General features: G+C 33.9%; 7 protein-coding genes and 1 pseudogene across 15 annotated transcripts in view; 6 read left to right on the forward strand and 2 right to left on the reverse strand.

Annotated features, from left to right (window-relative positions):
• The window catches only part of LOC112032158 (gibberellin-regulated protein 14), a 1,532-nt gene extending 833 nt beyond the window's left edge, over positions 1–699 (reverse strand). The window contains exons 1-3 of the mRNA XM_024064919.2: positions 564–699; positions 421–450; positions 1–113 (exon numbers count right to left, since the gene is read on the reverse strand). The exon at positions 1–113 is cut by the window's left edge and continues 128 nt beyond it. Coding sequence (XP_023920687.2) covers positions 1–113; positions 421–450; positions 564–620 — 200 coding nt within the window. The 5' untranslated portion in view covers positions 621–699. The remainder of the gene's footprint in view (positions 114–420; positions 451–563) is intronic.
• Positions 700–22,191: 21,492 nt separating this feature from the next.
• On the forward strand, positions 22,192–26,995 carry LOC111997464 (uncharacterized; annotated as a pseudogene).
• A 3,066-nt stretch (positions 26,996–30,061) lies between these two features.
• On the forward strand, positions 30,062–34,833 carry LOC112039641 (uncharacterized). 5 transcript variants are annotated; one of them, XM_024072528.2, is made up of 5 exons: positions 30,062–30,191; positions 31,220–32,093; positions 32,618–32,776; positions 33,465–33,734; positions 34,334–34,833. In XM_024072528.2, exons 2-5 carry the CDS (start codon positions 31,245–31,247, stop codon positions 34,343–34,345), a joined length of 1,290 nt encoding a protein of 429 aa, XP_023928296.1. In that variant the 5' UTR covers positions 30,062–30,191; positions 31,220–31,244; the 3' UTR covers positions 34,346–34,833. The 5 variants fall into 5 exon arrangements, with proteins under 5 accessions (XP_023928296.1, XP_065637957.1, XP_065637955.1 ...); XM_065781883.1 differs by lacking the exons at positions 30,062–30,191; positions 34,334–34,833 and adding exons at positions 30,224–30,396; positions 33,946–34,194; XM_065781882.1 differs by lacking the exon at positions 30,062–30,191 and adding an exon at positions 30,226–30,396.
• Positions 34,834–37,871: 3,038 nt separating this feature from the next.
• Positions 37,872–41,165, forward strand: LOC112039650 (calcium-dependent mitochondrial ATP-magnesium/phosphate carrier protein 2). The gene is made up of 4 exons (XM_024072534.2): positions 37,872–38,827; positions 39,526–40,311; positions 40,444–40,534; positions 40,692–41,165. Exons 1-4 carry the CDS (start codon positions 38,380–38,382, stop codon positions 40,882–40,884), a joined length of 1,518 nt encoding a protein of 505 aa, XP_023928302.2. The 5' UTR covers positions 37,872–38,379; the 3' UTR covers positions 40,885–41,165.
• A 2,751-nt stretch (positions 41,166–43,916) lies between these two features.
• Positions 43,917–48,476, forward strand: LOC112039707 (pentatricopeptide repeat-containing protein At5g61800). 5 transcript variants are annotated; one of them, XM_024072620.2, is made up of 5 exons: positions 43,917–46,353; positions 47,036–47,194; positions 47,340–47,361; positions 47,745–48,013; positions 48,224–48,476. In XM_024072620.2, the coding sequence occupies exon 1, from the start codon at positions 44,030–44,032 to the stop codon at positions 45,689–45,691; it is 1,662 nt and encodes a 553-aa protein (XP_023928388.2). In that variant the 5' UTR covers positions 43,917–44,029; the 3' UTR covers positions 45,692–46,353; positions 47,036–47,194; positions 47,340–47,361; positions 47,745–48,013; positions 48,224–48,476. The 5 variants fall into 5 exon arrangements, with proteins under 5 accessions (XP_023928388.2, XP_023928383.2, XP_065637960.1 ...); XM_024072615.2 differs by having other exon boundaries at positions 47,036–47,361; XM_065781888.1 differs by having other exon boundaries at positions 47,340–48,013.
• A 1,332-nt stretch (positions 48,477–49,808) lies between these two features.
• LOC112039495 (uncharacterized) lies at positions 49,809–50,747 on the forward strand. Its single transcript, XM_024072372.2, has 2 exons — positions 49,809–49,991; positions 50,090–50,747. The coding sequence occupies exons 1-2, from the start codon at positions 49,974–49,976 to the stop codon at positions 50,549–50,551; spliced, it is 480 nt and encodes a 159-aa protein (XP_023928140.1). The 5' UTR covers positions 49,809–49,973; the 3' UTR covers positions 50,552–50,747.
• A 2,172-nt stretch (positions 50,748–52,919) lies between these two features.
• Positions 52,920–56,386, forward strand: LOC112039564 (calnexin homolog). The gene is made up of 6 exons (XM_024072455.2): positions 52,920–53,179; positions 53,295–53,364; positions 54,402–55,531; positions 55,631–55,702; positions 55,787–55,900; positions 56,012–56,386. Exons 1-6 carry the CDS (start codon positions 53,069–53,071, stop codon positions 56,147–56,149), a joined length of 1,635 nt encoding a protein of 544 aa, XP_023928223.1. The 5' UTR covers positions 52,920–53,068; the 3' UTR covers positions 56,150–56,386.
• Positions 56,387–66,951: 10,565 nt separating this feature from the next.
• The window catches only part of LOC112039524 (ribonuclease TUDOR 1), a 7,999-nt gene continuing 3,684 nt past the window's right edge, over positions 66,952–71,266 (reverse strand). The window contains exons 9-17 of the mRNA XM_024072398.2: positions 70,668–70,838; positions 70,382–70,579; positions 69,940–70,302; positions 69,614–69,844; positions 69,345–69,533; positions 69,193–69,270; positions 68,912–69,106; positions 67,887–68,264; positions 66,952–67,417 (exon numbers count right to left, since the gene is read on the reverse strand). Coding sequence (XP_023928166.1) covers positions 67,229–67,417; positions 67,887–68,264; positions 68,912–69,106; positions 69,193–69,270; positions 69,345–69,533; positions 69,614–69,844; positions 69,940–70,302; positions 70,382–70,579; positions 70,668–70,838 — 1,992 coding nt within the window. The 3' untranslated portion in view covers positions 66,952–67,228. The remainder of the gene's footprint in view (positions 67,418–67,886; positions 68,265–68,911; positions 69,107–69,192; positions 69,271–69,344; positions 69,534–69,613; positions 69,845–69,939; positions 70,303–70,381; positions 70,580–70,667; positions 70,839–71,266) is intronic.

Consider the following 71,266-nt stretch of genomic DNA (forward strand, 5'->3'; position numbering starts at 1 on the left):
GGTGCCTTTGGTGGAGGAGATTGAGATGGTGGCGTCTTCACAGGTGGAGGTGGTGCATACAGTGGGTCCTTGGCAGGTGGTTGTGCTGGTTCTGGCTCTTTGACATAGGTGACCTATACCAAATCACAAAGTCCATTTTTTTTTTTTGGTTAGTATTTAAAAAAAAAAAAAAAGAATAAGAAAAGAATCAGCAAGTAGCCAAGTATAGAACTCCTCTTGCTTAGAAAAATATTTAGTTAAGGTTACAACTTGATCCTCAATAAAAATAAAATAAATAAGAGGCTTAAGGTTACAACTTACAAGAAACTAGTAGGAATTAAATCTAGGGTACCTAAATGTAACAATATATAGAAATCCATTAAAGGAAACAACTGAAGAGAGAGAAAAAAAAATGTAAACATTTGTCTTATATAATAGTACCTCCTTGAGTTCCTCATCTTTAGATGAAACCTACAAAAAAAGATAAGGATTTCTACAAATTAAGAAAACCAATCAAAGGAAGCAAATAGATTGATTCAAATGAAGTGTGTGAGAGAGAGAGAGAGAGAGAGAGAGAGCCATACTGTTGCAGTAAACACAAGAAAACTGGTGAACAAAAAGAGCATAGCTTTCAAAGCCATCTTCAGAAAGAGAAGGGAAGAAAATGTGAAAGCTACTAGTCACTTGCTATTGATTCAAGGCAGAACTATCTGTGCTATAAATAGTGCTCACAAATGGAGAGAGAAATCTCTACAGCTGGCCCTTTATTCAAACAAACAGTGCATGCCAGCTCGAGCTTCACCTAATCACTGAGACACGAGTTATGGCTACATGTCCTGAAACTCAGTTTTTCTTTTTTCGTTTTTTTCTTTTTTTTTTTTTGGGTAGAAATTTATGTCCTCAAGTGTGACTTAATTAAGAGCTCCGACCCACATGCCCCAATGACTGTGTCTTCTAAACTAGTATATGTATTACTCATCAGAGAGTGGGTTACACCAATAATTTATTAGCCTGCACACGAGGTGTGTCTTTTCAAAATCGGAACCAAAGATACGCCTCATTGATAACAAGGCTAATGTTCTCACCTACCTCTTCAGTTGTTTACCAATTTTTACGTGCTTTAAATAATTGAGGTCAAGGTTAATTAGACTCCTTATCTTTAGTTTGTAACTAAGAGTTTCCACTTGACCAATATGGAAGACATGTGGATGAACCTTGATTGTTACCTTTCCAAAACAGGAATCTTTTGGTACATATCTAAAAAATAATTTAGTTCAAAGTTGAAGGGTAATGTTTCTATAGAGTTGTACCCAAGACCTAGCTAGCTGACTTTTTTTTAATATAAATATATATAATAAGATTTGGATGATACTAAATATAATTTGAATTTATAGTACCATTTTCATTATAATTGTTCTTTCTATTAGGTCAAAATATTGATGAATTTCATTTTAATCCAGGTAAGATTTGATTTCAAGTCCCTTAATCCAGGTAAATTAATTGAAACCCATTAATTAATTGATTGACCTTAATTTATTAAGATTTGCAAGTATAATATGGTTGTGGTGGAGGACTAGATAACATCATTGTACATCAAAATTTAAACTTTTGTGTCAATGAAAGAAGATCATAAAACATTGAGATGACCTATCTCTAACCCTACCAAGGTACATGGGGTCTCATGAACTTTTTGATCTTTTAAATTGTGGTCACTACTACAAAAGTACCATTCAAACTCATTAGAACAAAAGGTTAATATAATATTGAAGAATTAATATAAGCACTCTTTATGTGGATTTAGGGCATGTGCTTATATTATATTAGCCATACAGATGTTTCCTGTCAAGAAAAAACGAATCCAAATACTTATAGAGTATCCTAGGTTGAAAACCTAAGATTACAACTGGCCAAGAGTCCTCACTAAGATGTTTCCATGAGTGCAAGTGGTATTTCAATATTTCTTATCTCTTGCTCTTTTCATGTGGTGACACATGCTATGCCATTGGGCATCAGTCAAAATGATATCAGTCCAGTTAGATCCAATCAGAGATGGGCCTAGAAAGATCCATTTGTACTACTTTGTGTTTTTTTTTTAAAGCTTGCACTAATGTGTTTATAACACGGCAAAATTTAGATGCCTGAATGCCCAGAATAAGTCAAATTTGACCCCGAGCATTTAGGAGAAGTCGATGCAATGTGTTCAGGCTCTTTCAGAAATAGATTAGAAATTAGTTTCACTAGTGCATTGTCGGTTTTATATACACAAGTAGCAAATAATCTAATATAATCTCAATTTAGACTTGGGCCCTAGACTGACATGTTGCATGTGATTTTTCACTTCTTTTCAGGTCATCTAAAGTGTTTTTACTTACCTCCTGTTCATAACTGAATACATTTGCGAACTTCATGAATTCAATTTGTACTTTGGCAATTAGTTCTATCTCAAATGACGATTCCGCCTACTACAATTGAATGAAAGTTTTTTTTCTTTTAGTGCAATAATTGAATAAAAGTTAAAAGTTGTGGGTTCAAGACAGCAAAAAAGTGTAGGTAACTTACCCATCAAAGAAAATTTGTATTTTGATTTTTGAAGTAATTAGGTGCAAGTTATTCTCAGTGATTTAACTATCAATGAACTGTATGTCAAATGTTAAATTAATGCAACTGAATTGGTTCATATGCAATATATATAACAAAATCTATTCTTGACTAGGTAGAAGATACTTGCTGGGGCGGTTAAACAACAATATTCCTCATTAAATCTTCGAGTCTAAAATTGCTGTCAAATTTGCATTTATATCATTGCTTGAAATCTTAAGAGCCACTAGTCTGACTCTCATTCACATAATTGGAATTGGTATAGCAGTGGTTTAAATTTCACTTTACTCTAGGAATACTCTTCTCTTCTTTTTTTTTTCTTTTTTTTTCAAATAGGGAAATCAAATACTATGTTTATAATATTTTCATAATACTTTTACAACAAATTTTAAATGACAAGTTGTTATTATTTGTTAGAATTAATAATAAATTACTACCTATAATTTTTTGTAAAAATATTATATAAATGTTGAACGCGACAATCCACTTAAAAATATTAGCTATAACCTTGACAACTCCCCCGGGTCCTCCCCTGGAAGCTTTAGAAGAGGTACAACCCTCCAAGTGGGTTCCTGGGTGGTGACTTTAGGCATATATTGACATATGTGACAGTGGAACAGGTAAATAACCCAACTAAACCCTGAATTTAGTTTTGAAGTCCCTCCAAAATAATAGGGAAACTTTCAAAAAGAAATTTTGATAAACATGGAATGGAACACTTGTTTTTTGACCCAAAAAAAAAAAAAAAAGAGTTTAGATTTAAGAATATTCTTAAATAGAGACTACAGATAACAATAATAGCCTGCACCCAAAAATAAAAAATTGTAGCATACATAGAAACTTTACTTTAATAGTGAAATCTTAAAAAAATACCTAAAATCAAGAGAAATAAGATCACTTAAAATTCCAAAAATTAGAAAAATTAAAAAGCATAATGGGAAACAAAACATCATAATTCATTAAATCACAGATCCCGGAGGGAAACTTTAAAGTGAAGAAATAATGTCTGGGCAGGTAGGGCATGCGTGAGGTCTGGCCAATTTGGCCCACCTATGCAATAAACATACAATGTTACAAACAAAAGAGTACTATTGACATTATTATTGTCTATGTCCATTGGCCATGATCTGTCTGGGTGGACACATATTTGAATCTAGAATAATCTTCATGTAAACTGTTGCAGTTGAACAGGGTTCATTCTTCCTCGGCTACACAATTGCTAGAACCCTTGCTCTGGTTACTTGTCATCGAGGTTGCATTGCTTACAGGTCTTAATGAAAAGCATCACAGGACAGGAAGGAACATTTGGAGGCAGCTAGCCAACTACATATACGTACAGTTTAGTAAGCTCACTTAATTAAGAGTGCTTGCCATAACTTTGTGCAAGACCTGTTAAAGTGAACTGTGAGTTCTGAATAATCAACTTAGAGTTGACTATTTGATCAGCAAATTTTGCAAAAAATTATGGCAAAAATTGTGTCTCTAGAAATACTGTGCCACAACTTTGTGCATATCTGCTTTAGCTAAATTCTTAAATACTTAGGTTGCATTTGGATAGTTTATTTTTTGCCAACTTATTTTACTATTTAGTTTATTTTACCTTTATCTACAATTTTGCTACTATTTATGGGATTCACTGCACTATTTCAGCTAACTTTTACATTTATCTACAGTATTTTCTGTAAAAAGTTTTTAATTTTAGCAAAATAAACGGATCTTAAACAAACCCTTAGTAGTCGAAGAGTCTTGTATGCCTATGACAATATGACTAAGTGGTATTAACTAATCCACAACATTATTTGGCTTTTTCTATGAGAAGAGCTTGAGTTCAAACTCCTCTCTCACTTGTTATAAGAAAAAAAAAATCTCAAATTCAATCATTAACATCAACCGCATACCTCTAAACACAATCCCTCATTATTGCAACTCATCCTCATGTTCTCAAGCTAGAAGACCAACTAAAGCTACACACAACTCCAGCTTCTCGATGGTAATATCCTTTGTCAAGGAGTCTCCCCAAAGTGTTTATCTCCCTGACAAGTAGTATCAGAGTCTATGGTTATGTGGGGTAAGGGTGGCAAGGTTATGGAAGTTCCTTTCATAGTTAGAGTAGGAATTGGGGTGTGTATACTTGGAACCCTTTCGTAAATGGAGCAGGAACGAGTCCCTTTTGCAGTTGAAGTGCGGACGGTATATTACACAAAGCAAGCCCATAAAGCCTACACAAACGATCTTAGAAAAGGACCAACAAAGGAATATTATTGTCAATGGTGCTAGATAACGGTGAGGTGCGAGGTTCCTATGGAAGATAAAAGACGTGTGATGTTAACACATAGAGGCCCATGGATGATGCACTATAGTGAAAAAAAAAAAATCATTAAGCAAGGGGGAGCGAGTAAGATTTATTCATGACCCATAGTGCGGTCTTGAAGTGCAAAGAGAAGCAGAGACTCACATGTAAGGAGGAGATTGTTGGGTATAAACTTGTGAGTGAAATCCACATTGAATAAAGATGAGAAGAATTAGTAATTAATATAACATAATTGAACACATATCCATTAAGGCTTATGCTTTTTGAGTTAAAGTGTCTTTATATGTTATATTAATTATTCAAGGAGTTTCTCTAAGATGTTTATTTACCCAATAATAAATAAATATATATCTATATGTTAATTACATTTTCCACTTCACAAATTTTTTTTAATAAAATGATTATTTTTCTTTAGAATCAAATAAAATGACTATTGATAAAAAAAAAATTAAAAAAAAAAAATTTCGTAAAACATTATTTACTTTGTATAAACCTCTTTTATAAGAATCTAGTTTAAGTTTTTAAAAGAAAAATAAAGATAACATAGAAAATTGAACTTTTATGGTTAGAAAGTTTCATTATCTTGGGAAAGAAAAAATGACAAATGATCATCTATTATAGGAAGAAGAGTTTTATTTTTTGATGAATGGCTTCCATAAAAATAGATACAGGTCAGAGGTGACTGCCATCTTCTACTAACCGCCAAAACTTTGAACCAAGATACAGCTTTGAACTGTAATATATATTTAAAGGTCATGTTAACGAGTGTTTTTAGGACACTGGTTAATAATTTAGTTAAAGAAAATTTTTATAGAAAAATAAAAAAAATAAGTAATTAATGTCCTGCTAACTTTTTTTATTTTTCATAAAAATAATATCAAAACTTTTTAAAAATGAATTGTTAACAAGACACTCATTAACATTTGTCTATATTTAATTGCAATTTCAGGATTTGGGAAGCAGGAGAGATAATTTAATAGAATGGGATTTTTAGCTTTTTTTATATGCTTGGATTGTCCGCTTAAAGCTAGACAAGTTGGCATTAATGTTGCTGGATTAGTATCTCGATGTGAGAGCTTCCCTAGGCTTAGATGGACATATTTTACGCTTCATAGGTGGCACTTATTCGATTCACACATTGTCTCAATAATAATAATAATAATAATAATAATAATGCATCTTTTATCAATCTTAAAGTACCATTCCCAGAACCACTTCTGGTTTTTCATATATAATTATCTTACAAAGATACGTCATATATGGCACATTTTGCTTTTAGTTGATCCACGCAAAGATAAACATATCTATCAGTTTGAAAATCGAACAAAACATGAATTGATAATGATAGGTCAAAAACGTGTTGGCCTCTGTGATGAAATTAATTGATTAATTAGTCAAGTTTATTAATTAATCAAATTAACATGTAAATATGTGGTAGTATAAACAAATCACCAATAAATAAAATATGTAGCAAAAAATAAATTGACACGGTGATTTGTTTACAAATGTAGAAAACCTATACGGTAAAAATTTTATCGAGTGATTTTAAAGTCACAACTCCCTAAAATTTACTATTATCACAACAAGCGGTTACAAGTAAAAGAATCCCAGTACCTTATATCAACTTACAGCTGAATCCTTACCGCAATACCCAATTAGACTTGTTTTGTAGTGATAATCTTTTCTTGTAATGCACAGCTCTCAGTACGTGACTAACTAATTGCGCAGATCCTAGTACGCAACTCCAATCACCAACTAGAGAAGGTTGTTGGCTGCAAAGTTTTTCAGTTCATTACACGATGAAGTTCGAGAAGTTCATTGATTACAAAACTCTACGGTGCACAAACACAGCAGCTTCTTTACAAGAAAGATGAACTAGGGCAAATTTTGTCTCAATTCACAATTTGCTTGAATAAACTTTGCTCAACATTTGTGCAACTTGTTCCTACCTTTGACAGCCCTTAAAATAATCTATTTATATGTCTAGGGTTATGAGAAAAAAAAGCCCAAACATACAATCACGGATTGAATGAAATATAATCTTGAAAAACTGAACTTCATAAATCTCAACAGATACCCTATTTGTCGAGCTGCTTTTGAGCCATGGGCTTCAACAGCTCTACAAGTTTCGATAGATTGCTAGCTATCAAGTTTTAATGACAAGCACTTTTCAAACTTGAATCTTGGACAGACTTGCATGGTTTTAACACTTGAGTTTGAACACAAGGTTTCTTGAAATATTAAACATATCATAGATCTACCCAATTACAAGTAAAGTGCGTTTTGTCAAAAGATTAGCCAATTACATAAAATATTAACATATGTTCCTAACAAGTGAATCACATATGTCCTAACAGATAATAAAAAATAGTGTGTATAATTTCACTAGACATGTAATACGGAAAATTTTGCTTCTTTCTTAAATTTAGGACAAGAAATTTGGTACTATCTATTCTGATATCATAATATTATTACTAGTTGTTATAAAGGTTTTTTGTATTAAAAAATATATGAATCTAATCACCTAACCATCGCCATTGCCATTGCCATTGCCTGTCAAAGATATATCCTACCATTTTCATTCATTAAGTTTTTCATAAGTTATGTACTATAAAATTGAATTTATTCAATTATGTGTTGGCTTTATTCCGTGTCAAATTTGCTTGTAATTCAGCATTTAGAAACCTTATATTTAGGTGGGAATAATGCAAGGGTTGAGTGTAAGAGAGTGTGAAGATTTGATCAAGAGTGTGCAACAAGAAGTGACTCGCGATTGGAACTCATGACTGACTCGCGAGTGGTGACTTGTCAAAATGTAGCACACGTGTAAAGCATGCGGGAAGTTGAAGGGTCAGAACAGATGGATCACTACAGGACAAAAAAGTACAGTCTGGTCAGTCTGGTAACTAGCGACTAGAACTCGCAACTCATCCCAGTCACGAAGTAAGTTGCCAGTGCACCCTGTTTTGCTAAAAACTGACTTTTTATATTCCATCTCATACCCTACTATGAATACCCTCATACCCACGAAATTTAGAGAGTTTCTAGAGAGAATTTTGAGAGAAAAACCCTAGAGAACAACAAGATTGATTTATCCACAATATTATACATTTGATTCTCCAAATTCCTCTACTCTCACATTCTTCATTGTCATACCCATGAGAGGATCCTAAGCCAAATCCTAACCTCACCAAATTTAGAGTAGTGAAAAGGTTCTTGGTGTTTCGGAAGTAGTTCAAAAGAGAACCAATTCATATTGATTGATGCAATAGGCTAACTGCGGGATTCGGTAAGCTAGAGAAGATACGGTTATGCGTAATCTTGTTGGAGCAAGAAGCTTGGAGGGTTTAGGTGTATCGGGTAAATTAGGCTTGGAGGGTCTTTTGCTATTCATGTATCCCAACTAATTTTCTAGTGAATCATTTTATTGCTTGGAGGGCAGCAGAAATGTCTTTTGCTGAGTTCTTCAGTTTCCTCTTCGGTAACATGTGCCGGTGTTATCTTGTGTTTGCTTTTCTTTATCCCTTACTCTTTGTTTTTAATTACTGTTGAGTTGTGATTAAAATATTTTTCTCTATCCCTTACTCTTTGTTTTTAATTACTGCTGAGTTGTGATTAAAATATGGCTTAAAGTAGTTTACATATTTGGGTATTGCTTATATTTCATATTTCGCATATACATTGTTTGAATATAAGCTTGTATTTTATAATTTGTATTTAGGAGTCTAAACATTCACAAATGTTTTACACACTAAGTTAGTTTTTACGTACAATGAGTTACAATTTGAGAAACCACTTAGTTCCATGCATATATGATTCCCTTATATCTATGCACCACAACTGAGGGACGATTGTAGGCCAGTTGTAATCTAGTTTAGGTCATTAATTAATTAATTAATTATACAATTTTATTTTCTTTAGTTTGCAGGATGCAGGTTTCAACTTGGTGTATATTAATGAGTAGAGCTTAGACTTTAATAAAAAAGAATAAGATTTTGCATAAAATAATCCAATAAAATTTATAGACAGCCCGGTAGGATTGCAATTTTGCAAGGGTATCTCTTACAAAGAATAGCTTCACCAGATGGACATATTTATCAATTACAAAATAGCATGCATTTTCAATTTTTACTTGAGGGTCTTAGTTCATATTTTTATTTAACTCAAAAATATTGTCTCAAAATAATTAAAAATCTAGTTAATAAGCGTTCTTTTACTTTATAATATTTGTTAATAGATCATTTTAAGAAAGTTCTAATATACCACATTTTAAAAAAATAAAAAGCTGTAAAAAAATTACTCACTTTTTTCTTTTCTTATAAAAAATTATTTCATAAACTAATGTCTTCAAAACTTTGGTTAACTTTTCTCATTTAACACGTATGTTACCCGTAATATGTTTTTAGCGGCATCAGTATGTTAGTTTTAGTGTAACAGAACCAACGCTTGCTTGTTTTCATGGTTATCTATACAAAAATATGGGCAAAATGTTTATCTTTTTAGCATAAAAAGACATCGGCCATATTGCCCATTTCAATTAGGACACGCCCAGTACTGTTTGGGACCCTGGAATTCTTTATAGGGCTATCTTTTTAAAATTCTACTGATGAACATTGTGAAAACTTCACCTGATTTTCTTATAATAATAAAAAAAACCTTATCAAAAGATTCACCTGATTACAAGAGAAACATTTGTCAGGATAGGGCTTCAAATCTCTTAACATATTCTGCTGTTTTGGTCTGAAATCAACTTGACGGCGGAGCTAATTAAAACTTGCCATCAAGGATATGTCTTCAAATAAAACCAAGAGTATAGTCAGGATTTTAGTTCATTGAAGGCAAAAAAGAAAAAAAAGAAAAAAAAAGAGTTTGAAAAAAGAAATTGATAGTGAAGGTGTTATAAATTGTAACTTGGTTTACTTAAGTTTGATCTTTTAAACTTATATCGATAATTAAAATTGATGTTCTATCAATATCCAGTCTTACTAAAAGAGAGTGCAATTTACTCATTGTATTAGTGGGGAATGGATCTAGGACTTGTTAATCGGTAGATAGATTTTAATATGTGAAATACAATTAATCTATATATATATATATAACTGAAACTTCTGAAACTTTCACAATTTTTCACGTCAGCACAATATTTAAAAAATTAAAATTAAAAATTTTATTTCACTCAAAAACAAAACCGGATAAAAACCAAGCATTCTAGGTTTTCTCAAACACAAACCAACTACTACCTTCCCTCTCTCAAACCTTTTTTTTTTTTGGCTCCTCTATCTTCCTTTTCTCTGCTCATCTCAGCCAAACCCTACAATTCAACTCAAACAAATCTGATTCTCACTACTTGGATAAGTAGTGCTCAACGAGAAAGAGCCAAATTTTAACCTTTGAAGATTCTAGATTTTCTCAAACGCAAACCCGCTACTACCTTCCCTCTCTCAAATGTTTTTTCTTTTTTCTTTTTTGCTCCTCTCTCTTCCTTTTCTCTACTCATCTCAGCCAAACCCTATAATTAAACTCATACAAATCTGATTCTCACTGCCTGGCTAAGTAGTGCTCAATGAGAAAGAGCCAAATTTTAACCTTTGGACAGAAAAATCTTGAAGAGGTAGGTGTAAGGAAACTTATTTGGTTTTTAGTTTATTAATTAATAATTAATTGATTTTTAAGTATTGTCCCTCCTCAAACCCTAAACGTAAGACTCTTCCCTTCTCTTCCTTGCTCCATGATAGTCCCTGCATTCCAACCAACACTCCCAAATCAATGCTTCTTGATTGCCCATTAGGCTTGACAGGAGGCCTAGGACAAGTATCGTGGTGCTAAAGGTGGTGTTTTTACAAATCTAAATCTACAACTAACAAACCCTAATCTTGGTATGTCCCTTTTTTCATCTAAGTTTTTCCAATACTTCTGTTTTTGCATAATGGTTTTTCTCTTGTATTTTTGTTGTTGCTGTTGTTGTTATTATTATTTTATATTTGTACCCGATACAATTTTACAATCTCATATCAAATGACTACCCAAGTCCTAGACTAACATCGAAATCCCACGACAGATAAAACACTTAGATAATGTCGATGTTTGTCTTCTCTATGTGAGGTTACAATTTGGCCATGATATAGGAACAAGGGTAATCATAAACCTATTGAAGTTAGGGCAAATAGGTAGTATATGTTGAATCTTCTTTTACAAAATAGGATAATAATAGAGCATAAGATACATTGAAGAATTGAGAAAAAATAGTATAAATTGATTGAACACATCTCCATACGAAGAGAACACTTGACGGCTTTCATTAATTTTTTTTTATTTTTTAATTTCTTTAATTAGATTGCAATAATAGAATCTAGAGATACTCGCGTTGCGATTAGGTTTCAGAAAACATAAGTTTTGGCAGTCCCACAATGTTATACATCATTTTTTTGTCAATATTGTTGTTGTATTTTGTTGTTCCATATTTTATAAAAGTTTAAATATGATAGAAATATAAATAATGCACCTTTATTTCATCTTTATACACACGCACAATTTGTTTTGTTTTTTGTTTTTTTTTGTTTTTTTTTCAAGATATGTGTATCTTTATTTCATATAATAAATATTGATTTTTATTCATTTTTAACTAATATATGTATAAACTATATTTTCATAAGATTTTATTCTATGCATTGCACGGATTAGCGACTAGTTATATACATAATATAACCACACATATGCCTAATGTATATTATACATTTATATTGTTTGTATGATTATAAGTATAGTTTTATTCTCATTTATAATATCACATTTATTTTCTTAAAAGTTGGATTTCTTGAATATTAGATTTGGAAAATTTAATACATTTTTTTTCTTTAGAAAGAAAATAACTCATAAAATTTTAGGATGGGGAAAGCTAAGAATATAAATTTTCAAAATTTAAGGGGGGGTGGGGGGGCATGCTTCCCCTACCCATAATGCATGTCGCTGCTTCCCTACTCCTAAGTCTATTCATAATGTCATTAGATTAAAAAAAATTATCACCAATAAGTGTCATGAATATTGATTTGAGCTAGATAAAGTCTTTTATTATTAAATAAAGGACACGGGATCAAACGTTGTTTACATTAAAAATATGTTTCTTTCTTTTTAATTTTTGGTGAAATAGTTAGAAATCACCTATACTTAATTAGTACACGAACCCCTCCTCTACCCTTCAGGCCTTACTAATACCTAGGGCTAGGGAAGGGCAGACCAATTGGGTCATTGGCCATATTGGTATCTTTCAAAGAATAACAGTCACCAGAACATAAATACATAATAGATTCAGATAACATTGCAACATATTGGCATAAATAAATATTTGTATTTCAATTAATTGCTTCAAGAAGTACAAGAATGGATACAGGAAAACACATTTAGGAGGAAAACTACTACAAATATATAATATATGAAGAGAACAAGTAGAAATATCAATGTCTGAAACAGCAAATTAATAGGAATATTTAGTAGACAGCACGGTACAAGTCTTGGCCTATAGCACTACATACACATTTATTGCTGACACTAAAAAAAACAATGAAATGAAATGGATTCTTTTCTCAAATGGAGATAATGCTTCCTTATTTTTCACCCATTTGACCTAGTCATTACAGACTTAGTTAGAACCAGCAATTATAAGAAATAATAGACCGTTTCAACTTTCAAGGGCACTTGTAGATTTGGCCGTGATAGGTCACCTCGGAGTAGCACTTGCCACACTTTTCCAAGTTAGTACCGCGTGGACCTGGTGGAACACACGAGCATTGCTTACAACATCTCGTGCATGCTCTCTGGCACTCTCTCTTCCCTTTACCTGTGTTGCATCTCTCATAACATGTAGGTGTGCAACCTGTGCACCAAATCAACCACAAAACAAACACAAAACATACAATTACTACATAAATATATCATGAGAAAAAAAAATGTGGATGTGCAATTTTTGTATAATTAGGAAAGACGTGTGTTTAACATTTACCCTTTGTTGACGTCAATGGGGGCAGTGGTGCATAAGTGGGTGGCCAAACTGGGGGCACGGGAGCGTGTGGCTTTGGCGATGGGGCGGGTGCATGGTGTTCCTCCCCATATGATGAAACCTACAGAAAGTGGACAAAGATTACCATAAATTAAGATAACCAAACATATATAGGAAGTAAATAGGTAGAATGAGTATTTTTATAAAGAAAAAAAAATGTAACAAGTTGTGATTAATGAAATACAAAAAGTGATACAAAGAATCAGTATTCTAAAGTGTGTAAGAGAGAGCCATACTCTTGTAGTAACAACAAGAAGAGTAGCGAACAAAATGAGCATTGCTTTGAAAGCCATCTTAGAAAAAGATCTGAAAAAAGCGAAGAGAATTGGAAGGCTAGGTAGTCACTGGATCTCGATGTTGACTTAAGGCATGAAGAACCATCAGTAGACTGTGGTATAAATAGAGCTCAAGAATGCATGGATAGAGTGATATATCTACACAGCTGGACTTTGACTCAATGAAAGCTGTGCATGCTAGCTTCCCCAGATCAATAAGCACAAGTTATGACTTGATTTCCAGAAAAAAATTTCCCCTCTTTTTTGGCAGAAAACATGGCTTACGTGCTAGCTGACCTTCCCTTCGAGGTTGTTTGTCTGCCTTGAATAACTGAGATTTAAGGTTAGACTCCACGTTATCATTTTCGTCACATGATTATGAGCAATTCTAGCTTTCAATTTAATTAATATACGATAATACGAGGCCATGTCAGTGAACCTCAGCGGCCGGTCACATTTCTTAAACAGGATACTTGTGATGATCAGAATATTCCACAATAAAAATTTTGATTAAATATTCTTTCACACTTGTTCACATCTATTATTTCGCATACATATCCACAATTAATACATAAATAAAACTGCACACATTTTAACACAAAAAATGAAAAAAAAAGAAAAAGAAGTGAAATAATGCAATACTCTTTTGGTAATGTTTCTGCATGGTTGTACCAATGAGTAACCGGCCTTGATGAGGGCTACCCTAATTGTGCAATAGACCTTTGATTCTGGGGTCAATGAAAGAAAATCATAAACGATGAGATGCGCCATGGTAACATGATCTTCTAAATCTTTATATTTTATTATTTTTTGAGAATCTTGTAGACTAAAAAGGTTTCTACGTAGGAAAGTGTTATCCAAACTAGATCAAATTAAAGATCAATAGTAGTATATCGCAGATAAACTCTTTACGTGGATTTAGGCATATCTAAGACTTATATAAAATTCTGTCAAGTTGTTTCCCGCGAGTCAAGAAGAAATTTATCAAAATCTGAATTAACATATTTAGAAAACCTAGGATCACAACTGGCTAAGAGTCATCACCAAGACGTTTTTCATGAGTGCCAGTGCCAAGTGGGCTTCTTAATTTCTCGTACTCTTTGCATGTGATGCCTCGTTACATTCCAAGCCATTTGCATTAATCAAAATGATCAGTCCAATACTCCTGTTAGGTTTAATCAAAGATGGACCTAGAAAGATCCTTTAGTACTAGTCGTTCTTGACTTTGTTAGATACTTTGAATGCTAAATTACCAATTATTTCAAAAGATTAAACTGTTAAAAACTACTCCCTCCATCCAATTTTTTTTGTCCTCTATTCCATTTTGAGATGTCCCAAAATATTGTCCTGTTTCTAAAAATAAAAGTCATTAATTTACTAATGTTCCTATTATACCCCTTTTAATTTACTAATTCAATTTTTTAATAAATTTTTTTAAGGGTAGTTTTGGAAACTTATACATTTTTAAAAGATAGACAAGACAATAAATGATGTTTCCTTAAAAAGTTTGACTTTTCAAACAGGACAAAAAAATTGGAATGGAGGGAGTAATAAATTTAATTGTTCAACCAATATTCCAATAATTTTGTTACATGTGTGTTCAAACTCTTTCTTAATAAGTGAGATCAAACATATTAGATAATTGCAAAAGATTAAATTATTAGAAAAATTGTGAATTTAACCACTCAACCAATATTCTAACATAATAGATATATGGTTATAACATGCATCTATAAAGTATGGATCCCAAAATGCTCAAATATGACTAATTCTTTTAATAATTATTCAAATTTTAAGAAAAATGCTAATGCCACAAAATAATTCACAACTTTTGTCATAACTCACTCATGTAACAAGTTTTGAGTGGCGAAAATGTGAGCCCACATGGACCCATTATATTATTTTCACCGCTCACAACTAGCCATATGATGAGTTGTGGCAAAAGTTATGAATTATTTTGTGACATTAGCATTTTTAATTTGTTAGAATGACAAACGACATGGTTGATGATGTAGTGGTGTTGACTTGGCATTGATGTGGCACAATGCTGGCTTCACATGCTGGCATGTCTAGGACTAACAATATTGCACAGGCAAGATATGACAAGAAGATCTGGGGTTGCACAGGCAAGATATATATATATATATATATTTGTTCTTTTACATACAAACGTTAAAATATACAATTAAATGTATAATATAATTCATATATATATATATAATTTAAATACTATTGATAGTCATTTTTATATTTTGTTAACTCTTTAAAAAATTTTGAAAGGATATTATTATGTATAAAATGTAAATTGTCCATGTTTTATTATTATTATTGTTGTTGTTGTTGTTGTGAAGCACTTTTTTTTTTTTTAATTTTTTTTTTATGATTCATTTATTCTAAACTCTGTGGTTTTTATACTTATTAACTCACTTGGATGAATATTTATAATGTGGTCTCACATTTGATTCTAAAATTAAGAAATAAAACTCTTTACGCATAAATAATTTAAGACACGTGGCGCAAAATTGTAACTCTAATTTGGAATTTTAATTTGAGTTTCTCTCAACTTTACCTATTATTATTATATATAGATATATAGATTAGTTGTGTTCTCATATGTGTTCCTGTAATTGTCTTTGTATTTGTTAGTCCTCCTCAATAGATCACAATCAGTTTCAGAATAAGAATAAGAATCATAATCAAATGGCCTTTCCATTACAATAGAAATGCCATTTCAATTTTTCAATTTTTCAATTTGACTATTATGTTTGAGTTTGGTTCATTTAGTAATCGAGCCTAAATTTAAGGCTTTAACTTGGCTTGTTTTTTAAATAAATAAACACAAACAAAGCTTTTTCCCAAATCGAGCTTGAGCTGTTTATAAATAGTTTGGTTAATTTACAGTACTATTTAGTGGTAAGAAATCCACGTTGCCCTATCATAGGTGCTTGCATGAGTTGTGAGATTCAAGTAGTAGCATGCTTCATTGTTACTTGAGTGGCACCCGTGGTGTCACCTATTAGTGTCACAGGACGCGGGGCTAGTGAGTCCATACTAAAAATAGAGTAAAAGTTAGAAACATTATTGATGATTTTTTTTTAATGAATTTTTTTTGAGAGAATTTCAATCTATGATGTTCGTGTTGAAGATATAACTCAAACTCAGAAAGATGAAGACTCAGGATCAACCCAGGCTCAACAGCACGTGCCTCGTGTGAAGTTATAAACGGTGATTGATACGCACCGTTTCATTAAAAGCAATTAGTAACACACAACACACGAAGTCAGACGGCGTCGTTTCAAGCCATTCAAATAATCAGTTATTGTGGCGCCAAAATCTGTTACACTTGCAGTTACATTTGAGCCGTTGGTTCCGTAGTTTTAGGCGCATAAAATGGGATGCAATTATTCTGTTATAGCTGGTTATGTAACTATATATGGGGTATCTCAGATAAAGATTGTATTATTGATTTCACATTTTCATTCCTAATTCAGAAGATATTTTTTCTCTCAATTCCTTTCTCTCTTTTCCTCTCTAGTCTTTGTCTACTTCTCTGTTCTTCTTCTTCGTTGAACTATACTTTCTTGTATTTTCTCTATTCACTGTGTGTGATAAAACTCTTCATATATAGAGCAAGGGTTACTAAAGAATAACAATGAATTCCTTGATGAGACTAAAATCAAGCACATATATCGATTATTCTTGATTTTTAATTTAATGAAGGATAAGTAAGCTAAAATCAGAATATACAATAGGTAAACTCAAGATATACAAATTAGTATACTAGCAACATTGACACTTAAATCAGTTACGTCATTCTGGATATTTGCCTACACAAGGTAATCAACATGCACCAAGCTTCGATGTCCAAAAAAAAAAAAAAAAAGCACCAAATTTTTCATAACATAAATAATTTCTTACAACGTAAGCATTAGTAAGTCGGTAAAAGTGCAATTTGATAGTTTAATTAAAAAAAAAAAAAAAACAAGACATGAAACCTGATCAAAATAATAAATACATAAAGACATCGAAACAATATTAAATGAAATGGTGTTTGTTTCTGCTAGAAAAGGAAGTGAGGTTGTTTACTCCAGAAAAATGAAGTCCTCTTTGACACATGTCAGGCGGATTATTTAGAGCTGTAAACAAGTCAATTTAAGCAACTATTAAAGGTTTAGGATTGTTTATTTAATTTTATATTAAATATGAACAGAGTTTGAGTTCATTACAAGTTTACATGTTTAAGCTTGGTTTTTTCTCAAAAGAAAAAAAAAAAGTTTAAGCTTGGTTTATTTTCTAATTGAATAAGCTTGAACTTGTTCACAACACACTTAATCAACTTCTTATTTTCTCATTTATACAACTTAGTCTTTTCTCATTTATGGTAAAACCATAACTAACAATCTCTACCCCTTCACAAATCTATACTAATAATTAATTTATGTGAAATTATATTATTTGAGTTAATAAGATAAAATCATTTTTATTTATGAATTTATACAAATAAGACTCTCCAATCTTATTTTGTTAAAATTATATATAATTTACTAAAAAATTAGTGTTTATATTATTAAAAAATTATAATTAATAATTTGATATCTTATGAATTTATTTTCAAATTAACTTACAAAATCTAATTTAAAGACTATATAATTAATTATATTTTTAGACAAGTATATTTATAAGAGTCTGGTTAATGGATGTCTTTAAGGCATTTGTTAATTACCAATTTTAAGAAGATTTTGATACAATTTTTATTGGAAATATAAAAAAAAAAAAAATTAGTTACTTGTTTTTTTTTTTTTTTTTTTCCAATAAAAGTTTTTTAAAAATAGATCCTAAACTAAAGTCCTTAAAACATCCATTAACTTTTCCATATTTATAAATATATAATATTGGATATACTTAAATTGATTCATGTTCACAAGCTTATTTACAAACATGTTATTAAGTTTGAGTTTAGCTCATTTAATAATTGAGCCAAACCTTGGCTAGAACTTGGATTATTCTTTACTAAACAAATAAAAATAAACAAGTATTTTTTCCTAGTTGAGCTTAAACTGCTCATAAATAGCTCAGTTCAATTATGGTCTTTTATATTTCCCATTATCTAAGGGTTACAACTAGCAATTAATGTGAGTTTTAAACACGCATTTATGCCATTTACAATAATTTTAAAAGTTAATTTAACAAAGGGTAGATAATGAGATTCGGCAATTAACTTAGTTGGTAAAGTTTTTCATTTTATCATTAAATAAGGGATGTGGTCCATTTGGAATCGATTTAGTTCCACCTACACTAAAAAGAAATACATTAATATAATGGGTCATGTTAATGGATGCCCTTAGAGCAATTGTTAATAAATAATAATAGGAGAGTTTTGATACCACTTTTATAAAAAATATGAAAAGTTGTCAATAACATTTATTTTTATTTTTATCATCCACCCAATAAAATGTTTCTAAAACAATGCATTAAGTCATTGGTTAACATTTTCCTAATATAATTTGGCTTAATAGTATTAAAAAATATGTAAAATGTTTTGAATACCTGGCAAGATATGCCGCAATATGTTTTGTTAATTGCTAGAATCTGTAACTTGTTAACATTTCTTTCTTATTGCAATGGTATATATGAAAAAATAGTACTAAACTGCTAATGTTAGGTTCTAAAGATTTATGATTTTATGTATTTAGAACTCTAATTTGTATTGTTAGCAAACCATGATCAAAACAGGTTGTTTAGTCTTGTTTAGGCTTGCTCAAAGTTGGGTCTTTCATGTAAAGTTGGAATCGAGAAGCTGTAGATGCATTTGTGCATTTCGGCCTAGCTCGATCGATCGAATCTCGGGCAGAATATTTTTCTACAGAATTTTCCAGCTCAGCCCTAACTCATTAAACGTTTTGGGTTTTCTGTTTTTACCCTAGGTATATAAAGAAAAACCCTAGCCACGTTTTTAGAGTAGCTCCAGTTGTATTGTTGCTCATACTTTGCTGTTTTGTGTAAATCTCTTGTGAGATCTAGAGGAGCTTTCCTTTACACAAAGCTTAGGTTTTTCAAGGTAGAGATTACTTCAACATCTTGATGATCAACTCAGTTGCTATCATTGAAGCTTAAAAGAATATCAAGCGTGGGTGCTTGTAGCTGATTGGAGAATCCAAGAAAGAAGGAGTCCGTGGATTCGGAGCTTGTACGTGGTCGTGTCAGTAAGTTCTACTGGTGGGTAGCATTAGGAAGTCAAGCGGGGAGCTTGTAAGTCCTTTTGTATGAACTTTGATTCTTTTATAGTGGATTCAAGTTTATCTTGAGGATAGTTAGGTCAAATCCTCCCCAGGTTTTTACCGCGTGGTTTCCTGGGTGATCATATCATTGTGTCTTTTATATTTCCGCTGCTTTATATTTTTGATATGATTGTATGTTTGTGACAACCTAGAATTGCTTAAATTGACTAAGTTAATCACTTGGCTAATTAACTAGGCTAATCTTGTTGTTTTAAGGGGTCTAAAACCGTTTAGCTAATTAATTAAAAAAATTATGGAGCAATCACTTCTAATTGTATCTATCAAAATAAAAATATCCAGAAGAAAGAGAAGGCAGGTCACAATTTGTCACCAAGACGAGTGTCTCAATATCACAATATATATATATATATATATGCGCGAAATTAACATGCTATAAGGAAGTAGATGAAAGGACACTGGAAATTCATTTATATATAAGGAAAATCTGGTAAATATATTAATATCTGAAATTGTAAATGGGAATATGTGGTAGGCACTGCACCATGGTATACAAGAGTCTTGGCCTAACACTATATAGACAAATTTATTGCTGGAGGAAATTAAATAGTAGAAAGTACACTTAAAAACAAATTATTTTCACACCTTTATGATACTTATTACAAACTTTATTGCTGAAATTAATACTTATTGCAGACTTATCAATATAACCAACAAGTGATGATATTGTTAGAAATTTAGACCCCTTAAACCAATCGGATTAACCTAGTTAATTAGCTAAGTAATTAACTTAGTCAAATTATGCAATTCTAGGTTATCACAAACATACAATCATATCAAGAATATAAAGTAACGGAATAATAAATAATACAAGATATGATGACCTAGGAAACCACACGGTAAGAACTTGGGGATGATTTGACCTAGCTATCCTCAAGGTAAACCTGAATCCACTATGTGAAAGAATCGAAGTTCATACAAAAGTACTTACAACCTCCTCGCTTGACTTCCTAATGCTACCCGCCAGTAAAACTTACTGACACAACCACGTCTAAGCTCCGAATCCACGGACTCCTTCTTTCTTGAATTCTCCAATCAAGTACAAGCACTCATGCTTGTTATTCTTTAAGTTTCAATGGCAGCAACTAAGTTGATCATCAAGGTATTGAAAATATCTCTACCTACAAAACCCTAAGTTTATGTGAAGAAAAGCTTCTCAAGGATCTCACAAGAAATTCACACAAACCACAAAGTATATGAGTAACAAAGACTTAGAAAGGTTTGGGTACAAAACCCTAGATACAAAAGAGGCATTCTCTTCTCTCTCTCAAAAGTCTTAAAAACGTGGCTTAGGGTTTCCTTTATATAGTGGGAGAAGTAGATCTGAAACCCTAATCCTTAATGGGTTTGGGCTGAGTTGGAAATTCTGCAGAAAAAACATTCTGCCCGAGATTCGATCGATCAAGTCTAATCTTCGATCGATCGAGCCAGGCCGAAAGTCACTAATACTTCTACAGCCACTCGATTCCAACTTTACATAAACGCCCACATTTTGAGCAAGTCTAAATAAAACTAACAACCTGTTTTGATCATGATTTGCCAACAATACATATTAGAGTTCTAAATACGTAAAACTCTAAGTCTTTAGAATCTAACAAACTTCCCATTTGGCAATCCGTGACAAAACACAACTTAAAAACTCAAAGTTTACAAATAAAAGCCCTTTACAAAAATAATGCTCATAAACACAAATTCAATCCTAACTACTATCCATCAGTTGCAAGTGTAGACAGCAGCTCAATTGAATCAACTTATATATTCCTGAAACACTCAACAAACGTATAAACGCATGTGTGGCAGAAAAACAGTAAATCAACAAATATGCAAACAACTCTCCCCCTAAGTTAGATACATAAAAAATAATTTTAACTCCCCCTAAACAGGATTCCCACATTTCAACTATTTCTTCCCCTTTTTGTCACGTATTGATAAAGACAACTCATACAAAGAGTAAACAGTCAACATACGCAACAAAGGATAAGAGAAAATAAAAAATCAAGGGAACATAAAACAATTCAACTCTATAGAAAATAGAGACAATTCCCCCTATGAAGAGCAACAACTCCTCCTAAGAACCACAAAGGTTAAAAAAAATTTTCACTTGCAGTTACATTTGAGCCGTTGGTTCCGTAGTTTTAGGCGCATAAAATGGGATGCAATTATTCTGTTATAGCTGGCTATGTAACTATATATATGGGGTATCTCAGATCAAGTTTGTATAATTGATTTCATAGATTTCATTCCTAATTCAGAAGATATTTTTTTCTCTCAATTCCTTTCTCTCTTTTCCTCTCTAGTCTTTGTCTACTTCTCTGTTCTTCTTCTTCGTTGAACTATACTCTCTTGTATTTTCTCTCTTCACTGTGTGTGATAAAACTCTTCAGTTCGCTCTTGATGATAGCTCTTTATCATCAGATTAAGAAACCAATTAATTTTTGGTGTAGGCAAATATTGAACTTCAAATCTCTCATACAATCTTCAGAAACTTTACCAGTTAAGTTATCTCGAACCCACAATGAAAATTGAATATAATGCATTTTTGAAAAATATTTTGACATATAATAGTAATATACTAAATATGTCATAGCGTAGGCCATCACCATGTCGTTTTCCTAAAATGTTAAGAAATTGTACTAAAGTAAATAATACTACGGTAACATGCGTAAGCAGTGGCCTCATCATTTCCATTTCCAAAACAAGAGTCGAGTAAAATACTTGGCTCCAAAGTCCAAAGGGCTCTGTCCACACACACTGTATATTTTATATATAGTCTTCAAATCCTTTGAATTCCTCCGTTGTTCCCTGTAATCTGAAGTACTTTGGAATTGGCTGGTTCCTTTTCTTTTATTGGGTACGCTTTTTATCCTCTCTTTCTTTAAATATATATATTTTTTTACATAAATCATCTAAAAACATGGTACGCCAATCCAATTCTATTCAATAAATCAGCTTATTGGTTAACCTGGGATCGATGGATCATTTTAATCTTCACGCCTGTCTGTTTGGTATTTAGAGTCGAAATAGTTACACTGGAGGGGTGTTTTCATGCTCCTTCCTCGTACAGAGTATATCTTTTTTTTTTTTTTTTTAATTGAGAAACAGAGTATATCAAATGTTCGCTCGCTTTTCTCTGTGAATGATTACCATTTTTTTTTTTTTTTTGGTATTCCTCGTACAGAGTATATCTTTTTTTTTTTTTTTTTAATTGAGAAACAGAGTATATCAAATGTTCGCTCGCTTTTCTCTGTGAATGATTACCATTTTTTTTTTTTTTTTGGTATTTCAAAATAACCCACATGTAATTTGGGCATCAACATCAATATTCATTTAATTTACTAATTGCCCATTTATATTTTTATCAATTTTAGTTGTTTCTCTATAGTCTGGTGCCGTTGTGCGGTCAACCATTGTGTAGGATAGGAAAGTGTGTTGGAAAAAAAAGAATTTACTTGATTTGAGGTAGTCACTCTCCAAAAGAAGAAAGGGTGATTAGGAAGAGAGCTTAGAAAGGATTTTGCATCAACAAAAGCTCAAGATTGTCTCTTTACCCAACTAATTAATTGTACAACAACTAGTGACTAACTAACAAACAATTCTTGGGGTTGTCTTGCTCTTTGTTCCTGATATTATCCTTGCATACACATGCTTTCGAATTTCCACACATGTCCTTCTTAGTTGGGTTGAGCTGGACTTGTTGCACTCGATTTGGGTTCATTATACAAATCTAATATATTATATAGATAATTTCGGCCCTTGCCTTTTTTGTGATTTCCTTCTTTTTGTTAGTTTCCTCTAATGTGGAAAGAAACGGACTGCAGGAAGGACACAATTTCAAATGATAATTATAATCTTGATTGATATTGCCAATTCTGAGACAAACAAATTGTTTAATTCCAACATGCTCTCTTTTGGTACCGCTTACTTACCTAATATTGTTTATGCTATGTTTGGTTGGAGTTATTTTGGGATGTGGAAAAAAAATAGTGAAAAATATGAGAGAAAATAGATGGGAATGGTGTTTGGTTGAAAGGAGGACGGGAGAAAATTGACGGAGTACTACTATTTTCACTTTGAACCCACCAAAATTGGAGAGAAAATAAGAATGAAAATGAAGAGCGAAAGCTCATTGGCATTTTGGACAAAATTAACCTTCCATGTTGAACAAAAAAGTTGAACTAGCCAATGCCACGCTCACAAGCTCATTCGCTCTTCACCCAGCCATGTTCAAAAAATTGATATTGTTTTTGTCTTTTTTCTCTTGGCTATTCACCTAGCCACGATCAAGAAGTTATCATTCTTCTTTATTTATTTAGGTTTCTTTTCACGCCAGTTTTTATTTATTTATTTAAATTTTAAGAAAAAAGTTTTGATTTTTAAACTTCTTGTGATTTTTTATTATACTTTTTTTTTATGAAGTATTCATTGATACATAAATTTTTAATAATAATATAATTTATTACTTTTGTTTTATCTAAAAGGGACATAATAGTAAGTTTTTACCAATTCTATTTTCTATTTTCTCATTTTTCTTCTCAATCAAATAAAAAAAGTTGTCAATCCCTCAATTTTTCCACCCTTTCAAGTAAACACATTTGAGAGAAAGTTAAATTTCTTTTATTCTTCTACTTTTCTATCCCTACAACATTTTTTATACTCCCACTTTTTTACCCTTCCAACCAATGGATCCTAGTCTTATTTATTTATTTACATTATATGTGGGTTTCACTTGTTTTTTTTCAGAGATGATTGTTGAGCTTATTATTTGAGAATCTTTGGTTTTATTTTATGACACAGTTTGTTTTGGGCAGAAAAACATGCTTCACTATTTTCGAGTTCCGTTGGCAATACTATTACTGGCATTAAGCATAACTTGCTCACATGCTTTCCGGAAATATAGACATCCTGAGATAAAATCTGCAGTTTTCCTATCCCCTAAGTTTGTGCTGGATCAAGGATCAGTGGTGAACAAATATTACCACGATATTGACTTCCCAAGAGGTCATATTGCTATCAAGGGTTTCAATGCTGAAGTAGTTGATGAAGCAGGGCATCCTGTCCCTCTTCACGAAACTTATCTCCACCACTGGGTCCTTAGAAGATATTATCAACGTCTAAATGCAACAAATCCTGAGCATGATGACCACAAACATAACCAACCTGATCATATTCTTGTGAGGAACAGTGGAATATGCAATAATTCTGGTGGCCAGTATTATGGCCTCGGATCTGAAACACGAGGAACAAACACAGATGTACCACATCCTTACGGAATAGAGGTTGGTAATTCTGCTGATATTCCTGCAGGGTATGAGGAGGGGTGGATCCGTGGATGCTTAATGTCCACGCAATTGATACTCGGGGTGTGGAAGATAAGTTGGGATGCACCGAATGCAGGTGTGATCTATATAACGTTACAAAGGATGAATACGGCCGGCCCTTGAGGCCGGACTATATAGGAGGTTTAAGATGTTGCTATGATCTCACTCAATGCAGATTGAGAGAAGTCTCTGAGGGTGCTCAGAGAAACCTTTACATGAGATACACGGTGAAGTGGATTGATTGGGATGAATTTATTGTGCCTGTCAAGATTTATATATTGGATGTCACTGATTCTTGGAAACAATTGGACAATTCAACAGGACAAAGTTCAGAACATGAATGCCATGTAGGTGAACCTCTCTACAATTATATAATACTCTCCTAATATATTGATATAAACAATATTTGTAATTACTGATCTCTCTCCCTCCCTCTCTCACACACACATATACTCTTCTGAATAAGGATATGAAAGTAGAAATTAGATTAAAATTGGCTATATTACAATTTTGGTTCACGAAATATATGTTCATTGCAACTTTTTAATAATGTAATTTAATGGAATAGGTGTCTATTTCCTGTGAACTTGAGCTTTCCACCTCTCTTTTATGAGTAAATTTTTGTTATGGCTGCATCTTAGTGAGCTTTCTGTTTTTTAATATCTCACCCTTAATCATCTTGAAGTGTAAGTTTCAAAAATCAAGTTGTACAAAATTGAAATTTCATTGGACCGATCTGTATTCTGTTGCATTGTTAGTATTTTTGGTTAATTCAATATGCTTTCTATGAGACTCAATAACAGAACTTCTTTGGTACAGGTTGAGTATGACGTTGAGTCTTGTAGTGCATCTGGTATGGCCGATAATAGGTGCACTGACTCCAAAAGGACAAGCCTCGTTTTGCCAACTGGTGGCTATATCGTCTACGGTGTGGCCCATCAACATTCGGGGGGTATCGGTTCAACTCTTTATGGAGAGGTGATTCAGCACTTACCTTATCTGTTTGTAGTGATATGAGTGCCACATTTCTAATTTTCTTTGTTATTTGGTATGTCAGTAATGATCTCTTGTGGAATATCATACGACTTACCTGATTTGATGATCTTCTATGGAGAGTATCAGGGATTGTCACTCTCACAAGCTAGCAAAAGTAGTTCACACGCATTCATATTTTCTCCGTACTTTATGTATCCATATATTTATGACATCAACTAGATTTGGATTTGTAGCAACAATATTTTTAATTTAGTTAGACTGAATAACCTATTGTAAAGATATTTTATAACTCACGACAAAATCTCATGTTGTATTAGGCTATGAACTTCATCTTGATCTGCATATGCTCTATATACATTTTTTTTTTGGGGTTCAAAATTTAATTGTTCCTCTAGCTCGGGATTAGTTATTTGATTTCATCTTTCCTTTCAATCATCTAGTTCCACAAATATGTGAAAATTATGTGAAACTTTTTGTCATATTTTGAGGAGTTTAATAATGTAAAAGCTTCTTTTGCTCATGCTTTTGTGTGGAGTTTCAGGATGGACGAGTTTTATGTTCTTCAATACCAACTTATGGACAGGGTAAGGAAGCAGGAAATGAGGCTGGTTATATCGTAGGAATGTCCACTTGTTATCCTCAACCCGGCTCTGTGAAGATAAACGTTGGGGAGACTCTGATTCTGGAATCTAATTACAATAGCGCTCAGAGGCACACAGGAGTCATGGGGCTCTTCTACATTTTGGTTGCAGACCAATTGCCAAAGCCTAGGCTTTCCCTACGAGTTCCAACTGCAAAGAAAGTTAATAAGGTATAAGCACTTGCATTGATGTAGAATGCAAATGATAATAAATAAAGCAGCTGTCTGATTGACAAGGATCGATGGATGCGTTGATCAATTATATTTCGGATGCGTTGATCAATTATATTTCACCTATAGTGAAGTTTCTTCAACAATGCTTAGCAGTATGTCAATAGAAATAAGGCTGCTGGATTCTTAATGAATTGTTATTCCATGAATACTTTATGTGCCTAGTCCCCACTAAGAGAGAGAGAGAGTACTACCTGTATAATAATATATGTAGATTCCACCGCCTTTTAGATATATAAAAATAAATTTTACAATTAGTAGTGTAACTTTTTGAAGTAGTGGTTTCAAGTTCTTGTTATGGGTCTTTCTTCTTCTTGTTCTTCTTTCGTGATTGCTTTTCTCCCTCCGTATAGGATTGCTTTCTATGATGTAGCTGCAGATGTCATGAAAGTCTTTTTAATTTTATTTTCAAGGTATATGCATAGTGGAGATCTGGCAAGATAATAGCATCCTCATCATAAATGGCTCTTTGTCATTCACGATCAACCCTACTATCTCTTATCTCTGATCATTCTCAAATGATATTTATATTTGTTGGACCTATCACCACTTATGGCCCGTTTGGATTGAGGGGAAGGGAGGAGGGAGGAGGATTAAAGTAGAGCTGGTCGAAAATTAATGAAAGTATTGTTGTAAAAACTGTACACGCATTATTTTTTGAACTAAAATCATATATTGAAGTCACAATTTCAATTCAAAAAGTTTTGAATTGAAATCTTGAGTTTTGAACTAAAATCGTGACTTTAAGACACATTTTTTTATTTTAAAGCGTAATTGTGTGTGCCTTGTGTGTAATATGGTAGTGTGTAATAGACATTTCCCATTCAAATCAACCATCCTTAAATATGAAATCCAATCATTCTTATGAGGCTTAGGTTAGAGATACAATATCAAAGTTAACTTAATTCTTAATTTCAAAGAGGAACAAATACATGTAGTTGGTCCAAAAACTATTTTATTAAAAATCTTGTATTGCAACTCATAATTAAACATTTTATATTTTTTAACACGTGCATTTAGCATACCTATTAACAACCCCAAATTATGTATTATAATTGAAAGTAACTATACAATAGTAAGAGAGCACAATAATGTCGTACTTCCACATCTTACATATTAGTAGATCTCATTAATTAAATTTATAATGCGACTCACTATTCATGTAAGAGGAGAAAGTAAAACACTATTGTATTTATAATTTTAGGGACACAATCAATTGCACTCCTAAATGTGCAATATGCCGATGTGTGCAATTGTGGGTGTGTGAAACTCCCTCTAGAAACTTGAACCTTGACCCTTACCCACACCACTTCTTAAAAACTTATACTTATAAAGTAATCATTATGCTAAAAGTAAACTAATATTCTAAAAATGTTACTTTAGCGTAAATAATTAATAACCTATAAAAAAAATCAGAAAAGAAAGGAAAAGAAAAGGCAGAAAAATCAAAAAAGAAAAGGCTAAAGGGCAGGGCAGCAGAGAAATGAGGAATACTCAATCCAATATATACCCCTTCTCTAGTCTAGATTCTAGACTCTAGATGTTGATAAAAATAGATAAACAAGGATTTAATTGAGAAGTGAGATGGTAGAAATAGAGAACACAGAGACACGTAGAAAAGTTAGTGTGTAACGTAACGTGAATAAAGTAGTGATGTTGACTTGAAACGTTGAAGGGACTAAAATTAATCCAACGGAGCTTGCTAGGCAGATCCCAAGAGTTTATCAAGAACACAAGCGGGCTTCGATTGAGCAGGCCAAATAAAGATGCATTTTGGTCTCCGCCTCCATCCAATTGGATTAAACTGAACTTTGAAGCTACACTAAGGGAGGAAAAAGCCACAATAGCATTTGTAACTGTAAGTAGAGATTCGATGGGCAATACATTGCAAGCAAGGTTTGACCAGTTTGTTCCCAACAGTCCTTTGGTGGGGGAAGCTAGAGCAACATGGAATGCCATTAGACTTCCTGCTGGAAAGGGCTATGAGAATATTATACTAAAGGGAGATGTTTGAAATGTCATTGAGCCACTTCGTAATGCAGATGTTGATCCCCATTGGAGTAATAAAATTTTATGTGATGATATTTGTATTTTGTAAAGCTTTTTACCAATGTAAAATTTTCCTTTGTTTGTAGAGAGGGCAATGTCATTGTCCATATTTTGGCCCAATGGGCTGCTTTTGTAAGTTGGATTGGGTCAATTCCCATCTCAAATCTACATTCTTCTATTTTGCAGGTGAGTGATGGAATTTGGCCTAGTTCTTTTTTTTTCTCCCTTGTTTCAAGTTGAGTAATAAAATATTTATTTAGGGAAAAATTACTATATCTGAGATTTGAGGTTTCCCTAAACTAAAATTTAAAAAAGGCCACACACATGACTCCTCAACCTCAACTCAAACCAAATTGTCCCTTTTCCTTTCCCAAGTCCGCAAAAGAGCTGGGCCACCGAAATTGCCACATAGATGAGGGTGGATATATATATATATATATATTTGTGAGTTTTGTCTAAAGTGCATTCTCTTCTCTATGACTATTATGTGTCATATTCATTATTAAAAAAAAAAAAAAAAAAAAAAAAACCAAAGTTACCAACCTCGTTTTTTCCTTCATAGAAATCAGTTGTTTTCTCATTTTGAGTTTTGGTAATTGTCTTTGTATTTGTTAGTCCTCCTCAATAGATCACAATCAATTTCAAAATCAAAATCAAAATCAAATGGCCTTTACATTACAATAAAAATGCCGTTTTAATTTGACTATTATGTTCGAGCTTGGCTTATTTAGTAATCAAGCCTAAACTTAAGGCTTGAACTTTGTTTGTTTTCTAAACAAACATAAATAAAGCTTCTTCTTGAATTGAGCTTAAGTTGTTCATAATTAACTTGGTTTATTTACAGTCCTATTTAGTGGTAAAAAGCTCTCATTGCCCTATTTATAGGTGGTTGTATGAATTGTGGGATTCAAGTAGTAGTACGCTCCATTGTTACTTGAGTGGTACTTGTAGTATCACACTATTGTTAGTGTCATGTGATGCAGGTCAGCAAGTTCACACAAAAAATCCCATTTTTCATTTAGAAAAATGTTATAAAAAAAAATGAAAAAGTTAGAAACGTTATTGATGAAAATTGAATATAATGCATTTTTGGAAGGAAAAAAAAAATTGACACATAATAGTAATATTCCAATATGTTATAGCTTAGGCCATGACTATGTCGTTTTCCCAAACTTAGATGTTAAGAAATTTGGACCAAAGTAAATAATACCAAGGTGACATGGAATCATGGCGTAAGCAGTGGCCTCATCATTTCCATCCAAAACGAGTAAAATGGTAATAATACTATAAATGACATTAATTTCTTTTGTCGGCTCCAAAGGACTCTGTCCACACACTGTGTATTTTGTATATAAAGTCTTTCAAATCCGTTGAACTCCTCCGTGGTTCTCTGTAATCTGAACTACTTTGGAATTGGCTGGTTCCTTACCCTTTTCTTTTATTGGGTACGCTCTTTCCCCTCTCTTTCTTTCACTATTTTTTATTATTATCAAAGAAACATGGTACGCCAATCCAACTCTATTCAATAAATCACCTTATTGGTTAACCGGGGATCGATGGATCATTTTAAACTTCACGCCTGTCTGTTTGATATTTAGAGTCAAAATAGTTACACCCGAGGAATGTTTTCATGCTCCTTCCTCGTACAGAGTATATCAAATGTTCGCTCGCTTTTCTCTGTGAATGATTACCAAAGATTTTTTTTTTTTTTTTGGTATTCAAAATAACCCACATGTAATTTGGGCATCAACATCAAGATTCATTTAATTTGCTAATTGCCCATTTATATTTTTATCAATTTTAGTTGTTTCTCTATAGCCTTGTGCCGTTGTGCGGTCAACCATTGTGTAGGATAGGAAAGTGTGTTGGAAATAAAAGAATTTACTTGATTTGAGGTTGTCCTCCTCCAAAAGAAGAAGAAGAAGAAAGGGTGATTAGGAAGAGAGCTTAGAAAGGGAATTGAGGATTTTTCATCAACAAAAGCTAAGATTGTCTCTTTAACCAACTAATTAATTGTACAACAACTAGTGACTAACTAACAAACTAATCTTGGAGTTGTCTTGCTCTTTGTTCCTGATATTATCCACATATACACATGCTTTTTGTTATTTGCACTTATGTCCTTAGTTGGGTTGAGCTAGACTTGTTGCACTCGCTTTGGGTTCATTATACAAGTCTAACATATTATAGACAATTTCGGCCCTTACCTTTTTTTTTTTTGTAATTTCCTTCTTTTTGTTAGTTTCCCCTAACATGGCTAGAAACGGACTGTAAGAAGGACACAATTTCAAATGATAATTATAATCTTCACTGATATTGCCAATTCTGAGACAAACAAGTTGTTTAATAAGTCCTTCATGCTCTCTTTTGCGTATTGCTTACCTTATTTACTTTATATGTGGGTTTCACTTGTTATTTTAGAGATGATTGTTGGGATTATTATCTGAGAATGTTTGGTTTTATTTTATGACAGAGTTTGTTTTGGGCAGAAAAAAAAAATGCTTCACTTTTTTCGAGTTCCGTTAACAATACTATTACTGGCATTAAGCATAACTTGCTCACATGCTTTCCGGAAATATAGACATCCTGAGATAAAGTCTGCAGTTTTCCTATCCCCCAAGTTTGTGCTGGATCAAGGATCAGTGGTGAACGAATATTACTCCAATATTGACTTCCCAAGAGGTCATATTGCTATCAAGGGTTTCAATGCTGAAGTAGTTGATGAAGCAGGGCATCCTGTCCCTCTTCACGAAACTTATCTCCACCACTGGGTCATTGCAAGATATTATCAACGTCTAAATGCAACAAATCCTGAGCATGATGGCCGCCAAAAAAATAAGAAACCTGATCATATTTTCGTGAGGAACAGTGGTATATGCCAGAATAATTCTCTTGGCCAGTATTATGGCCTTGGATCTGAAACCCGAGGAACAGACTCGGATGTTCCAGATCCTTATGGAATAGAGGTTGGTAATCCTGCTGATATTCCTGCTGGGTATGAGGAGGGGTGGCTTCTTAATGTCCATGCAATTGATACTCGGGGAGTGGAAGATAAGTTGGGATGCACTGAATGCAGGTGTGATCTATATAATGTTTCAAAGGATGAATATGGCCGACCCTTGAGACCAGACTATATAGGAGGTTTAGGATGTTGTTATGACCACACACAATGCAGATTGAGAGATGACTCTGAGAGTGCTAAGAGAAACCTTTACCTGAGATATACGGTTAAGTGGATTGATTGGGATGAATTTATTGTGCCTGTCAAGATTTATATATTTGATGTCACTGATACTTGGAAACAATTGGACAATTCAACAGGGCAAAATTCAGAACATGAATGCCATGTGAGTGAACTTCTCTACAATTATATTTTACTCTCCTAATATATTGATATAAACAGTATTTTTAATTACTGATCTCTCTCTCTCAAACACACACACACAATTCTGAACAAGAGATATAAAAGTATAAATTTGATTAAAATTGGCTATATTACACTTTAGATTCGTAAAATATATGTTCATTGCAACTTATTTCCAGAGTTTAGAAAATTACAAACTATTTTTTTGTTTGTTATTTTAATAATGTAAGTTAATGGAATAGGTGTCTTTCTCTTCTCTCTTAATGATCCTGTTTAAAAGCAAATTTGCTTGCTTCATTTAAGTTGTGACAATCTAGTAAATCTTGAAGTGAAATAAGTTTCAAAAAACATGTAACAATCTAGTAAATCTTGAAGTGTAAGTTTCAAAAACCAAGAACTGGTACAAAATTGAAATTTTATTCAACAGATCCGTACTCTGTTGCATTCTTAGTATTTTTTGTTAATTCAATACTCTTTCTTAATGACAATAGAATTTCTTTGGGACAGGTTGAGTATAACATTGAGCCTTGTAGTACATCTGGTATGACCGATATTAGGTGCACTGACTCCAAAAGGATAAGCCTCCTTATGCCAATTGGTGGCTATATCATCTACGGTGTGGCCCATCAACATTCAGGGGGTATCGGTTCAACTCTTTTTGGAGAGGTGATTCAACACTTACCTTACCTGTTTGTAGTGATATGAGTGACACATTTCTGATTTTCTTTGTTACCTGATATATCAGTTGATCTCTTGAGGAATATCATAATACTTACCCAATTTGATGATCTTCTATGGAGATGTATCAGGAATTGTCACTCTCACAAGCAAAAGTAGTTCACACGCGTTGATATTTTTTCCATACTTACTGTTTCCATATATTTATGACCAACTAGATAGTTGGATGTGTAGCTAGAATCTTTTTAATTTAGTTACACTGAATAAACTATTGTAAAGATATTTTACAATTCACGACAAGTTTGTGCCACTATAGTACACTTCTAGTGTACTTGCTTGGTTTTTTTTTTCTAATAAAATTTCTTATGTTACTTATCAAAAAAAAAAAAATTCACAACAAAATCTCATGTTGTATTAGGCTGTGAACTTCATCATGATCTGCATGTGCTCTACATACGTTTTTTTTTTTTTGGGTTTCAAAATTTTATTGTTCCTATAGCTCTGGATTAGTTATTTGATTCTATCCTTCCTTCCAATCATCTAGTACCACACATCTGTGAAAATTATGTGAAAATTTTTGTCATATTTTGAGGAGTTTAATCATGTAACAGCTTCTTTTGCTCATGCTTTTTTGTGGAGTTTCTTCTTTTGCTCATGCTTTTGTGTGGAGTTTCAGGATGGACGGGTTTTATGTTCTTCGATACCAACTTATGGACAAGGGAAGGAAGCAGGAAATGAGGCTGGTTATATTGTAGGAATGTCCACTTGTTATCCTCAACCAGGCTCTGTGAAGATAAATGTTGGGGAGACTCTGATTCTGGAATCTAATTACAGTAGCGCCCAAAGGCACACAGGAGTCATGGGGCTCTTCTACATTTTGGTTGCAGACCAATTGCCAAAGCCTAGGCTTTCCCTACGAGTTCCAATTGCAAAGCAAGTTAATAAGGTATAAGCATTTGCATTGATGTAGAATGCAAATGATAATAAATAACGCTGCTGTCTGATTGACAAGGATCGATGGATGCGTTGATCAATTATATTTCACCTATAGTGAAGTTTTCTTCAAAAATGGTTAGCAATATTATGTCAATAGAAATAAGGCTACTGGATTCTTAATGAATTGAGATCAGGCCTCTAAATTTTATTGGTTCTTTCAGGGTTGGGAGTAGCAATAGCTGTTGCTGCTAGTGCTTGCCAACTTTAGAATGATACAAAATATGGTTACCAGTCACTTGTGATGTTATTCCATGAATACTTTATGTGCCTAGTCCCCACTAAGAGAGAGGAAGAGTACTACTTGTATAACATATGTAGAATCTACCTTTTAGATATACCTTTTACAAGAGGAAGAGTACCTTTTAGATATATAAAAATAAATTTTACAATAAGTAGTGTAATTTTTTGAAGCAGTGGTTTCAAGTTCTTGTTATGGGTCTTTCTTCTTCTTGTTCTTCTTACGTGATTGCTTTTCTCCCCTTGTATTGGATTTGCTTTCTATGATGTAACTGCTGATGTCATGAAGGTCTTTTTAATTTTATTTTCAAGGTATATGCATAGTGGAGATCTGGAAAGCAGTCACTGTGAGATGGATAAGAGCGTCCTCATCATAAATGGCTCTTCGTCATTCACAATCAACCCCATTCTCTCTTATCTTTGGCCGTTGTCAAATTATATTTATATTTGTTGGACCAGTCACTATTTGTGGTCCGTTTTGGTTTGAGAGGAAGGGAGGGAAGTAAAGTAGAGTTGGCCGGAAATTAGTTTAATTTTCAACCAACTTGGCTAATTTTTGGCCAATTCCACTCTATTTCATTTTGCTCCCTCTCCTCCTTCCTCCAATCCAAACAAACACTTACAGATATGTGAGCCTTTGAATGGCATATCGAAAAACGTGATCAATTTGTTATCTGTTGATGTTAATGTCTTTATTTTTAGGACCATGTAGGGATGGGATTCATGTATTAGGAGTTTAAGGACGGGTAGTATCAAGTGCACTTTTCTCTAGAAATCTAAAACTTCTCAAGTTTTTGGGACATTTGAAGAAACGAATTTGTTTGTCTAAAATTGAGATGCCATCGCAATCATCAATGTTAGGATACACTTGTGAGTGAAGTCATACATTTAATAAAAATGACAATAGTAAATAGTTTATATAATATAGTTTGGCCACAAGTCATTGGCTTAAGTGGTGTTTGTATATGTTTTTATATCTTTGGACATACCATCCTTGACCTAACAATTTCTTTTATATCCCTCTAAATTCTAAAATGCCACATTCTTACCAAATCCCAAGCTAGACTTGACCTCAATCACCAAAATTCACCATTCCTTTTTTTTCTCTAACAACGGAAATCATTATTGCACTCACCATACACACATTATTATTTGAATTAGAATGTCACAATTTCAACTCAAAAAGTTTTGAATTGAAATCTTGTGTTTTGAATTAAAATTGTGACTTTAAGACATATTTATTATTGCACTCACCATACACACATTATTTTTTGAATTAAAATGTCACAATTTCAATTCAAAAAGTTTTGAACTAAAATCTTGTGTTTTGAATTAAAATCGTGATTGTAAAGACCAAAAAATCTAGCAGCCCAAGCCCACTTAGAACAGTGGGTTTGTACAGTTCAACTATGGCTTAAATCAATAGATTTGTAAGAGAGGGAATCAAACAACAAGGGTGGGCTTTGCCTGAGGATGGAAATAAAGAAGAAAGGCTTAATATTATAGAATATGTGAGCAAATTCCTAAGTACAAGATTGCCCGAGGAAGCCAATAATACACAGAAAAATACGTTGCTCACTCTCTTCTCTCAATGTTTTTCAATTCATTGACTTTAAGACATATTTTCAATTCAAAGGCCTAATTATGTGTGCTTTGTGTGTAATGTGGTAGTGTGCAATAGACATTGCCCCATACAAATATCAACCTTCATTAAACATGAAATCAACTCAATCTTTTAAGGCTTAGGTTAGCAATACAATATCAAAGTTACCTTATTTCTTAATTTCAAAAAGGAACAAATACATGTAGTTGGACCAAAAACTATTTTATTAAAAATTGTGTTGCAACTCATAATTAAACATTTATATTTTTTAAAATGTGCATCAGGCATACCTGTTAACAATCCCAAATTATGTATTACAATTGAAAGTAATTATACAATAGTTTGAGAGTATAATAATGTTATATTTCCATATTTCATATAATAGTGGATCTCATTAATTAAATTTGTAGTGAGACTTACTATTTAAGTGAGAGAAAAAAGTAAAATATTATTGTATTTATAATGTTAGGGGTTGCACCACCTAATTGTGCAATGTTGATGTGTGCAACTACGGGTAGTTATATGCTGATGTGTGCAACTATGGATGGTAAGTCACTAAATAGTGAAATTGGGTGTGACCATAGGGCGGACCTTGCCTACCCCACTCCACAAGAACTTATTCTTGTGAAATGACTATCATGCCAAGGGTATACTAGTATTCTAAAACATGTAACTTTAGCAAATTAGCATACTTAATTGTTATGGATGGCAATGGGGCGGGGTGGGGCCAAAGGATGGGGTCTCTGCCCTCGTCCCGCATGGTTTTGTTTTGCCCCATCCTCATCCCGCCCCGCATAATAGGAAAAGTTTTCTTGCCCCATCCTCGCCCCTCAGGGTCCTACAAAGCCCCATCCCACCCCGTAAAACTCTAATTCTTGTTAATTTGCCCCACAACTATTACAATTTTTAGGAAATAAAATTATATATTTCATTAATAAAAATATATTTGAAATTACAAATAAATTTATCCCCATCAAATCAAACTAATTTTTAGCAAAAATTGAATAATATTATCTAAGTATTTAACAAGACAATATCACAACAGAAACAAAAATCTCATAATATGACACAACAAAATAATCCAAACTTTTTTTTTCCTTTTCTTTATTTTTTTTATAACATCTTTATCTATTTCTAGAAACTAATATGAAAGTCCTATATATATATATAGACCTTCCTAAAGCAAGGGAAGGTCACCTGCCAAACTCTCATGGTTTAAGCCCATGTGAGGACTGAGGAATTGGCTATAACTCATAATTGTTTAAGTGGAATTTTAAAAACTGCTATCGCACTCGCGCAGCTACTTAGATTGCTTCGTCCCGAGTGCTTTGTTCCAATTTGTTCATGATAGAAAGAACTACAAATAACATGCTATTATGCTAAGAAAGAAATACAAATAACATGAGATTATTATGCTGAGAAAGAAGTCAAGAATTACAATTAACAGCGGCACTGGCACACAACGACACAAACACAAACCTACACACCTTTATCTCATAAAAACAGAAAACATGCTACTATGTTCATGATAAAATCTATTATGAGAAAGACGTCGAATGGAATCAATAATTTAATATTATATAAATTTACTTCTAATAAAGACAAAAGAAAATGTAAAAGTGATACGTTATTTTCAATTTTGATCGAGAGAAAAAAGAGGCAGAGAGTTAGAATAAAATAAACTGAAAAAATGTTTGTTTAAGTGACCATTTGGATCACGTCCACGTCCACATGTTTTGCGTTTCAATTTTTTTTTTTTTTTGGTTGACCAGTGCTTGGTGCACTTTTCAGAGGACATAAACAGTGTAAATAGGCAAATAAATAGTGTTTTTTAGTATGAAATAGGCAAATAAATAGTATTTTTTAGTATGAATAGTAATCGGAAATTTTTTTTTATTATTTTCAGTTTTCAGCAAAATAAGTAGCATTTAAACGCACTTTAAATAGTAAGGTTTTAGTATATGAAAAATTTACGATTTAACTCTTATTAACGCAGATAGATAAAACGGAGTGGGTCTAAAAAATTTAAATCCACCCCCACTCCGCTCTGTAGTGCGAGTCCAAAATCTCGCTCTATCCCTGCTTCACCACTTTTGTGAGGCGGAGCGAAAAGGAGCAAGTCAGGACACAATTGCCTAATTTATAACCAATAAAAAAAAAAAAAATCAGAAAGGAAAAGACTAAAAAGGCAGGCAGCAGAGAAATGAGGAATATTCAAATCCAATATGAAGTAAAGTAGTGATGTTGAAAAATATTCACAGAGATTGGAGGTATCCCTAAACTATAAGTGTAAAAAAGGCCACACACACGACCCCTCAACCCAAACCAAATCGTCCCTTTCCCTTCCCCAAGCCGCAAAACAGCTGGGCCACAGAAATTGCCGCATTGATTTGATTTGTACATATGTGAGTTCTGTCTGAACTGCATTCTCTTCTATATGACCGTGTGTCGTCATATTCATTAAAAAAAAGAAAAGAAAACCAAGTTGCCTACCTCGTTTTTTCCTTTAGCTGTATTCCCATTCCGAGTCTGGTATATTGACTTTGTATTTGTTAGTCTTCCTCAATAGATCACAATCACAATCACAATCAGTTTCAGAATCAGAATCAAATGGCCTTTCCATTACAATAGAAAGGCCGTTTCAATTTGACTACTACAAGTGGTAGTGATAGTGGTAGTAGTATTAGTCATAATTTAAAGTCTGATAAGAATTATCGGAGTGGTTGTTGGGAAAACGAAGATCGACTCAGATCAGATGGACGCAGCAAAGCCCACAAGAACTGACACTCAAAACCAACGGCGTCCGAACCCCAACCCCAACCCCAACAGCAAGAGCAAGAAGAAGAAAGGTGGACCCATTTCCATGGATCACGTGCTTCTGGCATTGCAGGAGACCCAGGACGAGAGGGATCTCAGAATCCGAGCTCTGTTCGATTTCTTCGATGCTGCCAACCTGGGATACTTGGACTATCCCCAGATCGAGGCTGGACTCTCGGCTCTCCAAATACCCTCACACTACAAGTACGCTAAGGATCTCTTCAAGGTTTGTGACGCCAACAGAGACGGTAGGGTTGATTACCATGAATTCCGTCGCTACATGGACGAGAAGGAGCTCGAGCTCTATCGCATCTTTCAGGCCATTGATGTCAAACACAGTGGCTGTATTCTTCCCGAAGAGCTCTGGGATGCGCTTCTTAAGGCTGGTACTCTTACTCTTACCCTGTTTTTTATTTTATTTTATTTTATTATTATTTTCATTTGAGATCAATTACAACATGCATGCTCAAGTATTCGATTAGGAATGAGGAAGATTTGTAATAATATACACGAGCCCCCCCAGGTACCATGTACAACCAACACATATAATAAGGTAAGTGTGATGACAATTAAATGCTGACCAAAAGATATACTAACTTGGATTTCATAGGATACAAGTAAAAGTAGGGAAAAAACAGAGGTTGGACAGGTGGACAGGATCACCTTAAATAGGATTGGCTGGCAAAATGAAATTATGTAATTAGGAAAGGATGATGCTATTGCTAGGATTACTATGGATTTTACTACATAACATAAGCTTGAGTTGAATTGATGGGACAATGTGAATATGTGGCTTTAGTGGTACCCTGTTCCCCATGGTGGTTTTCTTGTAATTTTATACTTGTACCATCCCAAACTTTGCATTCGCTTGCTACATTGGAAGCTATTGTTTCATCATGTGTTATTTGAACTCTCTTTATAAACTTTATGTGTGACTTAATTAATTCTAATTGGTGTTGAAATTTTTGTAGTGATGCAATTGATATGGTTTTCATGGTTACTATGGCTGCTTTTCCTCAAGCCTGTAATTTGGAGTATACCATTTGTTTTTATCTTATAAGCCCTGGTAGTTTCTGCTTTCCAGGAATTGAGATTGATGATGAAGAACTTGCCCGTTTTGTGGAGCACGTTGATAAGGACAATAATGGAATTATCACTTTTGAAGAGTGGAGAGATTTTCTTCTACTCTATCCACATGAAGCTACAATTGAAAATATATATCAGCATTGGGAAAGGGTATGCCTTGTAGATATAGGAGAACAGGCTGTCATTCCTGAGGGCATCAGTAAGCATGTTCATCGAGGAAAATATTTTATTGCAGGAGGAATAGCAGGGGCCGCTTCTCGTACTGCAACTGCTCCTCTTGATCGCCTGAAGGTGGTTTTACAAGTCCAGACAACACGTGCTTCTATTGTCCCAGCTATAAAGAAGATATGGAAGGAGGGAGGTTTCTTGGGGTTTTTCCGAGGTAATGGCTTGAATGTTGTGAAGGTAACACCTGAAAGTGCCATCAAGTTTTATGCTTATGAAAGTTTGAAGAATGTCATTGGAGATGGTAGAGGGAAAGACAAAGGTGATATTGGTGCTTCTGGAAGACTTTTGGCTGGTGGTATGGCAGGTGCGGTTGCACAATCTGCTATCTATCCATTGGACCTTGTGAAAACTCGCTTACAAACTTGTGAATGTGAAGGCGGGAAGGTTCCTAAGCTTGGGAAACTGACAAAAGATATATGGGTTCAGGAGGGACCTCGAGCCTTTTACAAAGGTCTTGTACCATCACTTTTGGGGATAATTCCTTATGCTGGCATTGAACTTGCTGCCTATGAGACCTTGAAAGATATGTCAAAGACATATATTCTTCAAGATACAGGTATGGGCCCTCTATGTTAATTTTCTGGTTTCAAGTTTGTCATTTTCTTCTCTTAAGCATTGTAATCTTTTTACCTCTGCATATAGATAAACCGAGAAAAATTCTTTCTAAAAACTTTGAACTGTCCTACAGAACCTGGCCCTCTTGTGCATCTAGGTTGTGGGACAATTTCAGCAGCACTTGGAGCAACATGTGTTTACCCCTTGCAGGTTATTCGAACAAGGTACAATATTTATGTGTGGAATTCATTGTTCTTTCTTGGGTTCAAATAATCTTTATTTATCATTATCTTTTCTACTTTTCCTTTGGCTCATCTGAACAAGCGATGCTTTATTTTAATGTGCACTCCTTATTGAGGTTAGTATAATATTGCCTTTCAGAATGCAAGCCCAACGTTCTAATGCTGCTGCTGCTTATAAGGGAATGTCCGATGTATTTGGGAGAACCCTTCAACATGAAGGTTATAGAGGTTTCTACAAAGGACTCTTTCCGAGTCTCCTCAAAGTTGTGCCAGCAGCAAGCATTACCTATTTGGTTTATGAAACAATGAAGAATAGACTAGATCTTGATTAGGTAGTGCTGCAGTTTTGCCCAAATGGTAACTAAGCTTATTCCAGAGTAGGAAATGGTGGTGCTGTTGATGATGAAGATAAAAAAAGAATAGGATAATTAATCAGGTAGGTCATATGATCATTTGAGCTGTATTATATATTGTAATCCCTGTCAGGGTACAGGGCACATAATTTTGTATTCAGATAGTTTTTCCCCATGCTTATCTGAATTAACTGTTGAGGAACATTTTGAAGTCTGACTGCAAGGTGAAAGATATATCCTACTCGTTCTTTTTCTATGCTTCTGCGGCTGTTTTTTTTTTTTTTTTCATGCTTATCTAAACCAATTTTTGAGGAGCATTTTGATGTCTGGCTGCAAGGTGATCAATGTATCTTACTTCTCATTCCTTTTCTTTGCTTCTACAACTGTAACTTCATGAAATTTCGTCTTTTTATTATTATTATTTAGTTTTGCTAAGTAATTTAAGGAATAAGAGTAGATGAAGACCATATAGGTGTAAGCCATAAGCTCCCTGCCAAAAGAGTATCTTGACTACCAAGGTAGCTTGGACGTTTATAAAGCTATCACCCAATTTCCACCTTATCAATACAGGAGGACACCTATGGATGCATCCAAAATAGATCCCCCCCTACTAAGTACATTGAGGAAGGAAATGAGTAGATAACGGCTTTATAAGTGCCTAATCTATCCTAATTCCTAGGAGTCAAAATGATTCTTTTGAGTTGGCATGGGAGTTTTATGTTTGCATATCTATCAAAAAAAAAATGTTTGCATATATTTATAGTTAGGCGTAAGTATCAAATTTGTTTTCCTAAAAAATTTTCTTGGTAGACTTGCAGGTTGGCAACATATCTTTTATTCACTAAATTGCTTATTGGTTACTGACATTTAAAATGATTGAGAGTGATAAGTAGACTTTGACCTTTCACTTTGAGTGAAACATATATTGCATTTATTTGGAGGATAGATTCATCTGTTTGAGCACAAATAGTTGGCAAGTAAGAAGTTTTAAATGTCTGCTCTGTATATCTAACATATGTGATGGTGTGATTGTTGAATGATTGGCTCCCTTAATTCGCTGAAAATTCCTATAAAATATACTCGAATTGCTCTTGAATTTTTAGTCGAGTGAAGTATTTCTGTTTTGAGGACATGATTTTAATGCTTGCATATGTATCTATGTCAGTTGCGTTGACAACTTGCAAATTGAACTTCCTTCTGAGGAACTGTCTACGGCTGGTGTATGTAGGTCTAATAACACATATACACGCTTGCACCTATGGATACAAACACATATTTATTGATAATTATAAATACACACAGGCGTTGAGATGCACCAGCAACTGCATGGGCTAAAAAAAAAAAAAACCTTATTTACTATAAATAATTTTTCTAATTCTGCCTACTTGCATATGTGAAACAAGGTTTCTTGTGGGGGTTTGAAGTTTGAAATACTAGGTAGCAGAAAGAAACTGCATATGATAGCATTAACAAAACTATATATGGTGTACATTAAAGATGGCCTGGCATAGGTAACTACTGGTAGAGATGCAATTTGGCCAGTGAAATAACAAACCTAGAAGAAAGGCTTTGCCTTCCCTTTGCCTCAATGACTTGCCCTTTTCCCCCCTCACACCCAACTAGAGGTTGAAGAGGCTACCATTATCATCATGATCACTATCTTCTTTTTCTTCTTCTTTGAACACATCCTGTGTGCCACAGAGCTCAAGAGTTCTGAAAGAGGGTGAGAAAGAGATGGTTATTGTATCTGTTATTTCAAATATATATATATAGACCTCCCTGACAAGAGTCTTCAGTGACAGCATATTGATTTTCAAACTTAAAATAACAAAAAGGAAAAGAAAGAAAACGGATCAGAGGAGAAGATCACACTTCAAATGGTCCCCCTTAAGCATTATTCTCTTATTAGGTAAGTGTTTAGTGTTTATCTTCCATTAAGAATATCATTATTCCCTTCTTTACACAAATAAGAACAGTACTCTATTTAAAAGAGGGAGAGATATAGCCTAGTCACTCCATATAGATTAAAAAAAAAAAATCATAAAGATCTCAAAGAGGGAAAAGAAGAATTTTCTTTCCATTTAGTGTTAATTTTCGAAGAATATCGTTAGTTGTCATGTTGCAAAACAAATTGGAAAAGTAGTATCTCAAGTTTTAAAAACTCGAGATCAATGGTAGAACTTGAGTTTCTAAAACTCGAGATGCAAGCGATAGCATCTGACGTGGAAAAAATTTCACGTGGAACTCAAGTTTTTTCTTTTCAAATCAGCTCTTCGTCTTCGTCTGTTCTTCTTCTTCCTCAGTTCTTTTCTTCTTCCATCCAGTCCGAGTCTTCCTTTCAGATTTGAGTCTTCTTCTTCCTGCCCAATCTGGTCCTCTGTTCTTCTTCCTCTCTTCTTCTTCTTCTTCCTTCTTGATTTGTTCCTCTGGTTCCTCTATTCTTTGTTTCTCTGTTCCTGCCCGATCGGATTTGTTTTGATTGTCGTTTCACTATAGAAATTGAGTCTTGGGGACTTGGATTCACTTTTTACAAACTCGAGCCTTTAAGACTCGAGATCTATGTGGCGAAAAATAACCAGATCAGCAAGTGGAATTCGAGTATTTGAGACTCGATATCTAGATTGAAATTGACTCTTTAAAACTCAAGATGCTAGTTTGCACTATTATTTCAGACGCATGTCAACTTATTATATTCTTTCTTTCACCAATGTTATCCTGCAAATTCCCTCGAGAAAAGAACAGGTGGTGGTTCCGCTAACATAAATGACTGAAAATAATAAAATATTAGAAAGTTGGTTAAAGCAGTTATGGAAACAAAATATAGAATTGCACTCAACTTTTTTATTAGGACAGGACAAGGTACAATCATTTTGCACCGTCCAAGGGCACTAATCCAATTATTTATTAGTGGCAAAAAAAATGGAATTGCCCTATTTTAAAATGCTTAAGAGAATCTATGAGGTCAGGGGCACTCCACTAATCCAATTATTAGTGGGAGTGCTAGTAGATAGGGTACGTCCACAATCTACTTTTGACCATTCTTTAGTCGTTAGTTATACAATGTTTAGTCGATAAAAATAATTGGGGTGATTATACAATTTTTGAGATTTATGTAAGCCTTGTTATGCAAGAAATAAGAAAATGTAGACACGCTATATGGCCGTCTAATGATAAGTTCTTCCACTTCCGGCACTTTGAGAAAAAAAAAAAAATAATTATAAGAAGAAAGAAGAAAGCAATGCAATTATGCAAAAGCATGAAACAGCTCCACCAAATTCACGCCCACACCATCGCCACCGGCCTCCTCTTTCTCCATCCAACAAGTCCTATTTTAAGTAACATCCTCCACACCTTCACCATTATTCTCAACCCCAACAACAACTCTATAAGCTTATTGAGTTATGCACTCTCAATCTTTAATTCCATTCCAAACCCATCAACCTTCTGCTACAACAACATCATTAGAGCTCACACCCTCCTCTCTTCCCCTCTCTCAGCTCTTCTCCTCTTTGCTCGCATGCGTCGCTTCTCTATACCTCCTGACTTTCACACCTTCCCATTTACTCTCAAGGCTTGCGTTCAACTTCATGCCTTTCCCACTGCCAAAACCCTTCACTCCCAAGCTTTAAAGTTTGGCTTCGCTGCCAATTTGTTTGTCCTGAATTCCCTCATTTACGTTTACTCAGTATCCGACCGCATTGATGATGCATACCAGGTGTTCAATGAGAGCTCTTACAGGGACGTTGTTTCTTACAATGCAATGATTGATGGCTTTGTCAAGGCTGGTGAAATTGCACAAGCACATCGGCTGTTTGACGAAATGCCTGTAAGAGATACCGTGTCATGGGGCACCATTATAACTGGGTGTGCCCAGATGAACCGATGCAAAGAGGCCATTGATCTCTTCAACCACATGCTGGCGTTAGATTTCAAGCCCGATAATATTGCATTGGTTTCTGCTCTTTCTGCTTGTGCTCAGTTGGGAGAATTGGAACACGGCAAGACCATTCATAGCTACATTAAACAAAACAGGATTCGGATAGACTCCTTCTTGTCCACTGGGTTGGTGGATTTGTATGCTAAGTGTGGCTGTATCGAAACTGCCGGGGCGATTTTTGAGTCTAGCCCGGATAAGAATTTGTTTACGTGGAATGCCATGCTTGTAGGGCTTGCAATGCATGGGCACGGCCAGCTATTGTTGCGCTACTTCTCTAGAATGATAGAAGCTGGAGTTAAACCGGACGGTGTGAGCTTCTTAGGAGTCTTGGTTGGGTGTAGCCATGCAGGTCTAGTCCATGAAGCCCAGAAGCTTTTTAATGAAATGGAATCTGTCTATGGGGTCCCTCGAGAACTCAAACACTATGGGTGCATGGCTGATTTGCTCGGACGCTCTGGTTTTATTGGGGAAGCAATGGAAATGATAAAGAGTATGCCAATGGCGGGTGATGTGTTTGTGTGGGGTGGGTTGCTGGGAGGATGTAGGATCTATGGAGATGTTGAGATTGCAAAGAAAGCAGCTGAGCATGTGATGGAATTGAAGCCTGAAGATGGCGGGGTATATTCAGTCATGGCTAACGTTTATGCCAATGCAGAGCAATGGGATGATGTGGTTCAGATTAGGAGGTCCATGAGTGCTAAGAGGGTCAAGAGGAACGCTGGTTGTAGCTTTATTAAGTTGAATGGAAATACCCATGAGTTCATTGCAGGGGATAGCCTGCATCCTCAGAGTAATGTGATATATTCTGTCTTAGATGGAATTGGAAAACATCAGTTTGAAGTATGTTAGCAACATATTCCTGTTTATACTGGCTGAAACTTTATTTTAGCATGTCACATAGTGTGTGTGTGTACAACATTTATTGATAAGGAAGGCAACAGCGGATTCAATTTGATATGCTATCTTCTAGCCAAACCGACATCCATTTGGTATGCTTGCCTCAAGCCAAACCAACATGGAAAATGCAATTACTGGACATTCAGCTGTGGGGCTTTTCCTTCCCTGGTGTACAAATAGGCAATGGGTACTATTCTTTAGGTAGTCAGCTACTGTAACTTAAGTTTTCCAATTAAATTCAGTAATCCTATAGATATTCCTGCCGGGTATGAGGAGAGGTGGTTTCTTAATGTCCATGCAATTGATACTTGGGGAGTGGAAGATAAGTTGGGATGCACTGAATGCGGGTGTGACCTATTTAAAGTGTCATGGGATGAATATGGCTGGCCCTTGAGGCTAGACTATATAGGAGGATTATTATGTTGCTATGATCATACACAATGCAGAGTGAGAGAAGTCTCTGAGGGTGACAGAGAAACCTTTACCTGAGATATATGGTGAAGCGGATTGATTGGGAATTTATTGTGCCCATCAAGATTTATATATTTGATGTCACTGATACTTGGAAAAGGTTGGACAATTCAGCAGGACAAACTTCAGAACACGAATGCCACGTAAGTGAACTTCTCTACAATTATATTAAACTACAGTAATACATCGATATAAAAAGTATTCGTAATTAGTGATCTCTCTCTCTCTCTCTCTCTCTCTCACACACACACACACACACACACACACACTTTCGACCAAGAGATATGAAAATAGAAATTAGATAAAAATTGGCTATATTACACTTTTGGTTTATGAAATATGTGTTCATTGCAACTTGGTTTCCAGAGTTTAGAAAGTTACACATTAATATTTTTATTTATTATTTTAATAATGTATGTTAATGGAATAGGTGTGTATGTCCTGTGTATTTGAGCTTTCCTCTTCTCTCTTTTACGAGTAAATTTTACTTATAGCTGCATCTTAGTGAGCCTTCTGTCTTTGAATATCTCACCCTTGATCCTGTTTAAAAGCTAATTTGCTTGCCTCAAGAAACTTTAGTTTTCAAGTAATGGGTTCATCTTTGTGATGGTCAGCCAGTCATTTGAGTAGTAATCAAGTAAATCTTGAAGTGAAATAAGTTTCAAAAAACAAGTAACAATCTAGTAAATCTTGATGTATAAGTTTCGAAAAACAAGTAGTGTTATTGAAATTTTATTTGACGAATCCATATTCTGTTGCATTTGTAGTATTTTTCATTAATTCAATACTCTTTCTATCATACTCAATAGAATTTCTTTGGTACAGGTTGAGTATGAAGTTGACTCTTGTAGTGCATCTGGTATGGCTTATAATGGGTGCACTGACATCAAAAGGACCAGCGTCACTATGCCAACTGGTGGCTATGTCATCTACGGTATGGCCCATCAACATTCGGGGGGTATAAGTTCCACTTTTTATGGAGAGGTGATTCAACACATACCTTTTCTGTTTGTAACAAGATGAGTGCAACATTTCCTATTTTCATTGTTATCTGGTATGCAAGTTATAATCTCTTGTGGAATATTATATGACTTACCTGATTTGATGATCTTCTATGGAGATGTATCAGGAATTGTGACTCACAAGAAAAGGTATTTCACACGCATTCATTTCCTCTCAGTACTTTATGTCTCCATATATTTAAAACATCAACTAGATAGTTTGATGTCAAGCAAGATTCTTTTTAATTTAGTTACGCTGAATAACCTATTGTAAAGATATTTTATGGTTCCTGATAAAATCTCATGTTTTAGTAGGCTATGAACTTAATCGTGACCTGCATGTGCTCCATTTTTTTTTTTCTGATCAAAATTTATGGTTCCTCTAGCTCTGGCTTATTTATCATTCTATTTTTCCTTTCAATTGTTTAGTTCCACGCGTGTGGAAATTAGGTGGAACATTTTATGTCATTGTATTATGAGGTGTTTGATAATGTAACAGCTTCTTTTGCTTGTGCTTTTGTGTGGTGTTTCAGGATGGGCAGGTTTTATATTCTTCATTACCAACTTATGGACAAGGGAAGGTAGCAGGAAATGAGGCTGGTCATATCGTAGGAATGTCCACTTGTTATCCTCAACCAGGCTCTGTCAAGATAAACGATAGGAGACACTGATTCTGGAATCTAATTACAGGAATGCCCAAAGGCACACAAGAGTCATGGGGCTCTTCTACATTTTGGTTGCAGACTAATTGCCAAAGTCCATGATTTCCCCATGCGTACCTATTGCAAAGCTAGTTAATCAGGTATGAGCATTTGCATTGATGTAGAATACAAATGATAATTGATAAAGCAGCACTCTGACTGACAAGGATCGATGGATGCGTTAATCAATTATATATGAACTAGAGTGAAGTTTCTTCAACCATGCTTAGCAATATTATATCGATAAAAATAAGGCTGTTGGATGCTTAATAAATTGAGATCAGACCTTTGAAGTTTATTGTTTCTTTCAGGGTTGGGAGTAGTAGTAGCTGTTGCTGCCAGAGTTTGCCAACTTGTGAATGAGACAAAATATGATTTGCAGTAACTTGTGATGTTGTTCCGTGAGAACTTTATATGCCTAACCCCCAACTAAGAGAAAGGGAAAATACTACCTGTGTAATGTATGTAGAATCCACCACCTTTTAGATATATAAACATAAATTTAAAAATAGTAATGTAACCTTTGAAGCAGCGGTATCAAGTTCTTGTTATTGGTTCTTTCGAGATTGCTTTTCTACCTCTATATTGAATTTCTTTCTATGACGTACCGGCAGATGTCATGAAGGTCATATTAATTTTATTTTCAAGGTATATGCATAGTGTAGATCTGAGAAGCAGTAACTGTGAGATGGATAAGAGCGTCCTCATCATAAATGGCTCTTCTTTATTCACAATCAACCCCATTTCTCTCGTCTCTTGCCATTCTCAAATGGTATTTACATTTTTTGGGACTTGTCATCACTCAAGAGATATGTGAGCATTTGGATGGCATGGCCAAAAAAGTGATCAAATTTTTTTGTCATCCTTTCACGTTAATGTCTTTATTTTTTGGGCCGTGTAAGTGTCCGGGGGTAGGGATGGGATTCATGTGTTAGCACTGCCAATAGGTGTGCATGAATGAACACAACTTATCAATGCAAAGATCCACCAACCAAAATCGGATTGGAAAAGTAAATATAAAAATGAAGGGATTAAAAAACCCGATGGTCTAGAGATACCAAAACACGAGAACTTTCAATATATTAAATCAAGAGGTGCTAATGAGATAATTTTGACATTAATGGGGGGTACTGATGAAAAAGAAGAGGAATAGAACCTTTGTGAGAGTGCTAAAAGAGAAATAAAAATCTTTTGAAGATAGTAATTGGACATTTGTAAAAAAATAAAAACAAATTATCTATATAAATAATTTAAATTACATAGATGTTAGAGGCAGAGCTAGTGACACCCATCCCACCTTGTCAGCTCTTAGAGATGTTGAAAATTAGTGTGAGGTAAAAAGTGGTAGGGTAGGTCAAGTGAGGTGAATAATTTTTCCCATCCTCAATTAAAGAAGATATGAATTATAAACATGATGGGTAATGTGGAGAAGTGCATCAAAATTCAGAAATATTATGTGATCGTATAATATCTATAAAGTTAAAGGAATATTTTGGTAAAATTTTTATAAGATCAACTATTCTCTATAGTATGAAATGTTATGTTTAGTGCAGTTGAAATGATGATTTCAGAGTATACATGTGAAAATATGAAGAAAGAGGATATGAAATGATTAAATTATTGGACAATAAAAGTATAAAACCATAAGATTGATTTTAATTGAAAAATTAAAATAGTCTTTTATTTTTATTTTTTTAGTAGCCCTCCCACCACTGGGAGCCTTGATATGACGTGCTGCTTCAAGAGACTTCTCCGGTGATGGTGTACAATTTGATATCGTGACAAGTGTCCATTTGGCTTCTATATTATGCTACGTGGCTCTAGAACCCTCTTCTAATTTCACTTTTTTAAAAAAACACTTTCACCTTTTATATATCTCCACTGATAAGGATCTTATCAGTAAGAGTAAAGAGTAAGATTGAGGTCTGGTAACAGCAGAGCAACAAGCAAGCTAGGAATCTCCTTTTGATCAGTTTTTGAAAGTTTTAAACTACTAACAGTCTAGGATACGCTAGCTTAATTCTCTGTGTTTCTATACTTTGTATCACCGAGCGAGCAAGCATGGCTTTCAGGTCTACGGTATGTTTTCCTTACTTTATTACTTATTGCTCGAGTATTAATTATAGTCTTTGGCTTCTTTGACTCTTACTATATATATACGAGGTTGGTGCGTGCAGAGTATTTGGAAACGGATGGTGAGTGGTTTAGGAGGAGGACGCGCAACATATGCGACCTCAACTTCACCAAAACTCAAGGCTTTTGCTCCAACTGCAGATTTCGCGCATGATGGGAGTACGAGGAGTGTTGCAGTGAAGGGTGACTTTGTGCCTGTGTATGTGGCCATTGGGATGATAACGCTATCGATGGGTCTGGGGATCTACACCGCAACGCAACACCTGGTGAACGACCCAACAGTGCGGGTCAATAAGAAAAGAAGAGAGACCATTCCTGAGGTGGTTGAGCCTGAGCGTGTGGTGAATGAGGCCGAGAGGTTTTTCAAGAAATCATGTTTTAGGAAGGTGGCTCACATTCAGGAGTTCAACCATGTCATCCCTGATACCATCCGTAAAGATATTTACGCATACCGCCCCCGCGTTGAGACTCTTCAGTCCGTTGGAATTGATCCAAAACAACTTTAAATTTCATTACTACTTATATTAGTATTAATCTTTTGGTTTCTCCATCAGTAAAGTAATCAGCTGTATGTTTTTGAGTTATTTCTGCTTCGACGACTTGGGACTAAAGGGTAGTACCACTATCAATCAATCCTTGTAAATTGTAATAATGTTGGTTTGTTGGCTGCTCCTCCTATGATAATGATTATGATATTGTATATATCCACTGAAACCCACTAGTACTATATATTAACATTGTTCTAATTAGGCCAATTAGGTTTCAACAGATGAGGATACGTTTAGCCGATGCTGCTCACAGTACTGCAGTGCAGCTGTCCGTTTTATCTTATCCATACCCGGCCGGTCATATTCAGTAGTTTCACAGTCGACCCTGACACTTACCAACTTTTCTCGAAGCGACCTTCATTACTAATTACGTATGGCGATGCTTTTGTAGTCTGTAAATTATATTTGGGTGCTGAATTGGACCAATAACCTATTTTATTTATTTATTTATTTGAAAGTTATAAAATGGAACAGCTAAAACTTGAATAATGTTATGTACTGAATTCGTTCTAAATTTAATGATGATGTAGATGGTTCCGGTTATTAAATTGGTACGCTTATGTCGTTCAATCCTCCATTCTAATAGATAAATCTAATCGATCCTCCATTGGAGATAAATCGAATCCAAGTTGACTCTACAATTTGAATTTTAGAAAAACAAACTAATAGGAGTCTAAATCTGCTGTTTTTTTTTTTTTAATCATTTTACTGAATCGAAATTGACACTATAATTTGAATTTTAGGCAAACTAATCTAAATCTTTTATTTAATCGAAATTTACATTTAATGGTTCATAAATAAAAACTTGACACATTAGAGAGGGAAACAAAAGGATAAAGAGTGAGGATTGCTCCATAAATAAAAATTTGATACATTGGAAATGGAAAGAAAATGATAAAGAGTGGGGATTGCTCTATAGATAAAAACTTCTTGACACATTGTATATGGAAAGAAAATGAGAGGGAGGATTGCTCCATATATGAAAATTTGACACATTAGAGACGTACGGAAAGAAAATGATAAAGAATGAGGATTGGGTTAATGGGTCCCTTTCTTATTCCTAAAGTAAATATTGAGAAAAATTCAAACGTTTCAGAATAAAAAGAAAGAGGTAGAGAGAATGAAAAACAATTAAGAATAAGGTGAATTCAAGAAGACCGAGAGAAACAATTTATATTAGTAGACTTAAAGAATTATACAGCTTGCTTTGTATTTATACACAATCTGAGGTCAAGAGAAAGAAGATAAAATGAAATCCGATCAAAGGGGTCTGGGAAGAGGCCCTGCCCGAAGCAATAGAATTTGCTTGAAATGCTTGGAGTTGCAGGAAGACAGTTCTCTATCATTTTTCTAAGAGAGACAAAAATAAAATCTACGAGTGGAAGGAATCATTGATTTTGAGGCTCAAGAACAAAATCATGAGCCATGCTGTGGTATTCTAGAATCTAATGGACAATAGTAATCTCTTAGAAAAACGATCCAATTGGCATTTTCATTCTGGCTACATCGTGGACAGTAGAAATTTGCTTATGAATTGATTGATTACTATTGTTTCAAAGAACTTTTTTTTTTTTTTGGGTTCTTTTGGTTATATATATTTTCAAAGGCAAGTCTCACGATAAATTGATCATTTACCTCCATCTGTTAAATTGGTGTTTTAGGTTTTAATGGATGGAGGGAGATGAAGTGATAGTAGAATAAATAATGTACTAAATTTTAACATATTTTTGCTATGTTTTTTTTTTTCCATCCTTTCATTTCCTTCCGTTCTAAACATATCATACAAACTTTGAGTAGGAAAAAGTAACCCTGTAACTCAAACTCTTTACCTCAAAGCACTTTGCTTCAACTAGTAATATTTTTAGGAACAAAATATCTTTTGCTAATTTTTTTTTTAATAAACGTTGATATGACATATTTTATCTTATACGATTTTATTATATGGAGTATGTCATTGTTTATGAAAAAAAAGGAAGTTGTGTTAGTTAACCATTTTATTGGGTTTGGGTTGTGAATATAAAGCCCGTTAACACTTGGTGTGTTAGGTGATTCAAAAGAAAAGGCCCAGTTTAGTTGATGAAGAATGATAGGGCCTTGAGAATGAGAAGTCCATGTGTCTGTTTTTGGCAAATGACTAGTAAAAAAAGGAAAGGCGAATGGGTCAAAGTCCAGTGGGAGTTGCGAGAAGAGGCTCATAGTTACGCAGGCTTGCATACGTGGCGAGTTTCAATTGGTGAATATAACGTGGCGTGTAACCTGATTGGTCGAAACAGCGCGAAGGCAGTGGGTAGAGAGAGAGATCTAAAATGGCCTGCTTTAAAATAAGAAATCTAACTACATAAAATTATAATTAGATCTGTTCTATTCCAATTTTCTGTATAAAAACAATCGCAACAACGAGGATAGGAATTCTAACAAGATCTTTTTTTCTCATATCAAAGCTTTAGATTTGTTTTGAGAGACAAAAGAGAGAGTATGGGGAGAGGGACTCAGCTATTTGTTGTTGGGGTGCTGTTTCTCGTAGCATGCTCTTCCTTCCATCAGCTTTGCGCTTCTTCTTCTTCTTCTGATGATGATGATCATACGGTAAATACTCTTTACTATTTGCGTCTGTCTACTGTCTACTGCAGACTAGACTAGAGATTAGATTAGATCTATCTGATTCTGATTCTGATTCTGATGTTTTGTTTTTGGATTTTAGATATTTTACGACTCATTCGACGACTCGTTCGAAGGCCGTTGGATCGTTTCTGACAAAGAAGAATATCAAGGTATTTACTTACTTTTTTTCTAATCAAATGCCTCTTCTTCCTTATTAGTTATCACAATTACAACGATGGTAGAAAAATTAGTCAAATATGCCTTCTTTGATTGATGTTGAAAAGAAATGGAATCAATCATTTTTCAATTTACATGATTTCCTTTTATATATATATATATATATTATATTATATTATCAGTTTAGATTTAACACGTTCACTCTGAACGTTGTCCACTGTAATAAGTAATCTAGATTACAATGATGCTCATGCACTCTACTTTTTATCTTTATCAAATCTTTGTATCCATGAGCTACATACAAACCATATAAAAAAAAAATAACGATTATTTCTACTTCCTTCACCAACAAACATTAACAACAACATTTATTATTTCAACCATAGAAACAACAACATCAATCAATTTGCACGTGTGTGTTTGTAGTTCTTATTTATTTATTTATTTAAAATGATGCTAGCCTAAGTTAAGTCCTCTCCTTGACTTTATAGAAACAATACTCATTAGAAGAAGAAATCGTACGTATGCAGAACACAACAATTATTTTTTAAAGATGTATATATATATATATATTTAGAATATTTTTTAAGTGATTAAATTCACCACCATTTCCTATTAGTTCGAACGCCTGTCTCCACTCTACCTCCCATCTCAACAGGAGTCTAGTCTAGGCCAACATGTAAGGGGGAGCCTTAGAATATTAATTAACCATGAAATTTTAAGATTTCTTATCATTTTAAGCTTTTCATAAAATTTGGGAATTATAAAATAAATAAATTTATAGAAAAGGAAAAAAAAAAAATTCATATTAGTGATTGAATGCTTTCCCATTTTTAATCTGTTGAAATCCTGCACCTTGAGACAAATCCATATTCCTCTGTGTTGGTTTTTTCTTTCTTTTATCTACTTATTATTAACTCGGATGGTGAACTTATGTTTGGTTGATTTTGTTGTGATGAGATTTCAAACAATATTATTAGCAATTATGGGTATTCGAAACATATTTTTGACTTTTTTTTTTGGGTTCAAGGTGTGTGGAAGCACTCTAAGAGTGAGGGACATGATGATTATGGGCTTCTTGTGAGTGAGAAGGCCAGGAAGTATGCAATAGTGAAAGAGCTTGATAGCCCTGTCAGCCTCAAGGATGGCACAGTTGTCCTTCAATTTGAGACTCGCCTCCAGAATGGGCTCGAATGTGGTGGTGCCTATCTCAAATATCTTCGACCACAGGAGGCTGGATGGAAGGCTAAGGAATTTGACAATGAGTCTCCTTATACTATCATGTTTGGACCTGACAAATGTGGGGCCACAAATAAGGTTCACTTCATTTTAAAGCATAAGAATCCCAAGAATGGGGAATACGTTGAACATCACCTCAAGTTCCCGCCCTCTGTCCCATCAGACAAGCTGTCTCATGTGTATACTGCCATTTTGAAACCGAACAATGACGTACGAATTCTCATCGATGGGGAGGAGAAGAAGAAGGCTAATTTCCTCTCAGCTGAAGATTTTGAGCCTCCACTCATTCCTGCCAAGACAATTCCTGATCCAGATGATAAGAAGCCTGAAGACTGGGATGAGAGAGCGCAAATTCCTGACCCCAATGCAGTAAAGCCAGACGATTGGGATGAGGATGCACCCATGGAAATTGAAGATGAGGAAGCTGTGAAACCTGAAGGATGGCTAGATGATGAGCCTGAGGAGATAGACGATCCTGATGCAACAAAACCAGAAGACTGGGATGATGAAGAGGATGGTGAATTTGAGGCTCCCAAGATTGATAACCCTAAGTGTGAGTCAGCCCCTGGTTGTGGTGAATGGAAGAAGCCCATGAAGAGTAATCCAGCTTACAAGGGAAAATGGTCTGCCCCACTTATTGATAACCCCAACTACAAGGGTATTTGGAAGCCTCAGGAAATTCCAAACCCAGACTACTTTGAACTTGAAAGACCTGACTTTGAGCCTGTTGCTGCTATTGGAATTGAGATTTGGACAATGCAAGACGGTATTTTGTTTGACAATTTTTTGATTGCGAAAGATGAGAAGACTGCTGAGTCATACCGGGAGACCACTTGGAAGCCAAAATTTGAGGTTGAGAAAGAAAAACAGAAGGCTGAAGATTTGGCTGCTGGTTCAGATAGTAGTCTTACAAGCTTCCAGGTAATGAGATGGGTAGTCTTACTTTTGGGGTTTTTATTTTATTTTATTTTTTATTGATCGGTACTCATAATGACCCAAAGTTGCATTTAATTCCTGCAGAAGAAAGTATTTGACATCCTTTACAAGATTGCAGATCTTCCGATTTTAAGTACATACAAGCTTAAGATATATGTAAGTTATAGGACTCTCCTCTCGATATCTCCACTTATGGATGATTTTAGGAATATGCCCTGAAATCAGAGCTTGTCTTTGCAGGATCTCATTGAGAAGGGAGAGAAACAGCCAAATCTCTCAATTGGCATCCTCGTCTCGATTCTTGTGATTGTCTTCACAATTGTCTTTAAGCTTATTTTTGGTGGGAAGAAGCAGGTGAGTATTGAAGTTGAACTCCTCTCCACTTATTTGGCATTTTGTTTTCTGTCCTAGTGAGCTTCTATGGAAATCCTTGAGTTATTTACACATTTATTTTTTCATGAGCAGGCAAGAGTGGAAAAGGAGAAAACAGAAGTTGCTGACACTTCTAATAATCAAGGAAGCAGTGGAGATAATGAAGAAGAGAAGGAGAAGGAAGATGCTGCTGCTCCTCGTCGAAGGGGGGGATCCAGACGTGAAACTTAAAACGATAGAAAAGGAGGGGGAGTTTTGATGTTACCACTTTCATTTTTGGTAAATTTTGAGCTTTAGTTGCTTGCGTAGGTCAATTCTTGGTTGGTCGTATCATATGACCATTTGGCTTTGTTACGAACATTTAAACGCATGAAGAGTGTAAATCTGGTAAATCTTATCAGGCTGTGATAGATCCTTTCCTTGCTGTGTCCAAGTTAAAATTAATTTACAAGCGGTGGATTTTGAAAATTATGGATTTTATTTTTGTTGTCAGAAAAGTTGATTGATGGAATGCCAGATAGTAGGGTGCAACACGGAGGACCTGCGCATTGTATATAACCATCATAATGCCCATGAATCAGAATTTGTGTGTATGCCCAATAGCCCATGAATTTTAAACTAGTGTACTTTTTTTTTTCTTCAAAAAATGCACATTATAACTCATAATTGAACATTTATTAATCTTTAATTTATTATGTTAGGGCCCTTGTTTACAGTACCTTTTATATATTGGTGGGGGCTTTTATAATAATACCATGATATTATTATCAAAACAATATATATGTATAAAAGTAGGGACTTCATGCATAAGTATATAAGGTTTTGACAAATAGCGCTTTAATTTTGCTTTTAATTTTTTTTAATCTTTCATTTTTTTTTTTACTATTATTCAAAAGTTTATATTGACTTATTTTACTGTTATCTTATTAATATTTAATTAATTGACAAAGCTTACACTATACTTTTTTCTATTCTTCATGTCTTTTAACATACCCACTGTTTTAGTATTTTAAAAAAAGAAAAAAAAAGAAGTAAGAACTAATAATAATAACTAACCAAATAAGACCCTAGAGAGACAAAAGTATTGTAGATTGTTAAATAAAATGCACTATTTTATTATATATTACCAAAATAAAAAACTTAAGACTAACAAAACATTTGAAAGAGAAAGAGGAATATGAGGGATTATCACTTTCGTTATATAGGCCTTTCTACGAGTAATTTTTCTTTTTTATCTTCTTTATTTTTAAATTAGGAGTTTAAATATGATTTAGATTTAGATAATTTAGTTGGATAGTTTTTGTTATGTGTATATAAGTAGAGATAATATTTGATTAGTAATGTAAAGTCATACTCTACTATAGTTTAATTTTAAATCATCTATAAGACACATGTAGTTATGCATTCACACTTACCCACACCATATCTTAATGTCACACTATCGACGAGTAGAAAAAAATCAGAGAGTTGGGTATATTTTCATTTCATGGTATGAAATATGTGAACACAACACAAATTAGTTGATTTTCATGATCCCATTACTTTTTTACATTTACTTTTGGTTTCATGATTTAAAAAAAAAATAATAATAATATTACCTTAAGAATGCTACAAATATGCAGTGAAGCTATTAAACTAATTTTTAATATCTCAAAATGTATATGTTTCTTTATTCTAATTCAATTTACTTTTTCTTTATAATATATGTATAACATTATCCAAAATTGTCTTATATAAATTATCACAAAATTATCTATGTATTGCACGGACAACTTACTAGTATAACTAATTGGCAAGTCTAGGGCTATAAAAAGGTCAAACTTTGTCATGTAGTGAATAATCAAATTTGGCTCAACAACAAATATAAAATGTTCAATCTTAACTTGCACTTGTATTAAGCCTATAAATAATGTTTGAGATTGCCAAAAAGTTTAAAATCATGCTTAAAAAAGAGAGTTTAAAAGCTTTAGTTTGGCTTGATTCATTAATCAAGCTAAGCTCAAGCTCAATTTCAAGTTTATGATTTTGAGATCTAACGCAAGTACATTACCATGCATATAATATAAAGCCTATTTGGTTTGGACAAATGGACCAAATGGTCACAACTCCCAATTGCTTAAAAGTTTAGTAAGATATGAGTTTAATTGTCAAACTCATATCACGCTTATTACCAAACTCATATTGTTTATTAAACAAGCCTAAAACTAAGGTTCAAACTTAATTTGTCTATAAACATGAATGAGCTTTTAATTGAGTCAAACTCGAACCGTTTATGAACACCTTGGTTAATTACAACTTCACATAACAATGACTAGAGGATTTTAAAAAAAAAAAATTAAAAGTATATAATAATGACTTAATTTAATTTCTTTAGCCATTACTATCTATAAAAATAATAATAAAAAATCACTATTATCAAATTTAAATAACTCAAACTCATTCTCCAAAAAAAAAAAAAAAAACCTCAAACTCAATAAAATAAAATAATTTAACAATCAGCAAATCAGTTTTGTTAAGCCCGTTTTTTATTAACCCATTCTTTTGTCAATTGAGCAAGTATTACCCAACAAGATTGGGCCACATGGCATGTGAAAAAAATGTCTCCAAACAACAATGTATGGTTAAAAGTGTTTTGATAAATTTAATTTAAAGCTGTATAGTTTAGTTTTTATTTATATTTTAAAGTGACATTATATACACATTTAGTAATGTATAATTAGCATGGTTTTAAAAACTGGAACTTTGAAAGAACCAAAAACGAAATCGATTTTTGACAAGTTTTGGCCAATTTTTACTTAACAGATTTTGGTTCTTAGTTCAATAGTCCAGTATGGTTTGATTTTTAAATCTGTGATAATTAAATCTCAACAAATTTAATTTATCTAGAAATTAATTGTGCCAAATTACTCTATTGTTTCTTTAATACCTTTCCTTCTCCCACAAGAAACAAGTATCCCTAATTATTTCAAGTTTGAGATTCTTTCCATGCATCTCATTTAAAAGTCTTACATAGTAGAATTATGAAAAATTATATTGTGAGTAAATTTTGACTAAATTGCAATTTGACTTTAAAAGTTTGTGATAATTTTGATTTTGATTCCTAAAGTTTGAAAATTTGGATTGTAGCTATAATGTTCCCTCGTGTTTTGATTGAACCCTTCTATCCATGCCTAGTGCTAATATGTCTGTTAAGTACTAACTAAGCTCAAAACAACATAGTTTTAAGACACTAAAAGTATGTGTTCGATTTTTAGGAAGTAATCGAATGATTGATTGATAGTTAATGAAACTTTAGAAATCTAGTCAAGGTCTCATTTTATTGTGACTTAATCTTGGTGAAAAAGAAGAATATTTAATGCTCTGCTCTAACAGCTGGCAGTTGAATATTTGGTCTGATTATGGTAGATGGCAGCTGGATATTAAAGTTATCATGAATATTTTATATGTTTGGAGATTAAGTATAGCCAATTAGATTTAGCCACGTGTTTGAGTTGGATTTTAGCTGAAAATAGTAATATAATTTATGTAGAATAATATAACTAGGTTTCCAAATTCGTAAAGGAACAGCCAGAGATTGAATGAATAGTTATTTGTTTAGCAATTAGATGGTTGGAGTTTTTAAGTGTTTGTCATATGATGAATATTAAGTTTTAGGAAAAGAGTAATGGAGAGTTTTATCATTTTAAGTGCTATGTGATAAGAGAGGCTTACCATATGTTACCCGTTACACACTAACTTGTCAAAATTTAGGAAGTTAGAGAAGACACGCCAAACAACATGTTTTTTTTTTTTTTTAATCAACTTTAAACTACTGGAACTTTACTGAATGTACCTCTTGGCCCTTCAAACCACGACTTCCAAAATTTCCCCAAAGAGACTCATGAGCTTGGATCATAAGTCGAAGATGAGATGATGTACCTTAGGCTTTGTTGTCATTTTGTATAAATATGACTTTTGTTGGAGAAGCCGTTTTCCATGAATATGAGAGAGGTAATATGGACCATGAGCTTTGTTTCATTGCTTGAGCCCGATCCATATGTTTATGTTGATGATGTTGTGGGGTTATGATTCTAATTGATGAAGAGAAAATGTAGACCATGAATCTGCCTTTTGAATTGAAGATATTGTGGGCCATGTGAGCTCAATTCTTGTAGTTAAATGAGATATAAGCTTATTTTAGGTTTTAAAGAGATTTACTCAAAAATCAATAGTATGTTGATGTGGCGCAGATTGCCAATGAAATAATGCCATGTGGCGCGAAAAAAGAGTCATCAACAGTCAATGGCAGAGTCAGGATTTGACTCCAAGAGGGCAAAATTTATATACACTATGCATATATATTGAAACACACACATATTACATATATGTTGGGTAGTTGTAAAGATTTTTTTTTTTTTTTTATATAGTAAAAATTCCATTTATAAATGAAAATATTTTTAGTAATTAAGTATAAACACCAAAGACAACTAACGTAATTTTGTGTTATTATATAATTATCTCAAAATTTTGGTTTATTATACAAAATTTTATGAAGTAGGATAATTATTACATAAAGAATTTTTTTAGTAAGGATCCACATGGTGAAGTGGAGAATTGATACCTAGTCCCAGCCAAAGCTAGTTGGCTATTATATGCATGCCAAGCCAGGCCCAAGCCAAGGCTATGTGGCAATTATTTGCTCTCTAAGACTTAAGAGATGCACCTTTTTCTACCAAAAAAAAAAGAAAGAGATGCAACTTTTTGAGTTCTTTTTACTAAATTTAAAAGCCACCCTACTATTTTTTTGCTGAGCCACCGGGGGGGAGGGGGGTGGTGCAATTGTCCCCCTCGACTCCCTAGCTCTGCCCCTGTCAATAGTATGTCATTTTAAACAATATGAAAAGGAAATAAAATTCCTTTTTATTTGTTTCTATTTTCCTTTTCTTTTTCTTTTCTTTTCTTTCCATCTATTTTCCTCTCCCTCTTTGCCACCACTACTTGATCTCCTCTACTGCCTGCTGCAACTCATTCCTCTATCCATGTTGGCAAATTTTGAATGATTTAGTTGTTTTTAAGTTTATGGTGATCAATTATAAGAATATGTGCCTCTTCCTAATGGGTTTCCCCAGGTTCCTCAAGTAAGGCAGTAAATAAGTTGAGTCAAGTAAAGTATTAAAAGTTCAAGCTTGTTCATTTATTTTTATAAAGAATATGAGCTAAGCTTGATCTCATTACAAAACAAGCTTACATATTCAAGTTTGGTTTATTTTATCATCAAACAAGCTTGAGCTTGTTCACGAGCTACTTGATTACTTTTTTTTTTTTCTTTTTCTTTTTTTTTTCCATATGTTGTAAATGTGAGAAATCTAAAACAATGGAAGAAATTAACATACCTCATGCCGTTGTTGTTTAAGTATTCTATAGAGAAAACTTACTATAAAATAAAGAATCACATAGAAGAACACACTACGAATGAAGAATTATGAATGAATCCATCTATTCTATGGCTTCTCCTTAGAAACCCTTCGATGGGATACACAAGTTTTTTCAAGGCTAGACTAGGGATCCCCAGTTAACATTGGTTCTATGTTTATACTCCTATCAAGGAGATGTCTATTCACCAAAAGACGACTCTTTATTGAATAACATTGGTTCTCTATTTATATCTATCGCTCTTATTATAAAATAAATCTGAATATATAACAATTAAATTATTCAAATAAATGCTATATGGACCACATTAAGTCTCTTAATGGATATAATCTTATAGTAAAACCAAGCTTTCTTTCTTTTCTTTTTATTTATTTTATTTATTTTATTTATTTTTTATCTCTCTTCACAAATCTATGAATTTATACTATAAGTGGATTGTTTATATTATCAATAAACTCCAAATAATAATTGTATGTCATGTAAACTTATTTACAAACTTAAACAATCCAAACTTAAATATATAGTAGTATATATTTAGACAAGATAAAAATATAATACTATATACAGTTAAATTGAGACTTATGTTCATGAACTTTTTCAAAAAGACATTATAATGTTTGAGCTTAACTTGTTTTTAAATAAAGAAACATAAATAGGCATTTTTCCGAGTCTAGCTTGAGCTATTTATAAATATCTTCATTCAAATAAAACCCTATCTCCAAGTGTGCCTTTATGGGTATGGTATGGACCTTTAGTGGTATGACTCTTTTTTTCTTTTTTTTCTTTTTTTCTTTTTTTTGAGAGAAAAAAAAAAAAAAGGTATGGACCTTTGGTGGCATGATCTTTGTCTTGTTTATTGCATTGCTAGTATCTCAAGCAATGGCAGTGTGGTGTAAAACCCATGTTTTACACTATTCAATTAGAGATTGACACATCAGCATTTTACTTAAAATTCAATATATCTTAACACATTTAATAACTTCTCAATAAACTCTCAATTTGATTGGATTTATATATGGGTATTAGAATTGATTGAGTGTAGTTGTGCTTATTCTTACATATGTGATAAGATGATGTGGTATATTGGAATTGGATGGGTAAAATATAAGTTTTACACCACATCCTTACATAATTTAATCATATATATATATATATAATTAAATCCAAAGAATAGCACGCACATATATATCACATTTTTTTTTCCCACATGAAGAACATTTGTAATTTTGATTTAACATATAATATTTCTTATGTAAACAAAAATATTTACATCAAATAAGTATTTACATTTTTGCAAAAAAATAAATAAATAAAATAAAGGTAACTCTTGACATGTCTAAAATTGTACAAGTCAATTTTTAATAAAATAAAACATAATTAAATTATGTATGGTATACACTAAATAAACTTTAATTTTATGAGCTCTATATGACATAAGAGTAATTAGAGGATCAAAGAATTCATTAGTCAACTATATAAATGCATTATATGTTTTTAATAAAAATCTACAAGGGACCATTATTTTTGTCCATGGCCCCTCCTTAGCTCTTCGCCTCCCCTGATCTCAAGTACCCTCCCTCTTTTTTTCTTTTTCTTTTTTCTTTGATTAATTTTAAAATTATATATTTTAGCTTATTCTTTTAGAAGCTTCTATGGTTCTAACGGAGTCTCTTGGTTGTGATATGTTTGTTATTTTCCTGGAAAAAATGAGGAAGGAAAGAAACGTGCAAAAAATGTCTTTTTATTTCTTTTTCAAGCTGTTTTTTCATCCATTAATTGACTTTCTTATGTGTGGGAGGTGGAATACTTTGGGGTCGAATACTTTGGGAAGGAAAAATCGTGAAAGCCAACGTGTCTCACCGGTTCTAATATACAAAAATACTAACACAAACATTTGTAAAAATAACTCTTCTCGTAGGGTTCACCGGTGACACTCTAATAATAAGGCTGAGTCTAGTTCAGCAAAGTAACAACTTTATTTTTTAGAGTTCTTATAGCCATACCCTTATGTATAAATGGTAAGACTATTTAATAGGTAACGATTGATCACCTTTTCTTTCTCTGCTTTGACATGTCCCACTAATCTCGAGTTTCGAGGTATATGTGACTTTTATCACTCTAACATACCAATATATAAAGCACAATTAGACAGATTTGACCTATCCAATGAGGGGATAAATTGTATCGCATTAAATATGATATGAGGTAGTTGTCATATAATAAATATAAAGATGACCGCAACTAAATGATTTACCCTTCTTTTGCGGCAAAGCAAAACAACCGACACTTTTTTTCAAGTTGAGCTTGTTGGCATCATGTTAGAATCGATCAGTAAAATTCATGAGGTCAGTCTCCCTTTGTGGCTTTTTGATTCAGTCTCTTGTCTTTCTTCCTTGGTTTTTGTTTGACCCCCACGTCATGTATATGAGAACCAAAATGAGGGTTAATGATTTTTTTGTACCGGCTCTTTCCCTATTTTTAAGGGATTTGTTAAAATTTTGCTACTTATCTCCTAAACTTCTATTTGGTTTCTTTTTCCTTAAGAAACCAAGAAAATAAGTTTGCAATGCCGATTGAACCTATAGGACATTTAGGTCACCGCCTCAGGCTCCCACTTGTAAAGGGCCACATAGTAATTGTAGGGTCTGTTTTTGTAGTCTAAGCCCAAAGGATATGGGTTAAAGGCCCAACGAACCCAGAACAATGAATTTGTAAAGAGTGGATCGAAGGTTTAGGCGCTCGCCGGCGTGCATGAAGCATGAACTACTTTTCTTTTATTGAAAAATACTAAGAACAGTTTACAACTGGGGGATGCTCCTTGGCCCATGGCCGAGGAGGTTTTTCTTCCCTTTTTTCTCCATTTACACTGTTTCTATAACTACGGATCATAGCAACTCTTCTAAGCTTCTGCTCAAGTGAAGATGTAAGACACCCAAATGCCATCAAATTATTCGCAAACATAATGAGTTCAACAACAAATTATTTCTATCCGTTTACCATCTTCACATAATACGCAAAGATGTGCTAGAATGACATTGAAAGTTCGGTCGATCACATCATCAAATCTTTAGCTTTCTCAGGAAAAAAAAATCACCACATCCAAATATCCTCTAGATAAACCTTTGTATCACATTTCATTAAGAAAATTCTGTTTATTACTTGAAATGTAGAAAGGGAGAGATAGAGAGACACTGATTTTCCTCAATGCAAAGAAAAGATTACAAAAGTCAAAAAGAAAAGAAAGAATAGACAAATAAGAAAAGGCAGAAAAAAAAAACACTCATTCTCTCCTCTTGATTCTAAAAAAAAAAAAAAAAAAAACACTCTTTTTAGTTGGCTTACTCATTAATTAGAGTTGGTAATAGACTTGGTGTGTTCACAGATCTTCATTTCAGGTTCTTTTTTTGTTTTCTCTTCCTTTGCCTCTTTCATCTTCTTAATGGTTTGCTGTTGGAGTGCTAGGTTTTCATTCTTTTTTTTTTTTTGCTTAACTTTAGTTAGTCGTACTTGTACTCTTTACACTTTACTCTTTTTTGTTTGTTCTCTTAAATTTTGATTTCTTTAGATTTCTCTAGAAGGCTATGAAATGGTCCGAATGGACCCACTTAATTTTGTTTTTTGTTTTTTTTTTTTTTAAGAAATCAGATTTAGTGGATGGAAGTTAAATTATTGATCCAGTGATCCAAGTCCTACATGTTTTTTAAAGTATTGGTCCAGTGATCCTAGTGCTACACAGTTTTTTATTTTTTATTTTAAGAAATAGATTTAGTGGGATGGAACCATGGAGGGATAGTGGGTGGGTCTAAGGATCTTATCTTAGTGGATCAAGTTGAGTCCTACACATTTTGCTTTAAAAAATGGTTTACTGCTACCAAAAAAAAAAAGTATTGATAACAAAATTATAAATTTAGAATAATTTACTTTGTATTAATATTAATTTTAATTTATTTGTGCGGTTTAAAGTGTAAAGTGATCATATTAAGTAAAGCTGCAATTGTGCAAACCAGGTTCTATTGTTTTATACATTAAATTTATATTATTCTAGTTAATGTACTAATTTTATAAAGAGGATAGCATCCTTTCCAAATGCATGTATTGCTTTCAGAATATTACTAACTAACTTGTTCAGTAGTTTCTGCAGAAAGAAGTTTTTCAAATTAAAATTAATAAAATCATATTTAAGATCAACTATGTCACAAGAAAGATTAAATGGATTAGCCATATTATCAATTGAAAAGAAAATGTTAATGGAACTTAAATGAAAAAATTAATTAGTAATTTTCCTATCAAAAAGTAAAAAATAAATTTTAATTAAAAAAATATATAAATTTATAATTAATTATAATAAATACTCTTTTAAAGCTTTCGCCTGGCTCTCAAACTGTTGAGCCGGCTCGTGAGTTTGCATCTTATAAAGGCTTTGACTAGAAACAGAATCTTTGAATGTTGAGCGTTTATAATTCCGGAGGTTTACAGTGCGGAGTTGGTTGGTTTCCGTTTGGATGCTGAAGAAATTATGGGGNTTTAAGACACTAAAAGTATGTGTTCGGGGGCCCTTTTTCCGATGCGTAGCCACATGCTGTCCACTGGAGGGGTGACCTTGCCAGACCCGAATATGTTTGGGGAGTTGCATCCGGAGCTCAACATTGGGCCACATAGTTCAATGGCTACCGACGTAATTTTAGGCCAACAAAATGGGTGAAGCCCAAAGTCTAAGAATCATGATAATGGTTGAATAAATAAATAATATGTGTTTGATATAATAGCTTTGATTAATAGTTGTAATAGTAGTTGAAATAAAGTAATATGTATTTAAAAGTGAAGTAATCATTACTAAATGATGTAAATTTAAAGATATGGAAGGAGTCATTTATCTTTATTTTGTATCCAACTGTGTAGCGTTAGGAATTGATAGTATTCTAGCAGAAGACTAGCATGTGTTCATAAAAAAAAAAAAAAAAAACAAGCCTCACAAAGGAGGAACGAAAGCCTCACAGAGGACATTTGCTTTTTTTGATTGGTCCAATTAGCATACATAACATAGGACCGTAAAATTTCAAAATATGAATTCTAAAATACTTATTTTCTTCCTCTTTTGGTACTCTTACGACTACTATTATTTCCTACCCACACGGGTTTTCCCTACCTAGAGAAGTAGCAGGGTAAGTAATTCTGCTTCACCTTGTTGTCACCCTAACAACCCAACAATTCCCTTAGATATTGTTCCTTTTTATCTTTTCAATTAAATTCAACCATGCATACAAATGGCGTTTATCTTTCTCCAAGAACTAAAATTTCAATAAAACCGTGATGCAAAAGGTGTTTATCTTTCTCCAAGAACCATTAAATTCAATATGTGACTCACTAGTTAATGAAACCATATGATTAAAATTGATTAGGAACCGGTACAATGCCTAAAGAAATGTAACTAAGCTTTGTCTCCTATTTTTTGTGGCTACAAATGTTGGTCCTTGTCGCCTGAGTGGCTCTATTAACATGCAGCATTACAGCCTTTACAGGAGTTGCTTCTGGGTGTGACAGTATCACCTAACTGAATATATAAAAGTTGACAATTTGTAGAGGATACTGACTATAGGTATAGAATAAAGACACCCCAAAACTATAACACAACCTTTCAACTTTGATATGACGAAAAATTGTCTACGATGCCCCCAACAGGAGACGGGGATTATGTTCACCTTATTAAGATGTGTAAAAAAATTGTCTGCTCAGCTAACAATAAATTAAAAAGGGGGAAAAAAAAAAACAAAAACAAAACTTACGCAAGTTTACTGCTGTCACTTTTGTTTGCTCTGATACACTAGAAGCAATCAATCATGCCTATAATTAGACTCTTCTTAGGCTGCTTGAGTTGCTGTATCCTCACTAAACTCATATCTATCGCCGGCCACCAGCCTTTCTAACAGGAGGAGCTGTATCCTCATCATCTGACTGGATATCACCATACTGCCACATCCCTCGCCTAGCAGTCCGTGCTTCGTCCTGGAACTTCTCCAAATTATCAAGGGCCAACTGTCTATCCTTGTGGTCCCACTTCTTCCTCTTTTCTGTTCTAGCAAGTCCTTCCTGCAAATTCAGAAAATGCCATATAAGTGGTATAGTTCTAATCATTTGAATTACTGCATCAAAATAGGTAGAAATGTTGCACCCCCAAACCAACAAACACAGATAGAATTAAAGCATTACAAGACTGACTTGTCTGGGTTGTCAATAAACCAACCAAAAATAAAAGGTGAATGGTGGAAAGCTCATAAGGTAAATCAAGAAGAGTTCCTCCACAATTTAAGATTTCAGCATGATACATGGTTATATTTCTCATGAAAAACAATTTAGAATTGGGTAGCTTGGGTGAGAAACTGCAAGCATCAAATTTCTTTACATAGTAGTTTCCATGACAATGGTGTAATTTATCATTTTGCAGAACATGTGAGGCTATGCCAATTCTATTACTTGCACATTTTGCAAGAGGAGAAAGTACCAAGAGCCTCTATCTTCTCAGGAAAAACAAAGCAAACAAGACAGATGCTATTCATACCTGAAGCATGGCAGCATTTATACTAATCTCAGCATCCACAGCAACAAGAGTTACAACAAGAGTTGGCCCAGTTCCCTGCCCTTTCACTTTTCCTCCAGAAGTGTCCCTTTCCTCAACCTTAGCCCTGAACTCTTTTGTACTGTTCAATGTGTGCTCACTCAGAAATTCAGCTGCTTCTTGGCCAAAATCTTCATCCAAGGCTGGAACCTTCATATATGCAAGGCTGCATAGTTGAGCAAGACCAGGTGCAGAAGATACTGAGGAATCAATAGGACGTAACTGACTGTAGGGAACGACCTCTTGATTCCCATAATCAATGTAGAACACTTCGAACTTGTCTTTTGGGGACTCCACAGGTCCTCGGGGTGCATTGACAATCTTGACAAATCAATTGGAAAAAAATTATGAAAAAATAAAGGCAGATAAATCATACATTTAAATGTATATAAGCAGAGAGGAAATGTGAGAAAGGGGAAGCAAAGAGAAGATGTGAGGTTATTTTATTTTATTTTTTAAAAGGGGGGGAAACAGTAGTCTATCTGCAGGTTGTTTCATAATTAGAACAAAACAGTATGAAAGATGATTGAGCTAGCTGAAGAAAGAAAATGATGAGATCATAGGTTGTTGGTCCAACCACTTAGCTAACTGCTATTGAAATGTGACTCATTGTTATAAGAAAAGGACAAAAAGGTTTACAATTAGTTATAATATTTAGTATCTTTAAGATGTTTCAAAAACATTTCCACTATGCATCTCATCAACTTGCTCCTTGAGATCCCAGTTTCCAATTCCCCACTTCCTGCAACCCACTCTCACACTCATTGAGGCAATTAATCCAGAGTTCTTGGAGAAGCCAAATGCTGAAATACTTGAACAGTAATTTACTATACCAAGTAATGAATATAAAAACTACACAGCAAATAGTAATGTGCCTCTTAACGTCAAGGAAGTAGTTTAGTGTGTATGGGAGAGAGAGCAAGAGAGAGATTTAACAGTTAGAACCTAGGTATCAGTCAGTTACTAACCATAGCTCGATTCCAGGAATTGTCAGCACTAAACTGAGCAAGGACTATATCACCCTTTTTAGGATTAAAAGCACCAATTACAGGAGCTTCTTGAAGACTTAATGAAGCAAGCTGCTGCTGAATTGAGGCCACTTTCTGATCCCCAACTGTCTGGACGTAAAATTTACCACTGCCCAAGACTTCTGTAACCATTACCTGAAAATTATATCAATGATACATGTCATTTACCATTGCACAACACATGAAAAGGGTATTACTTGATGCACTTGCATTCCAAGCACCTTTAGCACTTCTTTCTGTTTGCTTTCCACAACCGCACCATTGGGCACTTCCTCCCCTTCAACGAAATTCTCCCAAATCTGCAACATAATCTCCATTTAGCATATTTGACAGAGGAAAATAGTGGTAATGTAATGCAAGTTCTGCTTCTTACTTTCAGTTTTTGCCTCTTGGCTGATTTCTCAGCTTGTTCAAGAAGGTGGATGTCAGGGATCCTGTCACTGCCAAAGGAAGTTTGAAGTTTTGCTAGGCCAGCTTCAAGGAGAGAAACTGCCAGATTTGTCTTTGATTCCCACATCGATCCCAAGAAAGTTCCATTTCTATCAACAGTTTCAACTTCAATCTGTATAAAAGATACAGATTTATCAAAGCAGTAGAAGCAACAAGTGGGAAATTACCAGTTTCTCAGAGATAGGGGAAAACCTCAACATCTCTCTGCATTATCTTTCTTCTCATCAGTGCAATAGCTTCATCTGAATAGGGCTCATCACGACCAGGACATCTGACCCCAGAGAATGCGAAGGCAATACTACACGTTTCTTTGGGAATCAACAACTTAAAACGATGACCACTGAGGACATATTCAACAACGGCAGGTATTCTCCTACTCCGATGCAGGAATGGCAAAAAATCCTTAGCTTTCTTGGCCGAAGCCTGAATGATACACATAAAATAACAAAAATAATTAAACTTATAAGGCAGGATATGATAGTAAGAAAAGAATTTAGTATAATGGTAACATTTCTCACCGTAAGCAGGTCTGTTATGTGCATTACCGGAGGATCCTTAGCTGAATGGATACCTTTCTTACCAGAAATGGCACGGGATTCAGCAGCAAGAAGGGCATCATAATGGTTTGATCTCTCCTCAAAATCTCGATGCCTAATAACAGTGCCAAATCCACGGGCAACCAAAAGCTCAGCTACATTCACCCCAGCCTGGCTGCTAGAAGCGGGTGGAGCAGGTGAGGGGGTATCATCACCCTCAACCTTAATAGGAGACAATAGGAAAACTGATCCAAAATCCATTACTCTGGAATCTGCAGACGCAGTAGCAGCTGCAGGTCCATCTGCCATGCTGACCTTCCTAGAATACTCCATTTGAACATTCACCTGAAAAAGTCATACAATCAATAATTAAATTAAAATTTATATTATCATAAAAAAAAGGTATAGTAATGACAGTTCATACTTGTCGGCCAATAAGTCGTGTTCTTAAGAACTCCCTGGCTTCACGGGCATAGGGAGCCGGCTTTTCCTCCCTCCGAGGATTGCCGATTTTTGGACACCTAATACTTGACAGATTGACCCGACGCTCGGCTGATGGACTTCCATATGGGACAGAGTCATCAGCTACAATAACGCAGTCCCCACTTACAACCTCCACCACCTGGAAAAAGCCAAATGCAATTTAGAATAAATTTTTGGCATGGAGAATAAATAAATTGAGATAAGCATTGCTTGGGACTCATTATTACCTTTCCTGTGAAATTCTGGTCATGGATTGCCTTTGAATTTGTAGCCGGAGGAACATAGTTCGTCCAAATCCTCAACCTAGTTTTCTTGGCTTGAAGCTCTGCAGCCTTCAGCCGCCGCTTGGCATCTTCTTCCATCATATTTGCACTCCATTCAACATACTTAGCTAAACCCTAGAGGGATAGAGAGAAGATATTTTGTTATTAGCAGTCTATGCACTCATCCTTTTAGATGGCCTTATTAACAATTGTCAGGTGGAGACATCTAGCACATGAAATAAACTTTAGGCAAGCAATGACTCAAATACCACACACAAGATGCATAAATTTTCAAAAGAACAAAAAGAAATTATAAAGCCTAGAGAGAATGTAATCACAACAAAAAAGAATGTAACAATTAGTACTAAATGCCAAATTAGTGTCAAGTCAATAAGGTCCAAGTCAGGCCACAGAATTCAAAGGGAAATAACTTAGCAGAACTTGACCAAACAACATAGCCTCATCCTTCTTTGCCTTCAACACCACCAGAAATACTCAAATATAGAATGTAAATGACATTTTTTTTCCTCAGATTCTAACATCCAATATTTCTTTGTGAATTA

Source organism: Quercus suber, unplaced genomic scaffold (genome assembly GCF_002906115.3).
Source record: "Quercus suber isolate HL8 unplaced genomic scaffold, Cork oak 2.0 scaffold_282, whole genome shotgun sequence".
NCBI lineage: Eukaryota > Viridiplantae > Streptophyta > Magnoliopsida > Fagales > Fagaceae > Quercus > Quercus suber.

What these genes read in the sequence shown, in the direction of transcription:
- LOC112039641 (XM_065781883.1), top strand. Translation starts at nt 30,377, where the DNA reads ATGCTCCTTCCTCGTACAGA. An exon ending in ATTCAGAACATGAATGCCAT is followed by an intron (nt 32,094 to 32,617) that starts GTGAGTGAACTT and finishes TCTTTGGGACAG; the next exon opens with GTTGAGTATAACATTGAGCC. An exon ending in GTTCAACTCTTTTTGGAGAG is followed by an intron (nt 32,777 to 33,464) that starts GTGATTCAACAC and finishes GTGGAGTTTCAG; the next exon opens with GATGGACGGGTTTTATGTTC.
- LOC112039707 (XM_065781886.1), top strand. Translation starts at nt 44,030, where the DNA reads ATGCAAGAAATAAGAAAATGTAGACACGCTATATGGCCGTCTAATGAT.
- LOC112039564 (XM_024072455.2), top strand. Translation starts at nt 53,069, where the DNA reads ATGGGGAGAGGGACTCAGCTATTTGTTGTTGGGGTGCTGTTTCTCGTA. An exon ending in TGACAAAGAAGAATATCAAG is followed by an intron (nt 53,365 to 54,401) that starts GTATTTACTTAC and finishes TTTGGGTTCAAG; the next exon opens with GTGTGTGGAAGCACTCTAAG. An exon ending in CATACAAGCTTAAGATATAT is followed by an intron (nt 55,703 to 55,786) that starts GTAAGTTATAGG and finishes TTGTCTTTGCAG; the next exon opens with GATCTCATTGAGAAGGGAGA.
- LOC112039650 (XM_024072534.2), top strand. Translation starts at nt 38,380, where the DNA reads ATGGACGCAGCAAAGCCCACAAGAACTGACACTCAAAACCAACGGCGT. An exon ending in GGATGCGCTTCTTAAGGCTG is followed by an intron (nt 38,828 to 39,525) that starts GTACTCTTACTC and finishes TCTGCTTTCCAG; the next exon opens with GAATTGAGATTGATGATGAA. An exon ending in ATATATTCTTCAAGATACAG is followed by an intron (nt 40,312 to 40,443) that starts GTATGGGCCCTC and finishes ACTGTCCTACAG; the next exon opens with AACCTGGCCCTCTTGTGCAT.